General features: G+C 44.1%; 1 protein-coding gene and 1 long non-coding RNA gene across 3 annotated transcripts in view; both read left to right on the top strand.

Annotated features, from left to right (window-relative positions):
- Positions 1 to 7,309: 7,309 nt before the first annotated feature.
- PPP2R1B (protein phosphatase 2 scaffold subunit Abeta) lies at positions 7,310 to 47,350 on the top strand. 2 transcript variants are annotated; one of them, XM_029572952.1, is made up of 15 exons: positions 7,310 to 7,494; positions 8,709 to 8,799; positions 9,915 to 10,015; positions 18,069 to 18,301; positions 19,482 to 19,629; positions 19,954 to 20,109; positions 20,705 to 20,819; positions 25,928 to 25,998; positions 28,084 to 28,218; positions 28,633 to 28,806; positions 39,554 to 39,614; positions 42,209 to 42,363; positions 42,881 to 43,023; positions 44,187 to 44,278; positions 45,654 to 47,350. In XM_029572952.1, exons 1-15 carry the CDS (start codon positions 7,417 to 7,419, stop codon positions 45,668 to 45,670), a joined length of 1,770 nt encoding a protein of 589 aa, XP_029428812.1. In that variant the 5' UTR covers positions 7,310 to 7,416; the 3' UTR covers positions 45,671 to 47,350. The 2 variants fall into 2 exon arrangements, with proteins under 2 accessions (XP_029428812.1, XP_029428813.1); XM_029572953.1 differs by lacking the exons at positions 7,310 to 7,494; positions 8,709 to 8,799 and having other exon boundaries at positions 9,937 to 10,064.
- Positions 47,351 to 69,141: 21,791 nt separating this feature from the next.
- The window catches only part of LOC115074330, a 13,771-nt gene continuing 11,202 nt past the window's right edge, over positions 69,142 to 71,710 (top strand). Inside the window, exon 1 of the long non-coding RNA XR_003852218.1 lies at positions 69,142 to 69,365. This is a non-coding gene — a long non-coding RNA (uncharacterized LOC115074330). The remainder of the gene's footprint in view (positions 69,366 to 71,710) is intronic.

The raw sequence follows: 71,710 nt of genomic DNA on the forward strand, positions 1-71,710 counted from the left end.
CGACGTCTTCAGAACCGGCACCGTCAACTTCGCGCCAGCATCGACCTCCGGCCGGTGACCGTCCGGCATCGATAACTTCTCGGCCTTTGACACCCTCTACTCCCCCTCAGGACCGAGGGGATTGTAGAGATAAACATTGCCACCGGCATCGAAAGTCTCGGACCATCGAGGGAGCAAAATCATCGACCTCGCCATCGTCCGAGCCGCCATCGAAGAAGCCCCGTCCAGAAAAGGCACCGACCTTTTCGGCGACCGGGTCACCGAGGCAACCCTCACCCGACAGGGTATTGGGAGCCGCAACTCCGCCTTTAACGGTGGTCCCTCCGGCTATGCCTCTGCCTCCTTCTTCTGTTCCGGAGCCAGGGCTGCTTGCTCCAGGTCTCCGAGAAGAACTGGACCAGATGGTTCAGGTGGCCATCGACAAGGCGATGCATCGACTCCAGGTTCCTCCAGCACCGACACCGGTATTGATTGCGGAACCGACCACTGACCCGATTCCAGCAGCGTTGGCACCGCTGCTCTCGAGGATGGAAGCGCTTATGGCCGCTTTTCCACCGATGGACCCTGGGTCACCGATGGCTCCGGTGCCCTCCCCGCTTGCTTTGTCATCGGGAGGAGAAACACCGTTCCGCATCCCTCCATCGGGAGTTCTGCCAATGCCTCAGCCGTCGATACCGTTATGTCCGTCGGTGCTACCGATCCACCCATCGGTGCCGACGCGTCCATCGGCACCACCGAGCCATCCATCGATGCCCTTGATGCCTGCACAGGTGCCTTCGATGCCCTAATCGGTGCCTCCAGTTATTCCTTCGAGTCCTTCGGAGCCTCGACCAGGACCTTCGGGAATCCCACTGCCCCGTCCTCCTCTAGTCCCTAGAGGAGCAGGTGCGGATCCCTACGACACCTGGACTGATGATTCTTCACCAGACACCGATGATTTGCCTTCACCACCTTCACCTACTGAAAGCAGAAAGCGTTCTCCTCCAGAGGACCTTTCCTTTATAAATTTTGTGAAGGAGATGTCTGAATTGGTTCCCTTAAAATTACAGACTGAACAAGATGACAGGCATCAAATGATGGAGCTGTTACAATTCCTGGATGCTCCCAAGGAAATAACCTCCATCCCTATCCACCAGGTTCTTCTGGATCTCCTCAAAAAGAACTGGGAACATCCTGACTCTGTGGCTCCAGTCCACAGGAAAGCTGACACCACTTATCTCGTTCAGTCAGCTCCAGGCTTTCGCAAACCTCAATTGGATCACCAATCCGTGGTTGTCGAATCTGCCCAGAAAAGAGCAAGGAGATCAGAACCTCACACTTCCTTTCCCCCAGGCAAGGAACAGAAATTTCTAGATGCCATTGGTCGCCATGTCTTCCAGGGATCAATGCTCATCTCCAGAATTGCCTCTTATCAGCTCTATATGACCCAATATAATAGGGTCTTATTTAAGCAGATACAAGACTTAACAGACTCCCTGCCTCAGCAATTTCAAGAGCAACTCCAAACCCTCGTAAACAAGTGTTTTGAGGCAGGCAAGCATGAGATCAGATCATCTTATGATATCTTTGACACTGCTACCAGGGTATCTGCAGCTGCTATCTCGGCAAGATGATGGGCCTGGCTCAAGTCTTCCGACCTTTGCCCTGAGGTACAAGACAGGTTATCCGACCTGCCCTGTGTAGGAGATAATCTGTTTGGCAAGCAGATTCAATGAACGGTGGCGGAACTCAAGGATCATCATGAGACCCTAAGACAGCTCTCTCTGATGCCTTCTGAGTACTCTTCAAAACAGTCCTTCAGAAAGGACTCTAAGAAGTCATTCTTCCGCCTGAAGAAGTCCTACCCACCACCAACTAGAACCCATTCTACGAGACCATTTCAAAAAGCCCAGTCTCGTCAGACACGAAAACAAAAACTGCAAGCAGCTCCTCAGCCGGGCCCTTCTTCCGGTTTTTGACTCCTCCATTGAGAGCAGCAGCCAGCTTCCATTGCCCCACATACCAGTGGAAGGTCGATTGTGCCATTTCAACAACAGATGGCACTCAATCACCTCAGACCAGTGGGTCCTAGCGATAATTGCTCAAGGTTATTGTCTGAACTTTCTCTCCATTCCACCGGACTCCCCACCTCTACCGACATGGAGAACATCTGATCACTCCATCCTTCTGGAAAAGGAGGTTTCCCTCCTCCTCCAGTCCAAGGCAATAGAACCAGTGCCCTATTCCCAGCAAGGCCTACGGTTCTATTCCCGGTACTTTCTAATCCCCAAAAAATCGGGAGGCGTTCGTCCAATTCTGGATCTATGTGCCCTCAACAAGTACCTCCAGCGAGAGAAGTTCAAAATGGTAACCTTGGGCTCTCTTCTTCCTCTTTTACAAAGAGGAGACTGGCTCTGCTCTCTAGACCTCCAGGACGCATACACTCATATCGTGATAATTCCATCTCATCGCAAATACCTGAGGTTTCTAGTAGGCCCCAAGCACTATCAGTACCGAGTGCTTCCATTTGGCCTCGCGTCTGCACCACGTGTCTTCACAAAATGCCTCATTGTAGTGGCAGCCTTCCTCAGGACTCAAGGTGTTCACGTCTACCCCTATCTAGACGATTGGTTAATCAGGGCTCCCACTCAGCAAGCTGCTCTGTCGTCCCTACATCTTACTTTACACACTCTAATTTCACTAGGATTTCTCGTCAACTATGACAAAGCCTACTTAATCCCATCTCAAACCTTATCGTTCATTGGGGCAGACTTGGACACCTTACAGGCAAAGGCTTTTCTGCCTCGACAGCGAGCTCTCACTCTCGTGTCTCTTGCACACCAGCTGCAGTCTCAGTACTCCACGACTGCACACCACTTTCTCATCCTCCTGGGACACATGGCGTCCTCAGTTCAGGTCACCACAATGGCCCGCTTGGCCATGAGAGTCATGCAGTGGACTCTAAGGTCACAATGGAGTCAATCCATTCAGCCCCTGTTGACGATTGTCCACATAACAGACTCACTCCGTCAGTCTCTCGCCTGGTGGAGAAATCAGGTCAATCTCCTCCAGTGCTTGCCCTTCCAGGCTCCAGACCCTCAAATAACTCTCACCACCGATGCTTCCAACCTTGGCTGGGGAGCCCACGTGGCCAATCTGCAGACACAAGGATCTTGGTCTCCAGAGGAAGCCAAATACCAAATAAATTTTCTGGAGCTGCGAGCAATCAGATATGCTCTCAGGGTATTTCAGGATCGCCTCTCCAATCAAGTCATCCTGATCCAGACGGACAACCAGGTAGCCATGTGGTACATCAACAAACAGGGAGGGACAGGCTCCTACCTTCTGTGTCAGGAAGCTGCACAGATATGGGCGGAGGCCCTCTCCCACTCGATGTACCTCAGGGCCACCTACTTACTGGGTGTGGACAATGTGTTGGCAGACAAGCTGAGTCGCACCTTTCAACCGCACGAGTGGTCTCTCAACCCCTCATTAGTGAACTCGATCTTCAACAATGGGGTTATCCTCAAATAGACCTCTTTGCGTCACCTCAAAATCGCTAAGTAGACAACTTTTGCTCTCACTCGTAGCCAACACTATCAGCCACGAGACGCATTCTCCCTATCATGGTCAACCGGTCTCCTATATGCATTCCCTCCACTTCCACTTCTCTCGAAGACTCTCGTGAAGTTACGTCAGGACAAGGGAACCATGATCCTGATAGCACCCCACTGGCTGCGCTAAGTGTGGTTTCCAATACTTCAGGATATCTCCATTCGCAGGTGCATTCCCTTGGGAAAGGACCCACTTCTAATCACTCAAAACGACGGGTGCCTATGCCACCCCAATCTTCAAGCCTTGTCCCTGACGGCATGGATGTTGAAAAGTTAATCCTTCAGCCACTTAACCTTTCTGAACCAGTTTCCCGTGTCCTGATTGCTTCACGGAAGCCTTCCACGAGGAAATTGTATTCTTACAAATGGACCAGGTTCACGTCATGGTGCTCTTCTCAATCCCTTGACACCTTTACCTGTTCAATCAAAAAGTTTCTAGACTATCTCTGGCACTTATCAGAGTGAGGTCTAAAAACCTCCTCCATCAGGATGCATGTCAGTGCGGTAGCCGCCTTCCATAAAGGTGTTGGGGATGTTCCTATATCAGTACAACCCCTTGTGACACGTTTTTTGAAAGGCTTGCTTCACCTCAAGCCTCCTCTTCGTCCTCCAGCCCCTTCTTGGGACCTCAACCTAGTTTTGGGTCGACTCATGAAACCACCATTCGAGCCTCTTCAATCCTGTGACCTTTGATATCTCACATGGAAAGTGTTTTTCCTTTTGGCAATCACTTCTACTTGCAGAGTTAGTGAATTACAGGCTCTAGGCCTTACACTAAACTTCTGCAGGACCGGGCAGTACTCTGCACTCACCCTAAATTCTTACCTAAGGTAGTCTCGGAGTTTCAACTCATTCAATCCATTATACTACCTACCTTTTTTCCCAGGCCCCATTCCAATCCAGGAGAGCAGGCTCTGCATACCCTTGACTGTAAACGGGCTCTAGCATTCTACCTAGACCGAACAGCTGCCCACAGGAAAAGCACTCAATTGTTTGTCTCTTTCCATTCCACCAAATTGGGGCAGCTTGTGGGTAAGCAGACTCTCTCCTCCTGGTTAGTGGACTGCATATCCTTTTGCTATCAGCAAGCAGGCATTCCACTTCAAGACCGTGTTAAAGTGAGGGCCATGGCGACTTCAGTAGCACACCTACGATCGGTGCTGCTTCCTGACATTTGCAGGGCTGCCACCTGGAGTTTTCTCCATACCTTTACAGCCCACTATTGCTTGGACAAAGCCGGAAGACAAGATTCCATCTTTGGCCAGTCTGTCTTGCGCAACCTATTTACAACTTGATGTTCCAACACCCTGCCGCCTGCCTGGTGGGGTTCAGGATGCCTTCGGCCAAATTCCACCCCAGTTGTTGTGCCTGATGCACGTCTTGGGTACATTTGGTGCATACTCGGACATCCTCAGCTCGGTACTCACCCATATGTGAGGACTACCATCCTGCTTGTCCTGTGAGAAAGCAAATGTTGCTTACCTGTAACAGGTGTTCTCATAGGACAGCAGGATGGTAGTCCTCACGAAACCCGCCCGCCGCCCCGCAGTGTTGGGTTCGTAACGTTTTCTTATTTTATTTTCGGCACTACCTGTAGCTTTTTAACAAGACTGAAGGGGGGCCCCTGCTGGCTGCAGGGTTAGTGCCATGCTGGGCATGCCCAGCAGGGGCCAGTCAAAGTTCTGGAAACTTTGACAGAAGTGTTCCGTGATTGGGCTCCATCCTGTGATGTCACCCATATGTGAGGACTAACATCCTGCTGTCCTGTGAGAACACCTGTTAGAGTTAAGCAACATTTGCTTTATCCTTTCAGTAGTTATTAGGCTGGAGCAAAATTACCATCAATTCTAAAAAAGGGTGAAGGCTTGGTTCTTCTTTCACTTTGGGTGATAGGATAACTGCCCCTGTTTTCAAAATATTTGGTAGGTATTGCAGTAACCTTGTGGCCATAAGTATTTGCCATACTGGGTCAGATTGAGGGTCCATCAAACCCAATATGTTGTTTCCAACAGTGGTCAATCCAGGTCACAAGTATGTGGTAAGATTCCCAAACAGTAGTGGTGTTCCCCAGTTCTATCTGGTTAATAACATTTATGGACCTCTCTTCCAGAAACTTGTCCAAACTTTTTTTTAAACCTAGCTATGTTAACTGCCTTTATCACATCCTCCGGCAATGAAAGCCAGAGCTTAATTGTACATTTGAGTTAAAAACATGTTCTCTGATTTGTTTTACATGTGCTACTTACTAACTTCATGGAGTGTCCTTAGTCTTTGTATTTTTTGAAAGAGTAAATAACCGAATTCCAATTTACCCATTCTATTACACTCATGATTTTATAGACCTCTATTATATAGCCATCTATTATATAGCCTCTATTATATAGCCTCTATTATATAGCCATCTATTATATAGCCTCTATTATATAGACCTCTATTATATAGCCATCTATTTTTCAAGATGAAGAGCCCTAATCTCTTTAGACTTTCCTCATAAGAGAGCCATTCCATCCCCTTCATCATTTTGGTTGTCATTCTCTGTTCCGTTTCTAGTTCAACTATGTCTTTCTTTGAGATGCAGTGACCAGAACTGCATACTACTGTAAGTGAGTCTCACCATAGAGCAATACAGAAGTAGTATGACATTCTCAGTTTTATTCTCCATTCTTTTCCTAACAATTCCTAACATTTTGTTTGCTTTTTTTGATGGCCATCACACACTGAGCAGAGGATTTCAAAGTATTGCCTACAATGATGCCCAGATTCTTTTCCTCTATGGTTAACTCCTAATGTGGAACCTAACATCGTGTAACTACAATGTGGTTAATTTCCCCTATATGTATCACTTTGCACTTATCTACATTAAATTTCATCTGCCATTTGGATGTCCATTCTCCCTGTTTCGCAAGGTCCTTCTCCAAGTTTTCATACTCGGCTTGTGATTTAACAACTCACAATAATTTTGTATCATCTGAAAATCTGATCATCTCACTCGTCGTTCCCTGAGTTGATATCCAGGTGGAAGAATTATTTTAATGTTTTTACAAGGTTTGGGGTTAATAACATCAAAGTATGGCATGTTTTTATTTGACTGTTTGGTCTGCATGGGTTTATGTATTGTATTTGGATCCCTTTCAGTGACCTAGTTGAATCCGGAAGGCGATTAATAAATGCTTTTAAATAAATAAACGTACTGTTGGGGGAAATGATGTCTGCTGTAGGCAATATACCAACATTAAAAATAAAAAACAGCCTTTTTTAACATAGCCCTCTAGAAATGCTACCTCAACCAGGTCAACCCAGAGTCGGTGATCCGAGGCTGGTTTTTCCCTACCGCCTGCACACAAGTGCAGTTCTACTTTTCTGAAGGAAATCAGGACTATATCTCGAAGGATGACATGGGGCAAAACCAGGACTGGGTCAGCCTCTGTGTGCTGACCTGGATGAGGTGGCAACCCTAAAAATAGGATAGGTCCTTTATTGGGTGGGCTGGGCTATAGGGTTGCCAACTAGTTCCATTGTTCTTGCAGGGTCAGGTTGATTCACTGCCGCTTTTTTACCCTATTGCAAGGCTGTAGTTTCTGCTTTTCACATGCAAGAATGATGGTTAAAAAAAACAAACCAGGCACACTCAAATCAGTCCTGAAAAAAAAAAAAGTAAACCGAGAGGCGGGGCGCGGCCCCTCAGCTCGAGCACAGGGACAGGTGTAACAGGAACAAGAGCTTCGGCACTTCCGGCTCCTGCAGTCGCCTGTGGGGAACCCCGTGCGCGCGCCGCACCGGAAGTGGGAGATTCTCTCTCTCTCTCATTCAATCTGGGCGGAAGATGGCCGGTGCCGACGGAGACGATTCTCTCTACCCTATTGCGGTCCTCATCGACGAGCTGCGCAACGAGGACGTGCAGGTAAGGCTGGGGGAGAGCCGGCTTGGTCCCTCCCCACCCACCGGCGCCCTGAGGGGGGGTTGCCTCGGTCCAAGTTCAAGAGGTAGAGAGGGCTGGGAAAGATGTTCTCAGGTCCTCGTTCCGGACGTCCGACCCCCTCCCCCCTCCCTTATACCGCTGTCGTTAACCGTGACGCGCTGGAGGGAGGCTGCTTATGTCGCTTCGCCCTCCCGCGTCTCGGGTACCCGGTTGCCAGATTGTAGGCAGAGTCAACTGCTCGGGGACTCGCCTGCCGCCTCCTCCCCCTCCCCCCAGCTTTCAGCAGTACTGTTTGTGCATCCACGGGTGCTAAAGCAGGTGGAACGGAACCCCCCCATGGTCCCAGACGAGCATTTTTTATTGTCTTTAAGCATTCAAAAAAGCATTAACCATCTACATGCTGGTTAACACTCTCCGATGAGTTTGCTTCAGATTTTGTGCTTGAGGTAATTTCCTCTTCTGGCAGCAAGCCTGGGCATCTTCAAATGATAATGGTTACTAGCACGGGAAATACATTAGTCAGTTGATTTCGTAAATAATTATTTATGGGCAGCCGGTCACAATGGTACTCTATGGAGGAAAAGAGAACCTCAGATGAGTTCAGTAATGATGAAATGATTTAATCTATAACAGTCTGTTAGTAACTTTAGACTTGTACCGGTCACTTTGTAATGTTAATGTAAGGGGCGGGGGTAGAGGCAGATTATTTCTTGTGAAGTACTGCGTGAAACGTGCTATAATATTCTTTGCTCATTTGCCAGGGTAGTCTGGCTTACTTATCATTTGAGACTATTGCTGTACGTGTTATAAACTGTAGAGCTATCTATTCTGCAGCAGTTTGCTTTATGCTGGAATAAAAATTGTCAATATGCTATACTTTGACAGAAATTACATTTAACAAGAGCTTGAAAGCTATAAAAAAAAATCCCAAACAAAACTTCAGGTGACTATTATAAATTAATGATGATGTCATTATTCATCTCAGTTTGGGGGTGAGAATTTTTCATTCGATTCTAAAATTAACTTGTCCCTTAAGCTTTGTGTAAATTCCTGAGTCATGTTGATAAGATGCCTTTAGTATGGAAGGCTGTTTAAAAAGTTTCCTGTATTTGATCCAACAAACAATACAGATGCTGATTGGTCATTTAATGTTTCCAGTTCACTTGAGTGCTTTATTTCCCCTTGCTTTCTTTTAGTTGCGTCTGAATAGCATCAAGAAGTTGTCAACGATTGCACTAGCCCTGGGAGTAGAAAGAACTCGCACTGAACTTTTGCCATTCCTTACTGGTAAAGATCTGTTTTGTTTGAGTTTTCTTGAAGCGTGTAGTAGTTGCATGCTTACCAGTTGATGAATGTGCTGTTTAATCTGAATTCCTGTCTCTGCTCAATGGCAAACTACTAGAGAGGCTTAACGTAACTAAAGTAATATTGGACAGCGGGTGTTAGTTTAGGCCAGTGTTTCCCAATCTTTTCAAACTCAGGGCACACCTACATTAACAAAAATGTGCCACTCTAGCCTTCACGAGATGGGTAGTGCAGACATTTTGATTCATATGGTCAAAAGAAGAACTAGGGAAGCACTGAAAGTCCTACCAGTCGCTCTTCCAAATTTTAAAACAAAGGGAGAAAAGGGGCAGAGAGACACAACCCATCACAGTAGACCAGCTCTTATGTACAAGTGCAGGAGGAAAGAGAAGTCTGTCGCATGTGGCTGCCAGAGCTCCTCCACTGCTGCTACTCCAACACTCATAATGAGCATGCACTAAGCACAGGATGTAACTTCCTGTCTTACCAGCCTTAAAGGAAAGTCAGAGGCTGGAATGACTCAAAGGAGGAGGCTCATGAAGTAAGAGATGAGGTATTGTGTGTGCTGCACAAAGCAAGATTCAGCTGTACATGCTGCCCATTAATCATCACACTCCAGGGCTCATATTGTAACTAGGAAGAGGCATGCATGATTACACAGGTTCTCAGAAAGGAGCTCTTACATGTTTAAGAGTCAGAGCTGGAGGTTGCTAGCTGCTGTGAGATGCTGAGAGCAGAGGCCAGGTACTGGCCTGGATTTGAGCATCAGCATTGGTGGTTTTTCCATGGCACAGCTGATCAAGATCTAAGGCATACTGGTTTAGGCTTTTGAGCCAGTAGAGCTAGAAATCTGTACTAATTCAATGTTGCATCGCTTTCTTTTTTCCAGCCTTTTGTTAGGTACCTGTAAACATTTGGAATTTTTATGAACTTGATATTTGAAAAATATAATTTGTCTGTTTTGTTGATTTTTTTTTTTGAGTCCTAATTGGGATGAAATTCAGTTTCATCATGAGTATGTAAATTTTAATTTGATGTTTCAAGCCTTTACCATTTTGTGGCTGAAGTCAATTTTTGGTGGTGGTTTTTCTCTTTAGATACCATCTACGATGAAGATGAGGTGCTCTTGGCTCTTGCTGAACAGCTGGGAAGTTTCACTGTCCTTGTAGGCGGCCCTGAATACGTCCACTGTCTGCTGGTGAGTGATCATGTGCCAAGGAAGTTCTCATCACTGGTGCACAGTCCAGGTAACTTCATTGGCCGCGAGCATGACCACACTGCTCTCATGTTAATCAGTATTTTCAAAGGATTATACGCAGAATTCTAAAATATAGAGCAACTACAGTTAAGAAATTGGTCTGCTTGCTTGGATAAGCAATTGAGCTCTACAGCTGTGATAGTCAGTCAAGAGTACATAGTTTTCATTGAACGCTGTAGCCTGAATTTACTAATTCTGTTGCTATGTTTCTCTTAGTTATTAATTTTGTACCTGAGGATTGCAGTTTTGTGTGTTTGATTTTTTTTCAATATGTACTTATAGCGTTTCCTCTCTACTTTTATCTTTAAATAATGTGATGATAGCATAGTAATATTGTTCATAAAAGGTCAGCAGGCCAGTGTGTTTTCCTTAGGCTGGAGATGCTGCAGAGAGGGAATGTTGATAGTGGACTGGCTGGGTTTGTTTAAGTGTTCAGGGCTCTGTAAGGAGCTGTGGTTTGTGTGTCTCAGATGAAGTCTGTTGCTGCAGTGGCTTGAGTGGATGGGAGAATAAATAAGGTGGTCTGTGAAACCCCCCAAATGAAGGCATATGGCTCCTGAGCCCACTTAAGGCTAGCTTCAGTTTTTTCTGGAAGCACAGAAGGAATAGGAGGAAGCTGCCAGACCAAAACAAATTCAGAAAGGAATGTAGTTTTATTAGTGTTTGTCATGGATTTTCAGACAGCTGGCTCTATATCATTTTTTTAATCCTTAGATTTAGTTTCTTAGCACCAAACAAATATTTTGTTTTGGTTTTTTTTTGCCCTTTCTGCCTTTTTTTTTTTTCTTTTTGAGCTTCTATTTTCTCTTTTGGTGGTCTCTACTGTTTCCCTTTCCCTAGATGGCATGCCCAGGTGGTTTGGGAGACCCTTTCCAGCCTGATGGCGGGAGGAGTGCATCCTCTGTATCCCTCATTAGCCAGTCCCAAAGGACAGGAGATGGGAATCTGGCTCCCCCACACTACCGTACGGTTTGTCACAGGCATCCCTGTAAGGTTCTATTGTACATAATGTTTCTATGTTCTGCATTTGCCTCCTTAAAAAAACTTCTGGTCATTGCTAGACTTTTGCAGAAATGATACCATGTTAGTAGCCCATTATTTTGTTTGGTTGTGCGGACTGTCCTGTTGCACCTTGTTGTAGTGATCAAAATGGGAATCTGCAAAACAAAATAGGGTCTAGATTCGGCCACCATGGTTTTTAATCCTTAGTTAAAAATCTTTAAAGTAATTCCTTCAAGTCAAAGTATTCACAAGTATGATCAGTCTTGCAGCCCAAACATTCATGTGATAATTCAAGCATCCATGAAAGTAGTTTCCCTTTTTAATATTCGTTAAACTTGAATGGCAATTTTTAAAAAATATCTGCTTAATTTCCTACGATTGAGTCCGCACACCTTGTAATCGCACTTGGGCCAGTGTAGAAAGGTGCGTTTGCCCAAACACTCTTGAACACAAGTTTTGTGAATGTGAACCTCACTGCCGATGCAGCAAGGAGTTTTATGCTTACAGAATGAGCGTTCAGCTCAACGTCCTTGCATGGAAAATCTATGCATATGAGGGCATTAAGCCTTCCCTCCCCATGCAGAGAGGTGCACTGGCCGAGCACACATTTTCTTAACACTAGAGACTTTATCCTGGTCAGAAATGGAGTAAAGTTTCTAATGCTGGATCTGCCTCCAGGGCTCCTCCACTACCTGTGAGGATAATGTGTTTGTTCATTTTTTAAAGTTTAACGTGGCCAGATAGCTGGCTTAGGAGCACAATTAAAGAGCTGCTCCTATATGCGCTCTCCTGTTCAGCTCCTCCCCTCCCAAGGTAAAATGTGTGGTCAGCTGTGCTGAACACACAGTTTAACTCCCGATGCATTAGCATAGCATCGGGAGATAAAATAAATTTTCGCCCTGTGCATTAAAACTGTGCTGCAGTTCAGCATACAGGCTCTTAACACACAGGTTTATTGCATTGGCCTGCCTGTCTCTTTAAAAGTGCATGCAGGGTCAAAACAGTTTCTGAAGCCTCAGTTTACAGCTTTTGGATTGCACATGTTCATACAAAAGGATAAATATATGTCCAGATTGGTATTCTGAATGCCAGATCAGCATTAACATAGCCAGATCACCTAGTATGAGGTGTGTGTGTGTGTGTGGGGGGGGGTCCCCTTCATACATTCAGAGTTCCTTCCGAGTATTCTGGAAGGCTGCGATTTCTGTAAGATTAAAATAAAACCTGCCCAAATGGATCTTTGTAACACGATTCAAGTCTTTCTATATTTGGCTCCTGGTGGTCTAATTGACGTCAATAGCATCTGTCCTCAAGCACAGCCTACATAGTAGATGAGTCAGCATGAGGTACTATGTGAGTCTTTCCGCTCTTGTCTTTCTTTCCCTCTCTGAAGCTAAGAAGATCACTTGTGTTCATCCCATCTGCTGTATTGGAGTACCATCGGGGGCCCTGGATTTTGGCTTTAGTCCCAAACTAGTGTCTTCTAGCTGGCAGTACTATGCATTGCTGCTGTGTTACTGGTTCATTTAGAAACTAGTAATGTAATATGTAGCTCATTAACAGATGCCACTGCCTAAGCTTTGACTCCAGGAGCTACATCCATGTGTTCTAAAATGGGGTTTCCCAACCCCCTGGGCCTTCAGAGCTGATCAGGTGTGCCTCGAAAAGTCACCTCTACTTGATGCTTAGAATCCAGGCCAGCAGCTGGGCTCTGCTGTCAGCACAGCAACAAAAGTCACTAGCAATGGCTCTTAACACTGTCCTCAGAAAGGAAGTCCTATATGTTTTTATCATGCGCACCTCTTCCTAGCCGACTGCTTGAGCCTTGGAGTGTGGTAATCAATGGGAAGCATGCAGGGCATGGATACGTGGGCTCCACTTTGTGCGTTGCACAGCACTTCCTCCTTTTGAATTCTTTTAGCCTCTGTCTTATCCCCAAGATGAGAGCCAGGGAGAGCATGCACTGGATAGTAGTCATTCTTGAGTATGGTGAGCAGCAGCAGCAGTGGAGGAGCTCTTGAAGCTGCCCGTACTACACAGATTTCTTCCTCCTCCTGCACTTGTATGTTGATGGAACGGGCCCAATGTGATGAGTTTGTGTCTCTGATCTCTCTCCCTTTGTTTTAAAATTTGGAAGAGAGACTGAGTCTTTTTTTTTTTTTTTTAGTGCTTCCCTCACTCTTCTTTTGACTATATGCATCATCTTCATGTCCATATGGGCATGCCAAACAACATTTTTACGAGTATACTTTGGCCTTGAAAGGTTGGAAAACACTATTCTAAAAGTTTACAAACAAGCCAATGAAGTTGTCTGACTTCAGAAGTTTTATAGTTCATTGGACTTGCATGTACTTCAGGTGCATGCATATTTCAGTTTAATGCACACATGCTCCATGGCCAGTTGTGTTTTTTTTTTACCTGCATCTCAGGATATGCTTTGAAGATGATTTTCAAGGGAGTCTAGCTAGATAACCGACCTCGATTCCTCTGAGTGAAAATGGCCTCTTTCAGAGCTGGCATATATATACCTACAGCAAAAAAAAAGGGCTGTCCTGGGTCCCGGCAAATGGCATGTGTAGAATTAATTCCAAATCTTTGTATGATTGCTTCTACCTGTCCAGTGCCTCCAGAAATAGCAAATATTCACAAGTGCCATTGGTTGCCCCCCTGTGACATAGTAAGAGCAAAGGGCCGTCGGCGCCATTTAGATTACTGGCAGCTGACGGCCCAAGTGCAGGAGATCCCTCCCGGACCCCCGCTGGACCACCAGGGATTTTTGGCAGGTCTTAGGGGGGGATCAGGAGGGTGGAGAGTTGTAGCTAGTTTGTGTTTGGGTTGTTTGTTTTTGTTTTTTTATATCTGCTCCATAAGATGCACAGACATTTTCCCCCTACTTTTTGGGGAAAAAGTGTCTTATGGAGCGAAAAATATGGTTAAAAAAAAGGAAATATAACAGACATGTAAGACCTGTGCCTGCTTTTCAGCATTGTCGATCACAATTTGCAGGGTGCTGGGGGAGAGGAGCAATGAGTGTTAGTCTGCTTGGGGAGTGGAGCAGGAGGTTCACTCGTACGGTCTGTTGACATACGGCGTTTTTTTTCTACCCTCCGCATGGTTGGCCTTAATGGCGCTGGGTGCTCAGCATGTGCCTACTTCGGGGCATGGGAAATTATGCAGGTCCTGCGGCTTGGATCACGCACGGCTTAACTCAGCCACGCTTTGCAGTCGGGGAACCCTCCTCAGAACCGGCAAATGGCAGGAGATTTACCTGCTCACCGGGGTCTATCAGGAATCCTTTGGGGGATTTTGCCAATTCTGTTAGGCTGCACATGGCAGAGAGCCCTTGGCACTGCGGGAGGCGAGTGATTTCCCCTCCCCCACTGTTAGTGAGGGTAGACTAGCAGAGGGATGACTTGCTGCCAGATGAGGATGTTACAGATGACTGGGTCAGTGAGGTGGAAGAACTTTTCACGGAGTTTGTTTTGCTAATGCATAAAGCTTTCTGGCCAGGAAAAGTGCAAAAGGCAAGCAAACCTGAAATCTTGGAGTGCATTGGGGGTCTAAAAGAGCGAAAAGGTCCCCGGCCAGAGGGTTGGGGGATCTAATCTGTGCTCTAGGGCTTAGTTGGTCCTTTGGAGTCTAAGGAAGAGCTGGGTGACCTAGGATATGATCCCATAGGGGATCCTGCGGATGACGCTGTGAAAAACCTTTGGGGAACTTCCAGCAGATGGCATGATGGAGGGGGACCTGGACAGATTCAAGGATTTTTCAGGTCCAGAGAAGGTCCTGATTGTGGAAGGAGATGACACAAGGGTGGTCCACCTGTTTCGCAAAGAAGAGTTGACTCCTATTTTCCTCTTGCCTTGAAGGAGCTAGATATTTAGATGATTCAGATAATGAGGTAGTTTATCCAGTGCTGGAAAGCCTAAGAGGTCCACTGAAGGCTTTTCCATTGTCCAAGAAGATCAAGAAGTTAGTGATCTGTGAGTGGGATGCTGCAGAATCTGGACTTTAGGTTGCCAGGGTTATGGTGAAGTTAGATCCTTTGACGGAGGACACTTTACAGCTTTTGGCATTGCCTAAAGTGGATGTGGCTGTCTCCAGGAAGACGACCATCTCAGTAACTGGGTCGGCAGCACTAAAGGATGCTTAGGATTGGAAGCTAGAAATTCACCTTCAGGATGTTTGTTTTTGGCCTTAAGTCTCTGAGTGGCGATCTGTGGTACTTTGATGCAGAGAGCCTGTTTACGCTGGTTTCATTACTCAGGAGAAGAATTTGGACTCGTCTGGCGATGTTCAACAGGCGGCCCAGTTGGAGGATGGGGTCATGTATGTTGTCGACGCTTTGTATGATTTGATCTGGATTTCAGTCAGTGGTGTCCGCATGAAGGCTTCTTTGGTTGCGGTATTGGTCGGCAGATGTTTGGTCCAAGTCCCAGCTCTGTAATCTTCTCTTTAGGGAGAAACTTCTTTTTGGGAAGGATATGAAGCTTTTGGGGGAGTCGATTGGGAATAAGCTGCTGGAAGATAAGAGCAGTAATAGGTCTTTTCCAGTCTGCTCTCGTTTCTGGGATAGGAGATGTTTTCGTCCCAATAAGGATTCCTCGGTGACTTTGCAAAAGCCAGGATCTGGACAGCAGCAGTCTTTTCGGAGTTCTCGCCGGCCTCCTAGACATAGTTTTGGTCAGGGTACTGGAAGCAGTAAGTCCGCACAATGAAGCCAGGTTGGTCCACTCTTTCGAGGGACAGGTCGGGGGATAGCTCATGCAATTTTACAAGGAGTGGACCAGAATCACCTCTGATCGATGGGTGCTAAAGGTGATAAGAGACGGCAATGCCTTAGAATTTTCTCACCCCCATTAGGGAAGCTTTCGTAGTGTCCCATTGTGTGTCTTGTGGCAAGCGAGAGGCAGTACAGGATACATTGCTTTGTCTGCAAATGTTGGGGGCAATCATTCCGGTGCCGTCAGGGGAGCAGGTTCGAGGGTGGTACTCTATTTACTTCATGGTTCCCAAAAAAAAAAAGAGGATGTTTCATCCCATCCTCGATTTACAGAAAGTCATTGCTGGTACCGTGGTTCTGCATGGAGACTTTGCGAACTGAATGGCGGCTGTCCATCACGGAGAGTTTCTAGTCTCTTTGGACTTGACGGAAGTTTATCTACACATCCCCGTATGTGCAGATCATCGAAGATTTCTGCAGTTCATGATGCTACGGCAACATTTCCAGTTTCGGGGCCTTCCTTTCAGGTTAGCAATGATACTGCAAACCTTCATGAAGGTGATGGTCATTGAGGCGGTTTTCTATCGAGGAGGAGGGATCCAAGTTCAGCCTTATTTGTATGGCTAGCTGTCAGTTCAAAGGGTGATGGAGATGTTGCAGTCCCTAGGATGGGTAGTGGACCTAGCAAAAAGTCGCTTCATCTCGACCCAGAACTTAGGAGCAAGATTCGGCACCAGGCTGGGCAAGGTTTTTCTGGTCGTAGAGAGAATCTTGAGATTGCAGCCACAGGTAGTTAGATTTCTGCAAATGCAGATACCCAGGGCTTTGGACTACCTACAGGTGCTGAGGTCTATGGTGTCTACGCTGGACTTGGTCCCTTGGGCATTAGTTGCTCACTTGTGTCCCTTCCAGAGGGCACTCTTGATCCAGTGGAGTCCATTGTGAGAGAAATTTCTTCGATCTTTGCTGCTTTAGGAGCCCTCGAGGTCCAGTCTCTCATGGTGGCTGTCTTGTCCCAATTTGGAAAAGGGCGGTCTGCCAGGGGTGGACGGCCCAAGGACTGTGGTCGTCAGTAGAAGCGTCCAGGTTTATCAACCATTTAGAAACGAGGGCAGTTAGTTGAGCATTACTTAGTTTCCTTTCTCTCGTGGAGGGGAGAATGGTGAGAGTCTTCTCGGACAATGTGACAACGGTGGTTTTTATCATTCAGTAAGGTGGGATGAAGAGTCGGGTGTGGCTCTTGACCCAGGAGTTTTTTGTCTAGGCGGAGCAATATCTGGAGGGGCCAACAGCTTTGCATGTGGTTGGAATGGACAATGCGAGAAACCAGAGGTGGAATGATGTCAATGGAAATGGATTTTATTGATCAATTTATTGATAAAATCCATTTCCTTTGACATCATTCCACTTCTGGCTTTCTGCAATATTGGAACGACTTCTGTGTTGTTTTTTGGAATGAACAATGTACAGGTGGATTACCTCAGGCAACAATTGGGCCCAGGAGAGTGGGAGTTGTCAGAGAAGGCCTGGAACCTCATTTGGGCCAGGTGGGGCAATCCCCAGTTGGATCTGCTGGCATTGCAAAGCAATGCCAAAGTGTCGCCCCGGGAAGACAGAGGGTAGTTGATTTTTCTCTCGTTTGGCTTGGGTACAAGTCAGTACTGAGGGACTGCAGGTGGCACTCTTGGTTATGTAGCAGTACCTCAAAGGTTTTGTTCTCTGCCTCCATCTGTTGGTAGGGATGCAAAATCCCACTTGTCCGGACTGAGCTGTGGTACTTCAGGAACAAAAATTAGCAGGTATGAACCAATTTTCCTATGCAAAGCACGCAGGTGAATGTCTACCTTTTTATAGGCAGTTTTCAAAAGGAAGCAATTTGAATAGTTTCCCTTATGAAAAACAGCTGCAAGATCCGTGGATAGGGTAGTACCAGCATACCTTCCATCAATTTCGGCAACTGAAAATTACATCACAGTGAAATATTTAATACCCCATAGCTGATGCTGAATGACAGAACTAAATGAAGTCAACCGTAGGCAGCATGATTGGGAAAAGTAATTGATCTAAATTTGCTTTCAGGTCTGATTTGGCCATGAAGCCTTGCAAGATAAACTGGAAATTCATTACTCAAATGAAATTCAGATTGGTTGTAAAGATTCTAAATGGATGTATATTGGGTGGTTTTTTTTTTTTTTGTTTTTGTAAAGGTCCCAGATGTTTGCATACCAAAGCAATCCACCAGTTATCTCCCATTGTGTTCCCTCACAGCCTCCCTTGGAGAGTTTGGCGACTGTCGAGGAGACGGTAGTTCGAGATAAGGCTGTAGAGTCCTTGAGGAAGATCTCCCATGAGCATGCCCCTGTTGACTTGGAGGCGCACTTTGTGCCGCTGGTGAAGCGCCTGGCTAGTGGCGACTGGTTCACTTCTCGGACTTCGGCATGTGGCCTCTTCAGCGTGTGCTATCCCAGAGTCTCCAGCACTGTCAAAGCTGAGATCAGACAGTGAGTGGCTGAATCTTTTTTTTTTTTTTTCCTTCGGGTGGGCTGCAGCGAGTGTGTGGTGGTAACTGAAGGGCCACACGTGTAAAACTTTCCTTTTGTGTTGTACCTAAAAAGGAAAAGAACGAGAGGAGCTTTAGCTGCTGACTTATTCTTGGACCATGGTGACCTGGCCATTTTGATTGGCTGTTTTGAGGTTTGTATGTAAATGCACTCAAAAGAGCTTAATGCCCAGCCTTCTAATGAATAAGGGCTCATACAGTAATTCACATCACTGCTGCTTTATGCTAAAAAAAAAATATATATATAGATATATAGTAGTAAACATAGTGGCTTATTTTACAAGTTAACAATTTAAAATGGCTGTTAGTATACGGAATGCTATAGATAGGGGATTATTCAAAGGCATAAGAGTGGCTTGTGGTTTGGTTTGGTTTTGCTTGATAGTTTCTTACTCCAGTTCAAATGCAGCTGATCTCTGACGCTCCTCCCAAATGCTTTTAACTAACCCAGCCATCATAGTGTACTGCTTGGACAATGATCCACAGATCAAGGCTTCCTCTGCAACCCTTCTTGTGCCCAGAGTCTGGCCAGTGTGAGGGTAATTATCAAACTGCACAGAAGTGTAAAGTCTGTGAGTACTTTTCCCCCTGCAGACTTTTAAGTCAATTTTCAAAGGGAAAACGTTCCCTGTGTGTCAGAAAATGTCCATGCACAAACCTGCCCCTGTTTATGCCAGTGCATGCAATGTTTGAAATCCTAAAGTGCACATGTAAGTGATGACACACTGCCCTCAGGAATGCCTCCCCCATCTCTGGGTAAAAGTACCTGTGCGGTTGCAGTACATGGATACGTTTACCTGCAAGCAAGGTAGGGGGTTTTCAAAGAGCCTTGGAAGCTACCCTCCTTGTGCTGCACAGAGGCTTAAGTTAAATAAAATCCATGTACCATACAACACAGACAAAACAAGTAGACAAGATCCAAAAAATTCAAACTTATAATTAATTATGTCATCTTTGATTGCTCAGCTGAAAAAAGGACCAATGTGTGTTAAAGACTATTCCCATTGCAAATCTTATGCCCTTTTGGTGGAGGAGGTGGGGAAAGGACAAACCTGAGCCCTTTCTTCTGTTTTGGAATTAAACTTTGGGTTGGTAAACTGTCCTCTTTTGCATAATTACAGACACTTCCGCAGCTTATGCTCTGATGACACTCCCATGGTGCGCCGGGCTGCAGCCTCCAAACTGGGAGAGTTTGCGAAGGTTCTGGAACTGGAGTACGTCAAAAATGATATCATTCCGCTATTCACCAACCTGGCTTCAGATGAGCAGGTAACTAGAAGCTCGGCAGACCTCTCTCTCGCTGGGTTTGTTCATGTTGACTGGTGTTCTGGGAGAGGTAAACAATTTAAATTGGGGGTGGCCAACTTCGAGCCTTGAGAGAGCCACAAACCGGTCAGGTTTTTTCAGGATATCCACAATGAATATGCTTATGAGAGATTTGTATGCATGGCCTCCATTATATGCAAATCTATCTCATACATATTCATTGTGGGTGGCTTTGAGAACCCGTGTTGGCCACTCCCCCGATTTAGATCGATTGAATGCTTGTCCGCATCCTGCTTCACTTTTGACTCTTTGCATCTGTTTCATCAGGACTCCGTGCGTCTGCTGGCAGTGGAAGCCTGTGTCAGCATTGCCCAGTTACTTCCAGAGGAGGACCTGGAGGCTCTGGTGATGCCTACACTCCGGCAAGCTACTGAAGACAAATCGTGGCGTGTTCGCTACATGGTGGCAGACAAATTTTCTGAGGTATGAAGTGGCATGCGCAGGGCAGATGTCGGCGTGTGTTTTCCTGTGTGTTTGGGAAGGCATAATGGGCCATGGCTGTGTGGCTTGTCACATGTTCTGCTTCAGAATAAATTTCACATAAATGTGTTGCTCATTCTGGTTTGAACCAGTTCTGCTGAGTTTATATTTAAATTTGCCTTCCGTTTTCACTTCTTGGTGAATAGGAGCTCTGTAGCTGAAAACATTCAATTTTTCAACTCTGTTTAAAATCTAAGCATTTAAGAAATTGGAGGGTCCGTGCATGTCAGGTCCAAGAAGGAATGGAGTTTGTGGTCCCCAAATGAGTGACAGTGATGGCTAGGTTATAAAGGAGACGAGGGCAGTAGGGAACCCCAGGTTGTTGTGGCTGGAAACTGAAAGGAGCCAGAGGGAGCTGTTGGGTATTTTTGTATTGGTGAAAGAAATCAAGCTTTTAGATTCTCTTTATTCTAAGAGAGGTTTATGCTCCATTAGATCACAACAATATACTTTTAATAAATTATTTGCTTTCATGTACTGATCTCTTATTTTCAGAAGACAACTGTAACTGTTGTGTGAACTGTAATTTTTTTTCTAGCTTCAGCAAGCAGTGGGTCCAGAAATCACCAAAAATGACTTGGTCCCAGCATTTCAGAATCTTCTTAAAGACTGTGAAGCTGAGGTTAGAGCGGCTGGTGCTCATAAAGTGAAAGGTTCGTGATGATGTCTGTGCAAAAGCATATTCCGCTCATGATGCGCTCCGGTAGTCGAAAATACTGTACCTGTCGTACCTTGGCTCTCAACATTCTTTGCTCCCACTATTTGACTATTACCTCCTCCAGGACTGCCTTGTCTGCATGACGTCTCTTGGTAGATTGTTAGCTTGCATGATAGTCACTCTGCTTAAACAATCTTACAGCTGTCTGGCAAAATCACTTTTGTCAGACTAGAACGGGTTTTCTTATTTCAGAGCCACTCTATAATTATTTAGAGGGCTATTTGATATCAGCCCACATAAGTCGGCAAATATGTGCATAAGTTATACCCGTATTGAAAATTATCCCACCAAAACCATCTGCACACAATTACACTTGATGTATGTATACAAAATGTTTCTCATACACTTAAAAAAAAAATAATTCAAAAGAGCGGGTGTGTAAGTCCAAACCCTTCCTTAGCTCCATCCCTGGAAATGCTTCTACTCAGTCTGGGTAAACTTAACATGAGATCAGGACAGGCCCACATAAGTTTACTCACATATTGGGTAGGCAGGCAGTTTTATAACCAGCCTGAAACTGAGACCATTCTAATTGACACAAGGCCTCAAAATTCCTTCCAGACCCTAATGTTTGCTAAAGAAGTTGATGTCATCCTGACTTTAATCGCCGCCTCCTAATAGCCTCTCAAGAGCCAAGCCACAAGACAGAAGTGATTCCACCTGATCCAAGCAAATCCAGATCCTGATGGAAGTCGCCTTGGCACCTGGCTGAGCCCCAGGGGTCCCTCTTCCATACATACCACAGGTGTCAGGGCCGCTCCAAGGCTACTAGACTTACTGGGCCCCAATGCCTTTCTATCCATTGTAAGACTCTTCCTATCAGAGGCCAAGGTGGAAACACACAAAAAAGAGAATCCTGAGGCCAAGGTCAGACAAGGCATCCAGGTCTTCCGATCCTGTCTCTCTTCTGCAATTGAAGAATCTCAAAGCCTTGGTGTTCACCTTTGTTGCCATCAAATCCAGCAGATGTTTCCCTCACCGGACTCCAATGATTGCTGGCCGACTCCCATTCGCTGGGGTCTAGCCTGTCCCTGCTCAGTCTGCCTGCACGTTCTCATCCCAGTAATATGAGATGCCAAAAGAGTCCTCAAATAATGCTCTGCCCACCAGAATAATGCCCCCCACTCTAAGGTCACCACTGGGGTTCTGGTTCCTCCTTGCTTATGTACTCTACTGCTGTTGCGATGTCTGATAGTACTCTCACCACCTTCTCTCTGACCAGAGACTGAAATGACAGCAAATTCTTCCTAATTGCTCTTGTCTTTAATCAGTTGATGGACCAGGAAGCTTCAATTATCTAGTCCAGAATCTCTAAATCCATCCTTTTGGATAGATTGTCTTACAAGAACCACCAGGAGTGACCGACCCTGGTCTCTTTGCTGAAGCGGCAAACTGACTTTGTAACTTTGCAAGTGTGGATTTCATTGCGAGAGAAGAGCCCTCTGCAATGGTCTTATACTAGCTGCAGACCAAGAAACCAGATCTAGAGTCCATGCCAGTGATCCCAGTACTTGAAGGTGATCACAAGCCACAATTCCTGACAAACCTTAAACTTTAATCTTCTTTCCATTATAAGAAACACTTTTCCTTCCCTTGTCTTGACATGAGGGCCCTGAGAAGGATGTAGTTTGATCTTGGGGAAAAATTGGCCACCCTGCAGACTGAGCGTTGACTATCTTCCCTTGACTTTGCACGAATCAGTCAGTTATCCGCTATGGATGCACCATGATTCCTTCCCTTCGAAGAGCCACTGCAACTACCACCATCACTTTTTGAAAGCGTGCGCAGAGCTGTCACTAGCCCAGACAGGGAGTACCTGAAACCTGGAAGAGCTCCCCTTACAACAGCAAACATGAGAAATCTTTGATGATCCCTTCAGGTGGGAATATGAAGATCCAAAGCACCAGAAACACCTCTGGCCATAGCACCATAGTTACCAAACGGAAGTCTCCGTGCAAAAATGGGGCACCCACAAGTATGCATTTATCTTTTGTCAAGTCCAGAATAGGCTGAAATGTGCCTTCCTTCTTTGGTACCACAAAACAAAAAGGAATAACGACCCAGACTTTTCTCCTTCTGGCACGAGAACTACTGTTGTCAAATGGAGAAGACAATCTGAGTGGATCTCGGTTTCCAGCTTTACTTGAGATGCACAAGGGGGACACCATGAAAGCACTCACCATTGGGCATGCAAAATCAAAGGCATAATTGTCTCTTAAAATGGAAAGGATCAATTATTCAGTAGTTATTTTGGTCCACTCTTCATAAAATAAGGTCTGTCAACCCCCCCCCCCCCCCCCGCCCCCTGGTTTGAATGATTGAAGAATGGGCCATCCAAGCTTTATTGAGAACTCTTAAGTTCTCCTGAATTGGTGTCCTCCCTTTCCCTAACCGTTGCTGAGATGAACTCTTCCCTGGATTATAGCATCTGGCTTCTCTAAACTTCTGCCTATTGGGGAAACCTCTTTTGAGCCTATTTGGGTTTATTCTCGGGCAATTTATGGGCCTTGGATTTGCCCAGATGCTTAACCAACTTCTCTAGATCCTCCCCAAAGAGCAGCCTTCCTTGAAAAGGAAAGTTACCCAGCTGGGATTTTGACCAACATCTGCTGCCTGTTTGCAACGCTTCTATAATTCTGTCACTGAGGATGCCATGAGGTCCATATTCAGCTACTGTGTGGCTTGGCTTGTTAGGGTAAATCTATGCAGCTAACTTAGCCTGTGTATTCAGCAGTGCGGGTGCACCACTGAATATACCCAGTTATCTTAAAAGTTAGCCGGATAGGACTAACTTGTCCATCTATGGCTCAACCAGAGTTAACTGGCTAACTCAGCTTCATCCTGTAATGCCCTCGTCCTGCTCGCTTGCCACTCAGCTGGCTAACTATTAACTGGATAAGTACTTATCCAGCTAAGTGACAGCTGCTGATCCCAGGCAGATATTCAACTGCCACCACTTAACCAGCTGAGTGGTGTTGAGTATCTGCCTTCATATTTCTGGCCAAAGGGTGAATTAAATCTTATGAGGCATTTGCAATGAAGGCTAGACCAGCTTCCAGCTTTTCTGCCTCTCTATCCGAAAGCCTTTCCTCTGCACCAGACACTGGAATCTGTTGCACCCAGCGTAACTGTGCCTGAGCCGTGAAAGCAAAGGCCAAAACTTCAACTCCTCATTTAAGGTGAATTTCCATCTTCTAGTCTTGAGCATCCTTAAGAGCTTCACGGCCTTTCACTGGGATTGTTTTCTTAGTGACTGTGGACTCTTGAGCATTTAGCTTGGGCAACTCAAAAGATCCAAGCCCTCTTCAGGGTACCTTTGCCATGGTTCTGCCCACTTTCAGGCTATTCTGCAGAGACAAAAGCTTTTACTGATGTATGAAAAGGACCTCTAAGCCCCTCTAAAATGGGATTTCCACCTTAATCCATCTGGACTGGTCTGGTAGGACTTAAGGAAAGGAAATTATTTATGTATTTAGGCGTTTTCTATACCGTCGTTCCAGAATAAGATCATGACTGTTTACAAAATCAGCATTCATATTCTGAGCCAGCATTCATAATCTAGGTCAGAACCACAGCATATATCTATTCATGTTTGTAGATATTCTTGGTCAACATGACACATTTATAGACTTCATATTCGTACATTTTCAAAGTCGCATTACAGCGAATGCAGATTCTATTTCTACTACCTATACACTTCAATCTTTACTTATTACTCACTTCACCACCATTGCCTCTGGTATTGGCATTGAGGTTTTCAGTATATTGGTATCTTATATTAAATCATAACCTTTTCTAAAGAGCCATGTTTTCAGTTCACGTTTGAAATTTTTTTTCTTATTTGGTGTAATGACTCTGGAAGGGAGTTTCACAGCTTGGGGCCTGCTAAGGAAAACGTTTGGTCACTTATTTTGTATTAGGTGTGTGTTCTGAGTAGAAGGCACCATTAGAAGTCCTTTATTTTGTGATATTGGGGTTAATACTTCATAATGAATTCTGGAATGTATAGGAAGCCAGTGCAGTGCCATTAACAAGGGGGGGGTGATATGTTCAGATTTCCTTATTTCTAGTAATAGTCTAGCAGAGGCATTTTGGAGTAACTGTAGTGGTTTTAGTAAGCTTGAAGGTAGGCCCTAGAATTAGGGAATTGCAGTAGTCTTAAGTTTGAAAATAGTGTTTGTAAGACTGTGTGGAAATCCTGTATTGTTAGAGGTTTCAGCCGGTGTATATTCTCAGCTTGGTGTAGCCTGTTTTTATTAATTTGCTTATATGCTTCTTCATGGTGAAGCTCTCCTTGATTTGTATTCCTAGGTCTTGCACTTGATCTGAGGGAGTGATGATGATAATCCTAGGTCTATCATTTGCAGTTTGATTATTGTATCTCTCTAACCACACAATTTCAGGTTTTTTTGAGTTTAGAGTTTCAGTTGAAAGTTTTTGTTGTATTTCCTTCATATGTTGACAGGGACGACACAGTTTGTAGTTGTAGAATTGAATGTCGTCTGCATATAGGAAGAAGTTGATTCCTAGATTTGCCAATAGTGCGCATATAGGCAGCAAATAAATGTTGAATAAGGTGGCCGAGAGAGCTGACCCTTGCGGGACACCTGTATCAGTTGGGAAGGTGTCTGATATTTGTCAAGTTTGACTTGAAATGTCCTATTTTTTAGGAAGGAGGAGAATCATTTGTTGCCATTTCCGTCTTTTCCAATTTCTCTCAGTTGGTGGTATAGCAGGGAGTGTGTCGAATGCTGCTGTAAGATCTATCAGAACCAGGATATATGATTCATTGTTGTCAAATGCCTGGAGTACAGGGTGGGCTAAGGAAATGAGAAGAGTTTCTGTTGAGCGGTTTTTCCTGAATTAGTATATTATCGACTTCTAGGTGATTCTCTAATTGTTAACATTGCTTTTTCTAGGACTTTAGCGTTGAAAGGCAGGTTGGATATCTGTCGGTAATTGTCCTGGTTTTATTTTTTAGGATTGATTTAATTACAGCATTGCAGTTATGTTTTTTCTTTTGTTTGTTTTCTGCCGCACCAGAGTTTTGTGAGAACATGCCAGTGGATGGTAGAGAGACTCTGATAATGAATCACATTCTTCCCTATGTGAAGGTAAGACTCTTGCTTGTTAATTTAGCGGCTAATGCATGAAGTTCATTTGTAACTAGCCCAGACTAATCATGCCACTTCCATTCTGCTGCTTTATTCCCCTGAGAAAATGTTATTGTTTCTGACGTGCATGCAGAATTTCACCTTATGTCTACTTCCGAATTAATAACAAGTGATCATATGCTTTCAATGAGGATGATGCTGGTTGTTTCAGCTGGCAAAGAATAAATAGCAGCTGAATTGGTTTACTTGATTATAAACAGTTTGCCCTGTGAAACCGCCAATAAACCGTTTTGGAGGTTTTTTTATTTATTGTAACTGCCCAAAACCCCTAATTGTCTTAAAAATGATCAAAATTTGGAATTTATGAATGCCCAGGATCAGATATTCCAATTATAAAGACATTGGATTCAATATTTTATATTCTTCTCCAGCAATTGATCCCTCCCAAGGATAAACACATCCTTTTATACTGCATATATCTTTAAACTGTATACAATATTGTGTTCTCAAAAGCTGAATTATAGAGGTGGGGGGAGATGATAGCTGCAAGCCATGATGATCTGACTCCCAGCACCTTTTTCAAACTTAAAATTGAGAAGCATCAGGTAGTTAAAACAGGTGTCATTGTGCTGCGACATGAGCGAGACACACCAGAGAGCCAAAGTGGATGCCAGAAGAGGATTATGCCTTCGTTTTGGTAAAGCATGGGAGATGGGTAGTGGGCTTGGCGGTGAGGCATGTGGTAGGGCCTGGTGTGAGATGTCTTCAACAACTATTAGAGCAGAAAGATCACTGTCGCTGAGCTCTGAGGTGCTCCCATATTTCCCTAGCTTTCACTGACTTTACAAAAAGGGATTCTCCAATGTAGAGGCGAGCGTCAAATTTAAAACGAACTCTCGGTAATAGCAGATAAGACTCCACCACAGTATTCGAGCAATGCATTAATGAACTAGTAAAGGAGACTGCAAAGCTGAAAGGCAGAGGGTGAGCAGCAACATGCATGTTCTGAGAGCAAGAGAGAGGCTGGGGAGAAGACCTAATGACCATTTTGGGGGTGGGGGGGAATTGCATCTGCAGTTGGTCCTGGGGGCCAGTAAGCAGGAGGTGACAAACAAAAGAGCTCATGAGGCATGGCCCTGAGGATGGCTCATCAGACAAACCCCGACCAAATCATTTCTGCTTCCATTCCAAGCAGATGAAACAAAGGAACCTGGAGCACATGGAGTACAGAGATGTGGGGGGGGGGGGTGGAAATAGTTTTCCAGGACCTGTCTCAGCATCTGCATTTCAGGAATGTGACACATCACTGGGTATTACCTCTTTCGACTGACCTCGTGTGAAAGAAGGAGATACTACATCTCGGATGTTAGAGAGGCTTGAACTTGCAGAGCAGCTGGCCAGCAGCAAAAACAAGATAGCAGTTTGACTCGCGATAGCATGCTGATGGGCAAAGATAACTTCACACCATAGGAAATTCATGTGTCTCAATCCCTCAGAGCAGCAGCCGATTGAATGGGAGGAAAGAACCACGTTTTGATCTGTGATCTAGGCATGGAAATGTTCAGCCAGGCAGGGGAGCTACCCTGGCAACCTCTTTATGACATTAGTGACTGCCTTGCATAAGGCGGAGATGTGAAATATTTCGCTGGACCCCTGGGGTAGGGGGTTTAATAGCTAGGGGGTACAGCCTTAGTAATTTAGAGGAATGCTGTGGGGCAGGACGTAGCCTTGGTGTAGGAGGACACTGTGGAGAGGTATGCTGGGAAGGGGAGGACAGAGATTTCTTTGTTAGTGTTCACTAATGTGGTTTGACTTGTTCTTGAAAAGTTGTTTTCCTGGAAGAGCCATAATCGCTTCATACCTATCTGTGGTGGGGTATTGTATAAAGCCCTAAATAATGGGCCCCTAGAGATCAAACAGGACTAAAGTTATTTTTTTATAATTTAAAAAGCCTACTTGTATGTCTCCTTTCTCTATCTCCTTATGGTAGCTAGTTTCCATTAAAAAAAAAAAACAAACAACCAATTTCACCTCTTGTAGTGTATCTGGAAAGCAGTTGATCTTTTTGCTACATTTTTGTTTTAGGAATTGGTCTCTGACACAAACCAACATGTGAAATCTGCCCTAGCTTCAGTAATTATGGGATTATCCACCCTATTGGGAAAAGATAACACCATTGAGCACCTTCTACCTCTCTTCCTTGCTCAGCTTAAAGATGAGGTAAGGCTGGAATGAATAATAAAACCGTATCCGAAGAAAAACAATTGCTCAATCCATTGGCTATTAACATGGATGTAGCATCAATTTAATGGTGTGAGATCAGCTGTTGAGGAGCTCTTGTGTCTGGAGCTCCTAATTTTAGATCCATAAACTGTCTTCACTAAAGTGTTTTGGGAGGGTGCCTTTATTCTATTTAGTCTGATCTTGAGCTCTGTTCCTTTAGCATGACTTTCAGTGTGTTCTTCATATTTACGCATCATTTGTAGGCCAAGCAATTCAGCAAGCTTGGAGGACAGAAGAAGCATAAATGTCGTCATGATTGAATTGTAAAGAAAATAGATCCATAATATCATTGGAGGCAAACAGGGACTGTTAATTGCTAATTTTGTGGGGGTTTTTTTTGTTTTTTTCCAGTGTCCTGAAGTACGCTTGAATATCATCTCAAACTTGGACTGTGTGAATGAAGTGATAGGAATTCGCCAACTATCTCAGTCTCTCCTCCCGGCCATAGTGGAGTTAGCCGAAGATGCCAAGTGGCGAGTCCGGTTGGCTATAATTGAGTACATGCCCTTGCTTGCTGGTCAACTGGTAGGTGTCATGCTCAACCTGGTTACATCAAAGGGGCCTAGTGGACAGGTTAATGGGGTGGGGAAGTAGTAAAGGGATTTGTTTTGTTCCAGTTGAATCTGAAGCGATAATACAATGAAGAAAACTACCAAGCTTTGCCACAGAAAGGGAGAGTTCAAAGATGGATGTTTAAGGGCAGTGTGATTACCACTCATTGGTAATCACACAATTCTGCTGTTCAGGTTTAATGGTCAATCCAATTTCTGAAATGACCCAGGATGATATTAGGTAAAACCCTCTCGAGTGCATGAATAACCATTTGTGCTGTATTGCATCTGCCAGTGGGACTTTTAATAGCCATTGCTGTGGAGAGCTGATTTTGCTTTGAAAATACACAGAAAATAAGGGGCAACAAGTAAGTTGTAAGATACCTTTTTGTTCAGTTCACTTAATACATTTTGACTAGCCATGCTCCTTTCATCATGTCAGAGAAGAAACAGTGCAGTTTCAGTAGGTTTAAATAATACAGAGTCTTGATAGCACCCATATCTGTGTTAATCAGAAGGACAAGGATTATACCTCAAAGTTCTACCTCCTATGAAAATCACATCCTCTCTCAAAACACCTAGGGAAAATCTACCACAGCACAATGAAGCAGGTACCACTTGTAACATATAACCTAGAGTTAAAGAAAAATAAGATCTACAGTTACTGCTGCTGGAGAAAGTAGATCTACAGCTAAGCACAAACTTTCAAAAGAGAGACTTTGCTATAATGAGGAAGATAGAAGAAAAAAAATGGCAAGGTGCAGCCTCAGTGGTTGTGTATGTACAACTGGCATGGACATTGTTTAAAAATACCATCGTAGAAGAGAAGTCCAAATGTATTCCATGCATTAAGGAAGGCTCTATATATGACTGCCAGCTTGGTTAAAAGGCAAAGTGAAAGAGGCTATTTTAGCCAAAAAAAACTTCCTTCAAAAATTAGAAGGATCCATCTGAAGAAAATAGAAAAAAGCATAAGCATTGGCAAGTTAAATGTAAAACTTTGATAAGAGAGAATTTGAAAAGAAGCTGGCCCTAGAGGCAAAAAATAAAAACTTTAAAAAATATATCCGAAGCAGGAAGCCTTGCGAGGGAGTCAGTTGACCGTAAGGGGCACTTAAGTTAGAAAAGGTCATCACGGAAAGACTAAACGAATTCTTTGCTTCGGTGTTTACAAACGAAGATGTTGGGGAGATACCCGTTCCAGAGTCAGCTTTCAAGGGTGATGAGTCAGATGAACTGAACCAAACCACAGTAAACCTGGAAGATGTAGTGGGCCAGATTGACAAAGTGAAGAGTAGCAAATCGCTAGGATCAGATGGTATACACCCCAGGCTTCTGAAAAACTAAAAAATGAAATTTCAGATCTATTGCTAGTAATTTGTAACCTATCATTAAATTCATCCATTGTACCTGTAGACTGGAAGGTGGCCAATGTAACTCAATATTTAAAAAGGACTCCAGGAGTGATCTGAAAACTATAGACCGGTAAGCCTGACTTCAATGCCGGGAAACACTGTGGAAACTATTCAAACGATCAAAATCAGAGTGTATAGAAAAACAAGGCTTAATAGGACACAGCCAGCATGGATTTACCTAAGGAAAGTCTTGCCTCACAAATCTGTTACTTTTTTTTGAAGGGGTTAATAATCGTGAATAAAGGTGAGCCAGTAGATGATGTGCATTTGGATTTTCAGAAGGTGTTTGACAAAGTCCCTCATGAGAGGCTTCTAAGAAAACTAAAAAGTCATGGGATAGGAGGCATTGTACTTTTGTGGATTGCAGACTGATTAAAAGACAGAAAACAGAGTAGGGATTAAATGGTCTGTTTTCACAGTGGAAAAAAGTAAACAGTGGAGTGCCTCAGGGATTTGTACTTGGACCAGTGCTTTTTAATATATATATATAAATGATCTGGAAAAGGGCTCAGTGAGTGAGGTAATCAGATTTGCAGATGACACAATATTATTCAGAGTAGTTAAATCACAAGCAGATAGTAATAAATTGTAGGAGGACCTTGCGAGCCTGAAAGATTGTCCAAATGGCAGATGAAATTTAATGTGGACAAGTGCAGGGTGATGCATATAGGGAAAAAATCCCCAAGCTGTAGTTAAATGTTAGGATTCATGTTAGAAGTTACCATAGGAAAGAAATCTAGACGCCATAATGAATAATCCATTGAAATTGGTCAGTGTGCTGCGGAGGTCAAAAAAGCTAACCAAATTATTAGGAAGGGAATAGTGAATAAAATGGAAAATATCATAAATGCCTCTGCATCGCTCCATGGTGAGACCACACAACGAGTACTATGTTCAATTCTAGTTACTTCTCAAAAAAGATTTTCCTAGCATGTAGCAGATGGACTCGGGACCAATGGGTATAGTGTGCTCCTGATAGCAGTTGGAGACGGATCAGATTTCAATCTGACTTCAGCCCTAGTATATATACCCTTGCGAGACGCCATGTTCTTCAGTATTTTCCGTCTCCATAGCAGTTCGGGGCTCTATACTCGCTTGTACAGTGTTAGAGTATTCTAACCAAAGAAACCCAAAACAAAGAAGAAATCTTACCTCTACAGACGAGCCCCGCTCTCCTGCGGTGATACCTAAGGGGTCCCTCCCCCCAGTTGAGAATTCCCGAGGTGACTTCCGCAATCCCTTGGAGGTAAGCCTCGGTCCGGCAGCCGGTTTCCGGCGTGGACTTAGCCCCTGGCATCTGGTGCGGCTGAGAGGCAGCGGGTGCAAATTCGAGCGCGGCGGTGAAGGTATTTTTCCCTCTCCCCCCGCAGCCGGAGACCGCCCGGAATGAGACCGGGAAACGCCGAGACAAGGTAAGGTAGAAAACTTCTTAAACATCTCCGAGGCTCGAATAACCGCACAGATTGCCAGCCGGCGTCAGGCTACCGGGTTGATCAGCCCTACCAGGGCTAGACCCCAGTTCAATACGAGGGCCCTCCCACATGGAGACCCTCCGAGGTGGTCGCCATATTGCCCACGTGGTCGCCATTTCCATTCGATCGCTGCCCTGTCCACCAATTCGTTCTGTGCGCACAAAAGTTCAGCGACACGCGCAAGGGTGCCAGATGCACAGCCACGCGCCCAACTGTGCCGGACGCATAAGTAAAAACCCCATGCACAGAGTGGCGCACACATTTCTGTACAAGCGCATCCGACCTTCACGCACAACTTTGGCACACCTGGAGCGCGCATCTCAGCTTTCTGGCGTACGCTTGAATGCACAAACAGGAGTTTCTTTCAGTGCACACAAACCATGGCACCACCGGACAAGAAGCTTAAGGCCCAGGGCCTCTGGCAGCATGCCGCATTAGAGTTGTGCAGTATGAAGAGGCCATGGCCTTGTGTATACAGTGCGAGGAGGCCCTGGGTGATCCAGCCCAAGGTCCTCCTCAGCCGATACAGGGATCCGGTTCCACCGACAATACACCGGACCTCGCTACTCCCAGCAGGAGCCTCCTTCAAACAGGGCTTCCCAGGGATGCAGTGCATCTCAATTTAGACCCAGCATCTTTCTCCTGGGTAGAATTCTTCAAAGGCCTACATACCTTAGTCCATATGCAACTGGTGCCTACGATGACACAGCCACAGCCTCCCCCAGAGAATCCTAACGTCCTGGGACCCTCTAAACCCAGAGAAGTGCCTCGCCCGCCTAAAAGCCCCAGCCTTGGGGACACGGACACCTCGGAATAAGGGTCAAGACTCCCTGGAGGAAGGAAAAATCCCTCCAGGAACGGAACCCTTTCGAACCATGAAGTGGTTCTTCGCCAAAGACGAGCTTTCAGATCTCGTGGCAGACAGCTTGAAAGAGCTCGCTATCCCAGGCACAAGTGCTACAGGGGAACAGAAGACGAACCCCCTCCTTGAGGGACTCAGTCAGACCTCCTGCCATTTCCCTGTACTGCAAGCTGTCCAACAGCTTATTGACCTGGAATGGGACTCTCCGGAGGCCACGTTCAAAGGGGGGACGGACTCTGGCAGCCATGTACCCCCTGGACCCCGCGGTAAAAAATCTCCTGGCATTCCCCAAAGTGAATGCGATGGTCTGCGTGTCACTAAGCGCACTACCATTCCAGTCAAGGAAGGAGTGGCACTCAAGGATGCCCAGGACAGACATCTGGAATCCATCATCAAGCAGTCATTCGACGTATCAGCTATGTCGCTACAGATCGCGGCCTGCTGCGCAGTGATGACACGCATCTGTGTATCAAAGATCAGGGACGCCACCACACCTGTCGAAGCACTAGAACCAGGAGTATCATTCCTCACGGATGTGATCTCCGACCTGGTGCACACGGCAGCCAGAAGCGTCTCGTCTGTGGTGGCAGCCAGAAGGCAACTCTGGCTCCGAAGCTGGTCAGCCGACGAGATTTCCAAGACGAGACACACGAGAATGCCCTTTAAGAGGAACCCTCCTGTTCGGAAGCGAACTGGAAAAGTTAGCCGACAAATGGGGCGAATCCCCAGTACTGCTGCTACCAGAGGACAAGAACAAGAGAAGCCAATGCTCCTCCTCCCAAACACCTGAGGGTAGGGGATCACAGTGCTTCAAACTATACAGACATACCTATCAAGCATCTCACCCTGCAGGCAGGGGCCATTCCTTTCAGAACACAAACAGCAGAAGGGGAGCCAGCTCTGGCCCAGGCCCTAGCCACACCCCACAATGAAAATCAGCCGGCCCATCCACAGGAAGAAGCCATAGGGGCAGGCTTTCCCTATTCTACCAAAGATGGATTGAGAACTTCGGACAAATGGGTCCTAACCATCATTCGTGAGGGATATTAATCTGGACTTCCACAACTTCCTCCGGACAAATTTGTGAAATCTCCCTGCCACGACCTTTCCAAAAGGAGGGCAGTGGAAACCACACTGACCAAATTGCTTGCCTTGAAGGCCATAACACTGGTGCCCATGCAACAACAAAATACTGGGCACTATTCCATCTATTTTATCGTTCCCAAGAAAGAGGGTACGTTCCAACCCATTCTGGATCTCAAGTCCGTCAACCGTCACCTGAATGTCCCTCGCTTCTGCATGGAAACCCTATGCTCTGTCATAAGAGCGATACAGCCGGGAGAATTCGTCACATCCCTGGATCTGTCAGAAGTCTACCTGCACATCCCGGTCCATCACAAACATCAGCGTTTTCTACGCTTCGCGATCCTGGGCCACCACTACCATTTCCAGGTACTACCCTTCGGGCTAGCCACAGCTCCCCGAACGTTCACCAAAATTATGGTTGTAGTGGCGGCGACACTGAGGAAAGAAGGACTCCTTGTACACCCATATCTGGGCAATTGGCTGATCAGAGCAAAATCACCAGAGGAAAGCCAGCAGGCAACCAACAGTCAAAACTCTACTGGAGAACCTCGGGTGGGTGGTCAACACAAGCAAGAGCTGTCTGCAGCCCTCCCAGTCTCTGGAATACCTGGGAGTCAGGTTCGACACCAGACAAGACAAGGTTATTCTGACTCCTACAAGGAGAACAAAGCTGATGAACCAGTTGCGAAACCTGTTAATCAGTCTTCGCCCCAGGGTGTGAGACAACCTCCAAGTCCTGGCCTCATGTGGTCCCATGGGCAAGGGCGCACATGCGATCCCTACAGCGTTCCTTGCTGTCACGATGGAATCCGATGTTCCAGAACTACTCTGTCCAACTACAGCTCCCGGAGGAAGTTCAAACCCAGCTACAATGGTGGCTACAAAACCACCTGAGCAAGGGAGTAAGGCTATCCCTGCCGACCTGGATCCTGCTCACCACGGATGCGAGTGTACGAGGATGGGGAGCCCACTGCCAAGAACTGACCGCCCAGGGGCAATGGAACAAGAAAGAGTCTGGATGGAACATCAGCCGACTGGAAGCACGGGCAGTCAGGCTGGCCTGCCTACTGTTCAGTCACAGACTTCGAGGCGATCGGTCAGTCATGTCAGACAACGCCACAACAGTGGCCTATATCAACCGACAGAGGAACCAGAAGCCAACAGGTGTCCCTGGAAATAGAACCCCTAATGAAGTGAGTGGAATCAAACCTACAAGAGATCTCAGCTGTCCACATTGCGGGAAAAGATAACATCACTGCGGACTACTTCAGCAGAGAAAGTCTAGACACAGGGGAATGGAGGCTGTCAGCCACAGCCTTCCAGTTGATAGTAAACTGCTGGGGAACACCAGCCATGGACCTCCTGGCGACCCGGTCCAACGCCCAAGTTCCCAACTTCTTTAGTCGTAGGGGGGAACCACAATCCCAAGGTATCGATGCCCTCGTCCAGGTCTGGCCACAGGAAGTCCTGCTGTACGCCTTCCCTCCGTGTCCGCTACTGGGCGGGATCATCCGCAAGATAGAACACCACAAGGGACTAGTACCTCTAGTGGCCCCGGACTGACCAAGAAGACTGTGTGGTACACAGACATGCGAAGACTACTGACAGGGAGCCCTCTACCTCCACACAAGGACCTGCTCCAACAAGGCCCAATCCTCCACGAAGACCCAACTCTATTCTCTCTTACAGTCTGGCCATTAAGAGGACATGCCTGAAGAAGAGCGGATACTCGGGGGCAGTGATTGACACTCTCTCCTCCGAGCACGCAAGTTTTCCACATCTCTAACCTACATAAGAATATGGAGAATATTCGAAGCCTGGTGTGAAGACCGCGATATCCTCCCGCAGACAGTCAAAATCCCCACAATTCTGGAATTCCTGCAGAACGGCTTACAGAAGGGGTTGTTTCTCAACTCCATCAAAGTACAGGTGGCCACGCTGGCCTGCTACAGAGCCAAGGTGGATATGATAGAAGTCTACAAAATCATGAAAGGACTTGAATGATTAAATGTGAATCGGCTATTTACTCTTTCGGATAATACATGGACTAGGGGGCACTCCATGAAGTTAGCAAGTAACACATTTAAAACTAATCTGAGAATTTTTTTGCTCAATGCACAATTAAGCTCTGGAATTTGTTGCCAGAGAATGTGGTTAAGGAAGCTAATGTAGCTGTGCTTAAAGGTTTGGATAAATTCCTGGAGGAGAAATTCATAAATTGCTATTAGTCAAGTTGACTTAGGGAATAACGACTGCTTATTACCAGCCTCAGTAGCAAGGGATCTATCTAATGTTTGAGTACTTGCCAGGTTCTTGTAACCTGGCTTGGCCACTGTTGGAAACAGGATGCTGGGCTTGATGGACTGTTGGTCTGACCCAGTATGGCAATTCCTTATGATCAACCACTTTGAAGCACAGAAAAGGTCATTGACTTTCTCAGCCTTTATCAGATATAGGCCTCTTTTTGAAATGTTAAGATTTTTTAACTTTGTCAAACTTCCCCTCCCCAACTCCCCATAGATGTGCACACGCCACAGAGCAGAAATGGCATCTACAGAGAACCTAAGCCCTAACTGGCTCTGTGAAACCGTACTGTTTCTTCATAGACCTGTGAAGGGAGCTCAGCTGTCAAAAGCTAAGCACAGAAGTATTAAGGAAAAAAAAACAACAAAAGGGGTGCCCATAGCCTGTCTGACCTTTATTTCTCCATGTTAGAATGGACTGAGATAGCAACCACAATACTATTACTCTTAACATGCAAACATGAGCCCAGGAAGTTCTTATGTGATAATTGATATGTGCAGGCAGGTGGTCTGGATTTTTTAAAAATATTCATGGTAATTTTGACACTGGAAACTCTGCTTCTCATAATTGCCTTGGCTTTTTTTTTTTTTTTTTGGAAGATGAAATTTGCTAAAGTGAACTATGGTTGGCTAAGTGATTGATAAAATTTGGATTCCAGGTGTGTGCTTGGTGGCCACACAGTTTCCTGCCGCAAAGTCCCCTTGCTCCCTGCTGTTGCTTCCAGGCTGAAATGCTGACTTCTTTTTACTGTTCTGTGCAAACTAATTGGATGATGGAGGCCATGGTAGCAGGGAGGGGGGGTGCTGCCAGAACCGTGAAAACGAGCTTTTCTCAGCTTCAGCAACATCTGCATGTGCTGACTGTTGTGTAAATTGCTCACATTTTTCAGGTTTGTGTTCCAGATTGGCGCTATAAATAATCCCCTTTTGTTTGAATAGCTTCTCCCTTCCTAGCTAGGGATTTCTCTCTTCATACAATAAAGGAGGTGGTTTGCTCTGCATATGTCCTTACCTTATCCTTCATGACAGGGGCCCAGTGTGTGAAGCTCATGTCTGCACTGGATTTAAGGTTTCATAACCTTGGAAAAGCCATGTGGGGTCCATCCAGGGGCGTGAATTGCAGCCTTATGGGTATTTTAGCCAGGGCTGTACCTGTTTGAAAAGATCTTAATCTGTCCAGATTTGTCATTTTCCTCTCCTATTTTTATTCTGTGTTTGTTTTAAGAATGCTTCTTTCTATTCTTATCTCTTGTGATATTTTTACCTTTGCATAAAATCTTTTCACATATGCTCAGAAGTTATGGGTGCAAATTGAAGACAAGTGGGAAATCCTTTTCAATATAAAGCCTATTTTGTGTGTCAAAAGTTTTTGAGTTCAGTGGCCTTTCCCTTATTTCTTATCACGCTGTATCTCACAGTTCTGTGTGACACTCAAGAATATTTAAAGGCAAGAAAATCGACTTTTTGCCTTGTGATTTATTTATTTATTTTTTAAATTTTGCGGACAGCAATGTGTCTGATCAGTAGCTAGATTTGAATATTGAACATTTCTTTCTGTTGCAACAAACGTTTCTTCCATGTGAAACTGTCAGACAATTTTTGTAGTTATTTAAGATATTTCTAGCCCACCCATGTAAAATTCTAGATGGGTAACAATTTTAAGATACATATCTAATCAACATAAAATTACCCTACTTGTAACTAGCACAAGTAGATTAACAACAGATAGATAAAACGTACTACAATCTGTGCGTGTACAGTGTAGGAAGAATTAATGGAACTCTGTAATATGTGTGGTTTTTCCTGAAATGAAATTACTTTTAGCCACCTCAATCTATGCGCCTGATAATTTATTAAAAAAAACAAACCAAATCTTACGTTTAAGCTACATAACTTGTCTGATCTTTTTTTCCTTCAGGATTCCTCTTTTTAAGTGGAATTGTTTTATAGTGACATAGAAAATGACAGCAGAAAAAGACCCAATGGTTCCTTCAGTCTGCCTTTCAAGTTTTGTTTTGTGTTTTTTCTCTTTTGAGTAGTACCCGCCACTCCCTCCTACCCCACCCCATGTCTTCTGCTAAGGGTAGTAGCTGATGCTCCAGGCAGGTTGCCCCATTTCTTCTTTTCCATCTGCATTGTTTCTCCCAAGCTCTTTTGAATCCCATTACCGTTCTTGTCTTCACTACCTCCTCCAGGAGGGTATTCCATGCATCCGCCGCCCTTTCCCTGAAGAAATGTTTCCTGACATTGTTCCTTAGACTGTCCCCTTCATGTTATGACCCCTAGTTTACAGATTTCTTTCCATTGGAAAAGGCTTGATTCCCATGTATCCTAATACCCTTCAGTTATTTTCCCCTGTCCCTCAGAGTATACATATTTAGGTCCTTCAGGCTCCTCTCAAAGTCTTTCGATACTGACCTAACACCATTTTGATTGCCTTTCTCTGGACTACTTCCATCCTGTCGCTATCTTTTTTGAGGTACATTCTCCAGAACTGGACACAGTACTCCAGGTGAGGCCTCATCAGGAACCTATAAGGGGCATCATCACCTCCTTTCTTTATTTTTTCTGCTGGTTATACCTCTGTCTCTGCAGTCCAGCATCCCTCTGGCCTTAGCCACCGCTTTGTCCCATTGCTTTGCCGCCACCATCCTCACCCCAAGGTCTCTTTCCCGCTCTGTGCACATCAGTCTTTCACCCCCATCACATAGAGCTTCTTTGGATTTCTGTACCCGAAATACAAGAGTTCACACTTCTTGGCATTGAATCCCAGCTGCCAAACCTTTGACCACTTCTAGCTTTCTTAGATTGCTTTTCATTCTCTTCTTCAGGTGTGTCCACTCTGTTGCAGATCTTAATGTCATCCTCAGAGACAAATTATTCCTTCTAACCTTTCCACTCACAAAGATATTGAACAGAACCAACCCTAGGACGGATCCTTGAGGCACTCTACTTATCACTCTGCTCTTTACCACTGAGACCTTATTGTGACTGACTAACCTACTGAGGGCTTTTCCTTGTCATATAATGTTTTGGATGAAGGCTATTTAAATGCATATATATATATGTTTTATTTTAGGTAGTTCAATATGCAAGTAATACTCTGCTGCTAGTACTGTTTTGAACTGGGAGTAAACAAGGGATGATATATATGATCTTCCAATCCAACATATAACTGAAATATATGTCAGATGGGAAGATCATATCATATAATCATCTCTTGTCTATTCCCAGTTCAAAATAGTACTAGCAGTGTAGAGTATTACTTGCATATTGAATTACCTAAAATAAAAAAATATATATTAAGGTTTCTTTTATTCTGTTTTATTCTGGCCAAAGATGAACCAGTAGAGCTTGAGAAAAGGGCAGGATGGGAATTCTTGCTGGGGAACGTAGCTTTAAGAATGAATTAAAGCTTGAACCCCCAGAAGAAATGTTTCTTTGCCCAGCCCCTGTTTACAGAGCAGCCCTTGAAAACCCTTGGATGTCTCAGCGGCTTCCTCAGGATTCTCAACTTGGCTTCTTTGTGTTAAAAGAACAGCGCATTAAAGATTTTTTTTTTATTTTTTGCTTGTGTCTGTAGGGTGTGGAGTTTTTTGATGAGCAACTGAATTCTTTGTGTATGGCTTGGCTGGTCGACCATGGTAAGTATTGCATTTGGAAATGGATGGGTGAAAACCCAGGTTCAGTGAAGACTCTAAGGTTGATAGAAAAACCTGCAAGCTCGCTCTTCTAGCAGCTTGGATTACATGGCATTTTCTGTAGCATCCATTTCAAGCCAAGTAGCGCACAATTTGAATATAATGCACCTATGAGATGGTAAAATCCAATAAATTGTTACACACAAAGTTCAGAATAGAAATTGAACTTAAAAAAAAATAATGGTTAATGTGCTTCCTCCAAGCTTTGCAGCAGAGATATTGGATGCTGTTTTTCTTCACATTATTTTGAGCGGGAGCCTGATTGATTTCAGTTATCGCAGCTCAGGTGTCCTGCCCTTTAGGTGAAATGGACTGGAGGCTCTTGCAGATGTAGTGGTGATGCATTCGCTGGCATCTTACTTTCTCCCATCTGGTCTTAGAATTATTTTTCTTGGTGGGAGCTCTAGCTAAGTTCCTTAATTTCAGCTAAATTTTTTTTTTTTTTTAAATCTTTCTCTGTTTTTTGGGGATTTTTTTGTTATGACTAAATCCCTAGTTTTAAAAATGTCTTCCTCCTGGAGTTTACTCTTTATTTTGGCTCATGGTATATTCATAGCTTATGCTAATTAGTGTGGTGCCTGATTGGAGTCTGGATTAGGATCAGTACATACTCCCACGTCCCACCATTTATAAATCCAATGTTGCCTTAGGATAGGAGATCTTTAAAAAAAAAAAAATCTTTCAATTGCTGACTGAAGTGCTTTTATTAAATTTCTGTAAAGTTTAAAAGGACTTTAATCCACTCCTTTTCAGTTGGTATAGCTTGGGAAAATGCTTGCTCCCTGATTTATCCCCATCTGCACCGTCATCCTCAAGGAAGATAAGCACCCAAATCAGCTGTGTTTTTCTTTTAGCTTGAAGCAGATGGCTGGCTTCACCTATTATTTAACCTCTCTCCCTTTCATTACCATGGTAGAGGTCACTGCAGTATCTGGCTGCTGGCAACGTGCTCAGAGGGCAGACGTCCTGATGTTAGTGCTGGCAGGAAGTCAAGGGCCTAGTCTAGTAACAGTAAACAGAGTGTGGTCTTGTGCAGTGGGACACTGCCATGCGCCCATCGAGGTCTCCTGGGACGTGCTGGCAATCTCCCTCCTCAGCTGTGGGAGCTGAGCCAGAAATGCACTTCATGGCTCGTACACAGGAGGAGACGTGCAGACGAGCAGCTCTCAGCTAGTTGCATCTTTCAACTTGTGTTTATGGAGCATTTCACTGGAAAATGTTGAGCTGCCTTTTTTCAGTCTGTATGATAAGGGGATAATGTGTGAAATTTAATGTGCAAAAAAAGGGGAATGCAGGTTTTGGAGAATAGTTTCTATGAATAAATCTAATTGTTTCAGTATAAAAAATGTGAACAAAATGCATGCTAATTATTTCAAAGAATATTGGGTGCTTCTATTTATAAACTGAATTGAATGTGAAAGCAAGAATCCTGCTTTCTGATGGATTACGCTGACAGTCGTGATGCCTAGCTCTGTGAGCATAGGTGTCACGCTGGGTCATACCAGCGATTTAACGAGTGCAGTATCTGGTCTCTTAAGTGCGACCACGCTGGTTCACTTGGAAATGCCCAGACGATCACCTCCCTGTTCATTCCCAGATGTAGGAGGTGGTGATCCCTGTCCTTCCTAATGCCCCCATTGAAAGATTTGTCATCTCGAATTTCCTGTACGTATCCGGATCAGTCCAGACTCCTGGGTTTATTCATCCCTGCCAGCAGATGGAGACAGAGAAAAGCCTCGCTGACACTGCTTGATATAAGCCCTGGTGCCTCCTGCAGTAGTTCAGAATTTCTCTGTCTCCAGCAGATGGCTGGTGCATAAACCTGCAGTTCTTCTTTTACCCTTGCTTTTTTCTAGCCTTTTCTTTTTTCGGGTGAGCCTTCCTCCCAGGGGTGAACTCGAGATTCATGTGTTGGTTTTGAAAGATAGGATCGTTTTTCAGTCACAGAAAAGAATCTGGGTGACAAGGCAGCTCTGTTATCACCTCTTTCCCAGTCTAGCCCAGTAGCTTTACCCTCTCTTGGTTTGGGTTACTGAGCTACTTTCCTCATGGTTCTTTAAACGGGCGTGTCTGTGAAGGGTTGGGGTGGGGAGAGGAAGTCGAGGAAGAGAGAAGCTAGGAAATGGAGCTAAGAAAAAAAAGCATTGGCCCATATTTTGAGGGAAATATTCAGGACTGGTTTGAAAGTGGGATCTCTTACCTCCTCACCCATAGTTCAGTATTTTCTTGAAGATATCATGAAACTGCATAGTGTTGCCCAACCGCTGTGAGTTTGCGTTAACTCATTTTTTTGTATTTAAAGTGTTTTGTTTTTCCTCTCTCCCCATGTTAGGTCACGCAAGTGTTAAAATAATGTTAAGTGTTCTGCCCAGTCGCTGGGGTGGGGGAAGTGTTCTTGGAAGCCACAGACGGGCACTTGGATTAATACCGGGATGTTGGCTGTTCCTCAGTTTTCTAGCTTTCGAACGCCAGTGATCGATATGTTGGATCCTCCTTCCTTAAGTAGCTGGGGTTCTCTCCCTCTCTCTGTCTTCCAGTTTATGCGATTCGCGAAGCCGCAACCAACAACCTCACGAAGCTGGTGGAGAAGTTCGGATCGGAATGGGCTCAGACCACCATCGTTCCGAAAGTCCTGGCCATGGCGAATGACCCAAACTACCTGCATAGAATGACGACTTTGTTCTGTGTGAATGTAAGCACGACACAGAGGCGAGCCACATAACTGAACAGAGCGCATGTTCTAACATCACAAAAATGATTTTCAGTGCACACAACCTTAAATTGCACTGAACTTTGTGGGTTAAAATTGGAATCCCTGATTGTGCCCCTGGGTGCTGATGGGTGAAAGCGCGGTATTTTCTGAGACACGGCACAAGATAAGTCCTGCATTATTTCACTGGCTGCTTTCTAAAACGTCCCTGAAAGTGGCCATGTTCCTGATTTGCACAGGACCCAGGCAGTAAAGAAAGAGAAACACAAACTGTTTGAAAGTGTGTTTCCTGGCACTGGTGGATCTTAACTTTCCTCAGAAACCCTTGTGCCTTTCTTGTAATGAGAGGGGGTGGGGGCAGGAAAGGTGGAAGAGATTAATGTAGGAAGGATCACTTGTGCTTCACCCATTCTCAAAGGCTTGAACATACCTCCTTGTAGAGTCGCCAGATAGGAGTATTTTTCTCTAAAACCCCATTCCTTCCCCTTGCTTTTACCAGGCTCTCTCTGAAACGTGTGGACAAGCAATCACCACCAAGCACATGTTGCCCATTGTGCTGAAAATGGCAAGCGATCCAGTAGCAAATGTTCGTTTTAATGTAGCTAAATCGCTACAGAAAATTGGACCGGTTCTGGAGAGCAGGTACATGGAAAAAAGACTCTTCTGGTTCTGAAATACATCTTCGCTTGGTTGCCCCAGACTTTGGTTTCCACAGCTTGGGACACAGCGTGTGTGTCTCTCAAATATTGGGGGGTGAATATGGAACTTCCAAAACTAGAGCAGTGAGGGTAGATGTTTTATTAAGAAGTTTGTACCCACATCAGGGAGACTTGAGCTACATATGAAGGCCGCCACAGTTGAATTGAAAGTTTTAATGCATTTTACAAGTTCCCCATTAATACTGGCATGGTGCATCGGGCAGTAGGGATAGGCATTCTTTACATCCATTTGGGCAGGTACGCACGTACCTCATCTACTTTCTAGTACACGTAGGAAACTGAGTGTGCATGTATTTTTACTGATATACCCGTGTACTGTCTGTTTTCCCGTGTGTACTAGAAATTCGGCAAGGTACCCGTGCTTTTGTTGCAGTGATTTGGAAACCAAAACAAACCATTGCTTTCAGTTTCTTAGCTTTGCCATAGGATACTGAAGAGCTAACAGCAGCACCAAGACCCCTCTAGGAGTCATGACCACCTTTTCTGTCTCCATCTGGTGGCAGAGGGGACATAATCTATTTGTCTGGACTAATCTGACAGGACTAAAGGGAAAGAAATTAACGGGGAAATTTAAATTTCACCTTTTTAGAAACACTTGTTGCTTTGATGTTTTGTGGAATGGACTGGCTGCTTCAGCTAATACTTTTCTAGGCTTATTTGAAAGTGAAGGCTTTCATTGTGCTCTAGTTAAGAGCTCCTTCTAAAGGACTGGATGTACTTGGCTCTGACATGTTTTACACCTAAATTGCATAATTATTAAAACCTGTTTTAAATTTGAATTAATTTCATCTACCTTTAAAAGAATAAATTGACCATGCCGGTGTTCAAAACTTAGGACCATCAGATTTTATTTTTTTTTTTAATGTTGGGGGCTGAGATGTTTGGGACAGCAGTGCTGTCCACCTGAGTGAGGGAGCAGGTACTGCTCCCAGATGATTTGTCCTTTGTTTGTTTGAGTTGCTTCTTAATCAAAGAAGCCAAACCCAAGTGTGGTGCTTCTAAAGTGCTGTAGTTATCTCATCCTCTTAGTCCTGTTGCAGTTGTCTGTGTGCCTTACTCCTGTAATGATTTCTCTTGCTGCTTCAGCACGTTACAGATGGAAGTGAAACCTGTGCTGCAGAAGCTGGGACAGGATGATGATATGGATGTCAAATATTTTGCACAGGAAGCAATGACTGGTAGGTGTCAGAAAAACTCCTCTCTCGGGAGTATGCAGGTTATTTGTTCATAGAACTAGAATGGTGAAACTTTTTCTGTCATTTTTCAATTAATTAGGATGAGGTTGTACTTCTGTGATTTGGGGGCCGATGTACTAAAGTGCACTGACATGGGCCATTGACGTGGTGTTTATTGTATGCACTACTGGCCAATGTTAATGACATGCAAATGAGGCAGATGGTAAAGTACACGCATACCTTGCCTATGGAAGCTCTTGCGAAAGCTTAATTATGTCTCACTGAAGTGTAGTTAAGTTTTTGGTGTTTTTTTTTTTTTTTTTGCATTAATGCATCTGTGAAGCAATTAGCGTAAGCACCTTTTCACTGTGCTAATTGCTAATGAGCTGCTTTGCATAGGTTTGCATCTCATTTCCTCAGCATAGCTTTTGCATTAACTAACTCTCACAAGTATTAGTGTGCGTTGAAAGCACCATTAATGTGAGTAAACTAGATGGTGCATTTTAACATTCCTTTTAGTGTGCGTTTAACGCTTGTTAAAAGCTTTAGCACACTTTACTACATTGGCCCCTTTATTTTTCTTCTCCTGGTCAACAAATTTGAGAAATAAATGCAATTTTTTAAATTCACCAGAGGTGAGTCTCATGGGGGGGGGGGGGGGGGGGGCAGTCTCGCTTACCAATACTGTGAACTTTGTTTACCTCCTAATTATGCTACTCACTAAACCTCTTCTCCCTCTATTATTTTTTTTTTTTTATATGAAGTATGTGATGACAGAAGAGTTGGTTACTAATTTGTAATTAGTCCGCGCATAGTAATGTACCTGTTTGATAATGGAGTATTGGTAAAATACTTTCCCTTGTAATTGCTATTGAGATCTCCGATATGGCGAAGCAGAGAGCTGGCCTCCATAGTATTTGATGATGGACCCCAGGGGAACAGAGTTCACTTCCATCCACTCTCAATGGTTTTTTGTTTTTTTTTTGGAGAACAAACATGTTTCTCAGTGCTGTTAAAAATGTCCTTTATTTTTATTTTTTTTTAATATTTTAGCATTTGACCTTGGAGCTTTAGCATTGTGGAGTCATATTTCAGCTTTATTATAAGTCTGCATCATTTGGAAGAACCTAGCACCAGCTAAGGGCTCGCTAGGCAGGCAATTCAAGGAATAGTGGGCAGTGCCTCAACCGTACTAAAAGTTCAAATTTTAATGGTCTGAGCCCATGATGCCGCATGTTGCAAACAAGTCATGACGCTTAACATAATTCAGTTTAAAACTGCCAAATGCTTTTGGAGTTAAACACTTTGCTGTAATGTTTGTATCTGGATTGCTCATAACCATAGAAACATGATTTTTTTTCTTCTTTTTCTCTTTCAGTTCTTGCCTTGCCATAGCAAAGACGAGCACAGTTGTGCGTGCGTGTGTGTGTGTGTGTTCTTTATTTCTTTACAAATCCATAGTAGAGGTAGCATTTTCAGCCCTAGATGGGAGCAGAGGAAAAACCTTTGACTTCATGGAAAACACGTGACAACTACTTGTCAGAAAGAGATGATTGTTCCCAAACGGGCTGGGGGGTTGGTTTCTTCTAAAGCCAGCTTCTTTTCAGGAAGTTGCTTTCTGCTGTTGCAATCCTCTTCCTAATTTTGTATTCCGCTCTGTACATCAAAGCTTGTCATGTCATGTAGTGTTTCTCCAGCATTGGTGGTGTGTCCAGCTTGGAATGGCGTGGGATCAATCATGGCTACGTGTAGTTGGGGGTGGGTTTATTTGACTATTTTTTTTTTTCTGTTGTGCACCTAAGCATGTTCTAAAATGCAAGATACTGGCTTTTTGTTTTAAAGAAAGTACTGTATTTTAATAACTGGTTAAACTGACTGCTGGCAGACAGCCAGACATAAACTTGACTACACATGTATTGAGTCCTTGATAGCTTGATGAAGCACTCAGTGTGCAGTCCTTTTCCTCCTTAGGTGAGACATTTGCATTGAATACTATTTTTTTTGGGGGGGGGGGGGGGGGTTTGGGTTTTTTTTTAAGGACTGGCACATCTGCCCAGGGTTAGCCTAATTATAAGGGGGTAGCCTCGTCCTGCCTCATTGTATGTAGTGACCTGGAGTGTACTTGCTTAAGAAAGTAAGACTACAACAATGGGACAAAACCCATTGTAGCTTGGTCCTCTTATGCCTCATATCTAGGACTCTTCTGGTAACCTTATCAATGAGCATTTCATTGTTAACCTTCAGACGAGCTTTGGACTTAGTGGATTGTTCTGTATTAGGGACTGGGCTCTAATTACAAGTTTCTTAGCTGGAAGTTATGGTGCCATCGGTTTGTACAGTTTGAAGCCATTGTATTTCAGTGTATAATTTCAATATGATTTTATTCAGTGAGCCCCATAAGTTGGTTTTTTTTTTTTTAATTTTTTTTGTATAGCTTATTTAATGTGTACATTTCAGTACAAGCTTATTCCCTGTGAACCGTAAATACTGGTACCAGACTGGATCTGTATGCTGCTTGTTGTAACAAACCCTCCCCTTTTGCTTGCGCACGCCCGTCTGTATGAGGCTTATATATTCCTGCCTGTGAAGGTAGCCGTGTATGTTTTCATGCCTTGAAATATTCTTGGAAGCACCCCCCTTGCCGGATTTTCGCATGGAAGAGTAATGGTGGACTTCCCTCTCTACTCTTATAAAAAATATCTGGAACAAAATTTGCTACTCAGCACACAAAACCAGGTAAAAAGGCTCTTTTTGGGAAGGTCTGTCTGGTTTTTCTCAACGAAATGTACTTGAAGTTTAGTTTTTCTTATTTCTGTCCTGATTAGGTTGTAATACAAGCAGAACTCTAGCATTGTGTTGACCTGTTGAATAGCCTGCTCCACACCAGGTGTTCGGAAATGGAGCCCTGGTTTCACTGTATATTTACAAGCGGTCATGTAATGGCCAACTTCAGAAAATGTGGGAAGGGAACACACTAAAAAGAAACCTCACTCATTTGTTCTAAGTTTTAAGAATGGATTTATAATTTTGTAACTTTCCTGGTGGGTTCCAAAATAAAGCATATACTGAGCCATGTTTCTTGTGCTTTTTATTAAGCTATTAATGTTTGTATTTTATTTTTTGTGGGAGGTGGGGGAGGTGCCTTCTTGCTCATATGGGACTGGGATCTGGTGCCAGCTGCCTGGGCCTTTCCTGATGTGGCCCAGTCACTGCTCTCGGCTGGAGTCCATGCACGAAAGCTCCTTCTAGTATCCTGCAATAGTGAATCAGAAATCTGGCCACTAGATGTCATTATGCAATGGCTGGCACTCCCTCCACAGCATTCCTGATTGACCTGGGTAGTGGAAGACCTTACCTGGGAATCAACCCTAGGTGTGTCAGCATGGCAGTGCACAGCGCTGTCACTGAGGCATTCCCAATTAATTGCTATAAACCTTGTCTTTTGCCATCCCACAATGGCAGTTCTTGTGTTACCCAAGAGAAAATCTTGCTGTGGTATTTGATTCTTCTCTTGTTATGAGGCCAGAAGAAGTTTCTGACCTAAAGCTATAAATCTTCCACCATTGTTCACATAGGGGCACTTTAGGTCTCACACCAAGGGGACTCAGTTTATAAGTCTCCTATGTGGAACCATGTCAAAGGCCTTAGTAAAATCCAAGTTCACTACTTCTACTGCTCTCCCCTGATCCAACTCTCTGGTCACCTAGTTAAAGAAATTGATCAGATTGTCTGACAAGACCTACCTCTGGTAAAACCATGCTGCCTTGGATCCTGTAATCCATTGTGGATAAGTGCAAAGTGATGCACTTAGAGAAGAGTAACCCAAATTATGCAAGGTTCCACATTAGGAATCACCATTCAGGAAAAGGATTTATGTGTCGTCCTTGAAATCTTCTGCTCAGTGCAGCAGCAGCCAAGAAAGCAAATAGAATGCTAGGGATTATTGGGAAAGGAATGGAGAATAAAACAGAGAATATCATAATGCCTCTGTATCACTTCATGGTGTGACCTCATCTTGATCATTATATGCAGTTCTGATCACCATATCTCAAAAAAGATTGCAGAATTAGGAAGAAGGGCGACCAAAATAATAATTCCCCTATGAAGAAAGGCTAAAGAGGTTAGGACTCTTCAGCTTTGAGAAGAGACAGCTGAGGGGAGATAAGATACAGGTTTATAAAAGAATGAGTGGAGTACAACAAGTAAATGTTAATCAATTTACTATTGAAAAGTACAAAGACTAGGGGACAGATAATGATGTGACTAGGTGATACATTTAAAACTAATAAGAGAAAATATATATATATAATTTTTTTCCTCAATGCATAATTAAGCTCTGGAATTTGTTGACTAAGGTTGTGGTGAAAGTGTAGCTGTGTCTTAAAAAACAAAAAACAGTTTGGACAAGTTCTGGATGAAAAGTTAATAAACCATTATTAAGGTGAAGTTGCAGAGATCCACTGCTTATTCTTGAGAGTCTATCTACCCCTTGAGATCCTGCTAGGCACTTGTGATCTGTTTTGGCCACAGTTGGAAACAGGATAGTGGCTTGATGGGACCTTTGGTCTGACCCAGTATGGCAAGTCTTATGTCCTTTGGATTCCAGAAACTGCACTATCCTCCATTTTAGTAGCTATTCCATTAACTTACTCAGCACAATGGTTAGACTAACTGGCCTGTAGTTCCCAACCTTCTCCTTATTTCCACTTTTGGAAGTTTAGTATTTGTTCTCTCATAATTAAAATCCTGATTAGGAGGTGAGATGCAAACATTTTTACAGCTTTTTTTTTGTCTTCTACCTTATACTGTAATCTAAATATTTAAACTGCTGTGATAACCCCAAAGTGTGTAAGATACATAATTCTTAAAACTGAACATTATTGACATGCGGTTTGAGCTACTGTAGGTCTCTGGGGCATCAATCTTCTCTGCTTGGTATGATTTTGAAGTTGGTATTCTGTGCTTCGTCTTTTATTGGCTATCAGCAAAATGTCTGCATTAGGAGCCTGGGCGACAATCTTGCCTTTTACCACCACTATTGTGGAGGCCAGTGAGTGACTTATTTTAAACCATGTAAGTGATGTGCAAGTGGTTAGTAAGGGCGAACTCTGGCATGTTGCGGGAGAGAGACAAGTTTAATATTCAGTTGTCAAGTGAATGGGGTATAATTATTGCATATTAAAATGTTCTGCCTCAGTTTCCCAGGAGACTGTTCGAAATGTCTGTGCACTCCCTGAAGTCTCATTGTAAGGCATAATAAAATGTGGTACTACTTATACTTCATAGATGATAGTAAAAAAAAAAAAAAAATGACCATAAGAAATGTCATGCTAGGTCAGAGGAGTGGTTCATTGAGCCCAGCATCCTGCCTCTGACAATGACCAGTCCAGCGTTATTTGAAAGTACCCAACAGTTCCTGATGTTTCTCAGGCCCAGAAGCAAGAGAGGAAAATCCAAAGTCTGCCTACTGCTAATGGACTTGTTCTGTTTTGTTTGTTTTTTTATACTAGCTTTATTTGCCTTGGTTGTATACTTTTGCACAGCTTAATCAAGTATTGACTGCAAAAGAAAGTCTTAAATTTAGTTTTAAGTCTGCTGCCAGTTCATACTAGGGCTAGGAGCCACTACAGGAAAATATTTAAAAGGGGAAATAGCCATGCCATGAGAAGTAATTGCCACCCCAGCTGGGACTGCCCCAGAGGAGATGTGGTAGGTGTGACTTGGGGCTCCTGCTGCCAAGATTAGCCTGGGTATTGGAGTGACTGGGGGGGGGGGGGGGGTGTTCTGCAGGACTGAGGAGGACTGGATCATCTGGAAGGCCCTAAATTGCCTCTGTACCAAAGTGGGCAGTACCAGCTCTGAGATCTGATATTTTATTATTTTTTTGGGTGGTGAGAGCGAGGCCATTTACCACCTATGGGCATGTGCCCATTGCCGAATGATGGCCCTCACACAATGCAGAATCTTGCCAATACAAACTCATAAGTGCTGAAATGTACTTATCAGTGAAATTAGTGGAATGACATGAAAAGATAAAAATTGCACTTCTCTCTGTTTCCTGCACCTGCTGCTTTTCAGTTACTTAAGCAGCAAAATCCACGCCGGGAACTGGATATTGGACCAAGGCACACCTCTGATGGATCTTTGAAATTGCCTCAGGAATTCTCAACTGGGGAGGGACCTTTAAGTATCATTGCAGGAGCGTGGGACTCAATTTTTTTCTCCAATTTAAATGTAGAATTTCTCCTTTCAAAAGCTACAGCAATCCCCATAGGAAGAGGTATGTCCATCATCTGCTGGAGATGGAGAAATACTGAAGGGCTGAGGTCACTGCAGGGGTGTATCTAGGGTCATGTCAGCTTTGAAATCTGACTCTGTCTCCATCTGTTGGCAGGGGAGCATAACCCATTAGTCCTGGGTCCATCTGTCTACACTAAGAGAAACAAAATGATCAGGTAAGTAATTTCTCCAATCAATGTGAGTAATGTCATCAGTATCACTGCTGAGAATAACATTTCTCAAAAAATAAGGAAAGTTTTCCAGGCATATACAGGTGCTTCCACTTTAGACCCCTCTCCTCTACAGATGCAGAGTAGGTTCTCCTCCCCTGAGTTTGTGCAACGAATGGCTAAGCTTGTTCCCTTTACTTAGAGGTTGAGGGAGAGCCCAGAACCTGTTTTTCTCAAGTAACTTGGTGCTTCTAAGACCTGATGCGAAGTGTTATAGCTGATAAGGTGGGAAACTCCACTCTCAATATTTCCTCCTGTTGGAATCAAGATAGATACAAAATATGTGCAGAAGGCTGCGGATGTTGAGAGAGTTCAGTTGCCAATGTGTGGTCATCAAAGTTGCCCCGCAAAGATAAAGACTCATTCCTAGGATCGAGTCTTGGACTTTGTACCTTTACAGGAAGAAGATCTTCCAGAATGCTTTGTTTTTCTCCCCCATAATGTCCAGTCTGATTTTCATACTTTCCTCATCCAGAAAGAAGTGCATATATTTAGAGGTTCATGAGAAGAATTTGTTCTAAATGGATGATGAAAAGGCATGTGGAAATCATTGAGTTTGAGAGACCTATGCTCCTTTCAATACAATAGGGACAACCTCTGCAACTCAGGGTTGTGTACCTTAGATAGGCTTGCAGATGTGCCTTATACTAGAGAAAATATCTGTAGATAAAGCCAAGAGGAGTAGTGGATTTTTATAAAGGACCATGCTTCATACTATCTACAGCCACCTCTGATCCACTGTCCATTACTTCCAGAAGTTTCCAGAGTAGTTTATATTTTATCAAATTATTAATAGTGGCTCCCTATTGAAAAAAGAGTAGAATTCAAAGTTCTCTCTTCTTCCGATTACTCCGCCTTTGATTACATCATTCATTTACATTGCTCTCAACGAACAACAAGAACTACTAGTAAAATCCAACTAGTGATTCCCTCACTTCCACAGGCCAAATTATCCTCCACCAGAAACAGAGCCCTTTCCATTATTGGCCCAAAACTTTGGAATTCATTACCTCATTTCCTCACCAATCAAGAAAACTTAAAATCCTTCAAAAAAGACCTAAAATCCTGGCTACTCAGCCAATCTTTTAAAGACTGCACTCAATGACTTATAGTATATTAACATGGCCTGCTATCTTTCAGTATCCCCCTCAATCAATCTCCCTGTTTCATGATGCAGATGTCCTCTGTTTTCAATGTTCCCAGATATCTCTGTTCACCTACTCAGGGTTTTCACCCTGTGTTATCCTGCTATACTCATTCTCCTTGTTATGTCTTTGCTCATTATTGTTAATTTTTTGAAATTTTTATATTTCAAACATCGTTCAATGTAACATGTTGTTTTGTATGTAAACCGGAGTGAAGGCAACTCTGCTATACCTTGGTATATAAAAAATGCTAAATAAATAAATAACAATCATCATACAATGAAATAAAGAAAAAGTAAATAAATTGGAGTATGAAGAAAAATATCAAAACCTTCATAAGGAAATTTGAGAGAGAAAGTGGCCCCTAAGGCCACAGCTCTCTGTCTCAAACTTAGAAGTTGTTTCCTTCTGAGTTGGGTATTCCTGGAGCCATCAGGAAAAACTTGAACTATTTGGCCACACAAACAAAGATCTTTATTTTTAAAATAGTTTTGGAGCGCTAGATTTTTATCTTGCTTCAAACTAAAGGTAACTATTAAAGTTGCTCTAGCTTGTATATCATCAATCGATGTCTCTAAGAAAAGATGTTAGGGCTTTCAGCCTGCAGGATAGCCATATTATCAGAACCTTGATTACCTTTCCTAAATTGGGGAGCATAATACATTTTTGAAATTAACATATCTTTATCATTGGAAATACTCAGGCCTTTCCCTCACACTTTTTAAATAACTCGAGCTGATAGCAATCTCGATATTGGGAAAAATAAAAAATGCACATTTTTACACCTCTCACAGCATTTTTCAGCCCTTCAAGTTTATAAATAATTAAGGTGTCCTTAATGAAGGACGTTCCAAGTGACTGGACAGTTGTAATTTGTGAAGTTAGTTGAAGAAGACTCTAGCTGTGCTACCAGAGTTCCCTAATCTTCAGGTGTTTTCTTAGTCTCAATGGAAAAGTTAGTAGATTAGGATAGCACCTTCTGCATCTTAGTAGCAGCTCTCCTTACATCAACTAAGGTCACATTTTTGGGCTCCGCTACTTCAGAGCCTAATTCCAATGGCTGAGAAGTAACTGATGGTAATGAGCCCCACTTGATAGCTGGTATATTAGCCACAGCCTTGTAAGGGCTGCATGCTCTCTCTAGCAGTAGTTAGCAGTAAAGATGTCTCCACAGGATCCATTATTAACTGGTGACTAGCACCGATAAGAGGGAGTATGAAAGGACTGGTTTTAGCCAGGAATAGGTGAGGCCCCCGATGAAAAAGAAATATCAGGAATAGATTCTCTCAATGTGTGACTCATGGTTCGAGCAAGATGAGTATCCATCGGCCCCTTCACTGCTCTCACTACTGGCATAGAGGTGATTGCTCTAGCTTTCCTTTTTCTTCCCAGCTAGGGGCGGAGAGGAGCCTTTCCAAAATTTCACACAGGGGCATGCAATTTTGGCTACGCACCGCTGTTCCAAAGTTTAAATAGGTGCGACGGGCGGGCAAAGATTATGTCGGAGGAACTGCAAAGATCAGGTGTTTGCTAACGGCACTCAATCTCTTGGCCCAGCACACCTGAATCTTCTCCCAGACAAGCTTCCTTCCATAGTATTTTTTTTTCTTCACATCAATGTCAGCAGAGCTCAAGGTGTCACTACCATGACCACAGAAACTCTAAACCTGACTTCCTTAACCACCCGCCCAGTCCAGACAAATTGTTTTTTCTCCCCTATCAGAAGATGGAGACAGAACAAGAGAAGCTTTATTTTATTTCTAAGTATAGAAGCTACTCTGCCACCTGTAGCCTGCCAGTATTGTCTGTCTCCAGTAGATAATAGAGGTGTCCATCCTGCAGTCAGCTGGTGGATGAATGTTTAGGTCTTAGGTCTCATTTTATTTATGAGCATTCTGCATGTGACCGTATCAAAAGCCTTGCTGAAATTCAAGTAAATTACAGCAATTGCTCGTTCTTGGTCTGATGCTGTAGTCATCCTAGCAGAGACATCAGATTGGTTTGACAGGAACTTCCTCTGGTAAAACCATGTCATCTCGGATCCTGCTGACCTGTAGATAGTTCGTTAACCTTTCCTTAAGGAGTCTCTCCATTAATTTTTCCACCGCTGAGGTAAGGCTAACTGGCCTGTAGGTTCCAGCCTTCTAGTGAAGCGGGACCACAACCATCCTTCTCCAGTCCTGTGGCTCTACTCCCATCTCCAATGATCTATTGAATAGGTCGGGCAGGGGCCCCGCCAGCACTTCTCGGAGCTCCTGGGATGTGGCATCTGACCTCATGGCCTTGTTCACTTTGCCTAGCTGTCCCAAACACACACTTTTTTAAATGGGGCTGTATCTACCCCACTCTCATCTGTTACAGGCTAACAAGATCTCTTCTCTAATGCATAACGGCCGTGTTCAAATTTGATTCTGTTTTATGCATTTGTAGCTGAATTGCTGCTGGTATGCTAGTTTGCTTGTTAAATAAAATCTTTTTTTAAAAATGCATTTGCCTTTCACTATTTAGGGATTTATTTTTTTTTTTAAGAACAAATTATGAAAAGTGTCTGTAACCCAAACAGAAATTTATCCTATCTGAATGTTACAATTTGTGAAAAAAATATTCCCTGCAGGTGATACATTTGGTAACCATTAATTTTTAGCACCAGGCATAAAACAAAAATGCACTTCTTTCTGTACACCAGCTGTGCCATTCATAGCTGAATTTAAATTGAAGATGGGCCTAACCTGTAGCCATTTATTTGCAATCAGATTCTTGCATGGAGAGGCCCCATGGCGTTGCCGCCTGACCTTGCTAAACTTTTACTCCGAGCCTCATTCCACTTCTTTCTTTTCACTTCTTTGACTCGGCAGTTTCCTTCTCCTTTGTGCTTCCAGTTCGGTCGGAATCTGCCTCTTATGTCCCCTAACCTGTGTCCTGTGGTATTCTGATGTGGCTGCAGCCCTGGTTAGGTGCGGCATGGAAGTGTCGCCACTGCCTGCTGCTGAGATCCAGGACAGCACTTGGGCTTTACTCTCAGCACCTTTCGGTAGCAAGAGACACCAGCGGTGCCAGCTCCTTTCTGCGTACAGGTGTACTCATACCTGCTATTATTAGCAAAGCAGAGTGGGGTAATGAATGGGCAGCATGCAGGGCATGGATCGCTGGGCCCTGCTTTGTGCAGCACACAGCACCTCCTCATCTTCCCTGGCCCGAGCCTCCTCCTCTGAATCCTTTCAGCCTCAGTCCTATCCCTAGGCTGAGTGAGAAGAGCCTGATGGGCACTGGATGTGGCTTATTCTAGTGTTGGGTGTAGCAAAAGTGGCGGAGCTCTGGCACCCGAGGTAACGGAGCCAGCTGCCTGTTTTAAAGACTTGGAAGAAATGGCTGAGGCTTTGTGTTTTCCTCTCCATGTCTGTGCTGTCTGCTCCATGGAGATGGGTTCTCCACATAACATTTTTGTTAAAGTAAATGTGCCCTGGGCTTGACAAGGTTAGGAAACCTCTGCCTTGTTGGGCTACAGCCTCAGCCTTCATGCCGATTCCCATGGATTCATCCCTCCTCCCCTCTTATTTTATATCCCCCTGACACTTACAGCCTGGTCCTAGCAGCAACACTCCCCAGGCAGGGGCCATGTACCAGTGCTCCTGGCCCATAGATCCAGCCATTGGATGTTGCTATTGTGTGATGGCTGGAGCTCTTCCCCTACCCCCAAAGGGATTGTGAACACTACTTCTGCAGCAACCCTGGTCAACCCAGGAAGCAGATGACCTGACCCATGAATCGAACCCTGGTCCTCTGTATGAATTTCTGCTTATTAAAGTCAAAATGGGACTGCAGCTATAATGGTGCTGTATTCCTTATGCCATGGTCTCTGACTTTTTGCAGCTCAGAAACTCATATTTTCAAAGAGGATATATCCTATTGAAGAGCTTGTTCTTGCTGTCAGGAATGCAAGCATTCTTTGGTCATATAAAACAAAGTCCTATTTGCAACTTTTAGCACCGGCTGTCCCCACATCGGACTAAAGCAATTCTTGCAAAATGCCTATTTTCTCTCCATAACACCTTCACTGTGGGATTTGACTGACGTTACCCCTTTCCGAATGTGAGCAGAAAGCAAGGGCCTGTGAGTGCATGCTTAACTCTGTGCGTGTGTTTCATATGTGAGTCTGCAAGACACACTGGGTTACAGGGAGAGGTCTTACGTGTTCTTGAAATGCTTTAGGGTAAGGAAACTTTCAGCACTTTTGCAAACAGCATTTTAGTCTCTTCTAAAGACAGGATCATCCTGCTCTGAAAACTCCTGTCCAACATTGACTTTGGCTAATTCTTGGACAGGTCTAACAAAAGGTATCAGAACCCAGAAAGAAGGTGGGGCTAAATAAAAGGGAGATGTCTCTAGCAACAGAGTTGATGGCTTTGATGTGCGTTGCCATTTAACCATTATTAAAGTGGGCTTGGGAGAATGCACAGGTTACCTGGGATAAACATGGAAACTATTGACTGGATCCTGCCAGGGACTTGTGACCTGGATTGGCCACTACTGGAATCAGGATACTGGGTTTGATGGATCTTATGATCTTGGATATGCCATTACTGTTCTCTGGATCACTTCTATGCAAGATCTGCCACTTCCTCTAGGAGCAGGGGAGCATGGGCATTGGAAAAGTTTCTTCACTGTAAGTACATACATGCAACCATGATTATTATTTCAGCTCCTCTGCTATTAAGTAAGGCTGGAGGCTCCATTTCGGAATTCAGGACATGAAATGCCATGTAAAAACTACGGCTACCTAAATTGAATATTGGAAGATGGCCCTATATAACCCCTATATTTAAAAAGGGATCCAGGCATGATCCGGGAAACTATTGACAGGTGCGCCTGACTTCAGTGCTGGGAAAAATCATGGAAACTGTTATAAAGAATAAAATCACAAAACATTTAGGTAGACATGGTTTGATGGGACACAGCCAACATGGATTTACCCAAGGGAAGTCTTTCCTCACAAATCTCCTACATTTTTTTTGAAGGGGTAAATAAACATGTGGACAAAGGTGAACCGGTAGATGTGGTGTATTTGGATTTCCAGAAGGCATTTGAAAAAGTCCCACATGAGAGACTTCTAAGAAAAATAAAAAGTCATGGGATAGGAGGTGATGTCCTTTTGTGGATTGCAAGTTGGTTAAAAGACAGGAAACAGAGAGTGGAATTAAATGGTCAGTTTTCACAGAGGAAAAAGGTAAATAGTGGAGGGCCGCAGGTATCTGTACTTGGACCGGTGCTTTTTAATATATTTATAAATGATCTGGAAAGGGGTATGATGAGTAAGGTGATCAAATTTGCGGATGACACAAAATTATGTAGAGTAGTTAAATCTCAAGTGGATTGAGATGAATTTTAGGAGGAACTTGTGAGACCGGAAGATTGGGTTTCTAAATGGCAGATGAAATTTAATGGGACAAGTGCAAAGTGATGCATATAGGGAAAAATAACCCATGCTATAGTTATACAATGTTAGGTTCCATATTAGGTGCTACAACCCAGGAAAGAGATCTAGGAATCATAGTGGACAATACATTGAAATTGTTGGCCCAGTGTGCTGTGACGATCATAAAAGCAAACAGAATGTTAGGAATTATTAGGAAGAGAATGGAAAATAAAACTGAGGATGTCATAATGCCCCTGTATCGCTCCATGGTGAGACCACACCTTGAATACTATGTACAATTCTGGTCACCGCATCTCAAAAAGGATATAGCTGCACTGGAGAACGTGCAGAAAAGGGTGACCAAAATGATAAGGGGCATGGAACGGCTGCCCTATGAGGAAAGGCTAAAGAAGTTAGGGCTGTTCAGTTTGGAGAAGAGATGACTGAGGAGGGATAGCTACAAAATCATGAAAGGACTTGAACAAGTTAAAATAAAGCGGTTATTTACTCTCTTAGATAATAGAAGGACCGGGGGCACTCCTTGAAGTTAGCAAGAAGTTCATTGAAAACAAATCAGAGAAAATTATTTTTCACTCAGCGCATAGTAAAGCTCTGGAATTCATTGCCAGAGGATGTGGTTATAGCAGTTAGTGTAACTGGGTTTAAAAAAGGTTTGGATAAGTTCCTAGAGGATAAATCCATAAACTGCTATGATGGTAATTAATAAGCAATAGTAGCTTGTGATTTATCTAATGTTTGGGTACTTGCCAGGTAACTGTGACTTGGATTGGCCACTGTTGGAACCAGGATACTGGGCTTGATGGGGTCCCTTGGTCTGACCCAGTATGGCATTTCTTATGTTCTTAGCTGTATCTCTGTCTTTTTAACCCAAGCCATGACAAAAAGTTCATGTTTATGGACTTTTCTTCCAGGAAATTGTCCAAACCTTTTTTAAACCCAGCTATGCTAACATTAGCAATACATCTGTGCTAGAACAGGTTAGCAGCTGGTCCAAGGTCATTGGGGGACACACTGATGTCCTGGATTTGTACCATTGCATTCAGGTGCTCGGAGGTTGGCAGTCCCATTTAATTTGTAATGAGATAGTGACAGAACTGCTGAGTGACCCAGTTAAATATGGGAGATTTGTAGGCCAGCCCTGTATTTCTGATGCATTATGGTATTTGCAGCACTGATTTCAATAAATGCTAGAAGCAGGTACTACAACTCCCTGTACAACTCCCTGGGATGTAAGTTCAAAACCAGGACTGACAAGTGTCTCCCTCCTTATTTGATTTAAAAAATCTTAAATGAAAGACTTACTCAAAGGGGAGTGAAATATGGGTAACACTTCTTGATTTTCTTATGTTTTCAGAGATTTTCTGACATATTCTGATCCTTTGGTTTAAATGCTTCCTCAACTTTGTGTGGATAAGAATTTCATTTAAGATTTTTTTAAATAAAAGAATTCTTACATCTATGAAAAATCTTTTTCAGTCAGCGCGTAGTTAAGCTCTGGAATTCATTGCCAGAGGATGTGGTTACAGCAGTTAGTGTAACTGGGTTTTAAAAAGGTTTGGATAAGTTCCTAGAGGAAAAATCCATAAACTGCTATTAATTAATAAGCAATAGTAGCTTGTGATTTATTTAATGTTTGGGTACTTGCCAGGTTCTTATGGCCTAGTTTGGCCACTGTTGGAGACAGGATACTGGGCTTGATGGACCCTTGGTCTGACCCAGTATGGCATGTTCTTATGTTCTTATGTTCACAGCCTGTTCCCAGTTCATCCAGTTAAGAGGCAAGTCCTCCACCCTCCCCCCAGTTAGCCCCGCCCCTTAAACCCTGCAAGTCTGCCTATTTGTCTTCATTTTTTTAACTTACGTGTCATCCACAGCGGAAGTAAAGTAATGGGGCAGGGGGGCCTTGGCGCCTGACGGGTTGTGTAAGTATTTACGCTCACATCTCAGCTTCACACCCCGAAGCTCCCGTGCCTCGTCCAGACCACGCCCCACCCCTTTTTGAAAGCTTCTGAGACGTGTGCGCCCTGGGAGATAGGTGCATATCTCGGCAGCTTTTAAAATCCGCTCGGCACACATAAGGCCTGCATAATCTCGCATCCCCGAATGATTGCCCACATGGGGCTTTTAAAACTCACCTTATAGTGATTTGACTCCTTCCTGCTCCTCACTTTACACTTTAATCTCCAGCTCTTCCCATGGGAATGGGAAAGACATTTCTCCCAACTTATATCCAACAATCACAGAAAGTCCCAAGTTTCTTACCTGTCCTGTAGTCTTCAAGGCTCTCCACGCCCAACCTTGCGGCACCTGATGGGCCCCTTGTCACCTACTCTTCCCCGAGGATTATCCTTCAGTTCATACAGAATTCTTATCCCATACCTCAGCTTCTTCTCCTTGGAAAAGGATCCGAGTCCCTTCTTCCTCTTCTCATACCAGCAGCCGGCTCCTGGGCTACTCACTATTTATTTATTTATTTTGGCTTTTTTTATACCGACGTTCCTGTAAAAAAATTACAAATCATACCAGTTTACAATGAACAAAAAACTTCGCATAGGAGCATTACATGGAACAGTGTGAGCGACAAGTAACTGCGTAGGAAACCTGGGCTAAGAACTTGCCCATTGCAACAGGAACAATACTCTACATAGTTAAAACATAAATAAGTAAAATAGATACTCACTAGCACAAAAAGACAACATTTTACTCAAAAACCACCAAAAAAGAAGCAGGAAGGGTGAGATAAATAATCCTCTGCTCCAAAACCATGGGCAAAACTACTGGGAAAGGCATTCCCAAGGGTCCAAGCAGAATGCTAACCCATGGGGCAGGCTGCCCTTTAAAGGCTAACACAGGAAATCTAACTCAAAAACCCAACCTAAAATCCACACAGGGGCTTAGAAAGGCTCTGAGCACACCACCTGGTTCACCCTCATGAGGGTGCAGAACCCAAACCTCTGCTTTACTACTCTCTATCTCTCCAAACTTTTAGTAAGGAATCCAGGGGTTCCTTACACTCCATACACAAAATATTTGTGCATCTTGGCTAGGCACTTGTCCTTACTGTCAGTGATTAACTATGATGGGAATTGGGGGGGGGGTCATCTGGGGCCCAAACACCTGAAAGGGACACATATAGGATCAGATCAAGAGAGAAGGTGAATAGCATTTATGGAAGCGACATAGCATGAGCAAACTGAAGATGGAGTAGAGGGATGCCAATGGCTAAGGTATTGCCAGGGTCCCATGGCACCCTTAGTCTGTCCCCAGTTATGGTCTAACTCACATTGCCTGCACCGTTTTTCCCTTCACACTTCTTCCCATGCATAGGCACATTATAGCCAACTCCTTTGGGCAAGGATACGCTAGATAGCAGCTAAAGAACCTGAAATTCCATCCCTACCCATACACCTTCCAAAGATGAGCACTGCTAAGCTTGTCCACACACAAACACCCAGGGAAGATCTTCCACTGGTAGTGGATACGTAATCCTCCTGCTGAATGCTAGATTAGATGCGTAGGAGTAAATACCAAGAGCAGCAAGATCAGGGCAATTTAGATGTTAGCTGCAGGAGCTGCACCCAAGGCCTACTACTGCGGCAACATCCCAATGCCACCGTCTGGCTGAGCTGCAAGTGCTTCCATAAATTAAGCAGTGCTGGACAAAGAGCAGAAACTGAGCCCATAAACAAAGACCTGCTCTCCCCCACCCCCTCAAGCTGGCAAAGCAGAAAGGAAACCATGAGCCGAGGGTTTTCATTCATGGAATTTCTTCTCTGCCTTTGGATTTAATTAATGGACTAGGCAGTTCCTTCCCGTCCCATGGGTTTCCAGCTCAATCCGAACCAGGGCTGTTCATCCAGTGCCAGGAGCCTTCATTTGCAACTACCTGGAGATTTTCCCCCCCCTATTTCCTATCCCCTTAGCCCAGTCATTGCAGCAACAGTTCTTGGCCCAAGACCACAACCCGGGACTCTTAGCAGAACCCTACAATCACTGGCCCTAAATACAGCCATTGTCACCACTGCATGATGACTGGGACTCTCCAGCACTGGGAAAGTGCACAGAAAAGCAGTAAGAACTGCTTTTCTGTGCACCCTCCGACTTAATATCATGGCGATATTAAGTCGGAGGTCCCGAAGAGTAAAAAAATTTGAATTCGGCCCGCGGCTGTCTGGCCGAAAACCAGACGCTCAATTTTGCCGGCGTCCGGTTTCCGAACCCGTGGCTGTCAGCGGGCTCGAGAACCGACGCCAGCAAAATTGAGCGTAGACTGTCAAACCCGCTGACAGCCGCCGCTCCTGTCAAAAAGGAGGCGCTAGGGACGTGCTAGTGTCCCTAGCGCCTCCTTTTGCCCGTTTTTACCGCCGGGCCTAATTTAAATACTGAATCGCACGCACTGGCCACTGGCCGGTGTGCGTGCCGGGAGAGCGGGCATTCGCCCGGTTTCCCGCGGACTTTACTGTATTGGCCTGTAAGTGAGGAGATCATCAGTGCTGTTTACAAGGAGTGGACAGAGAGGTTGGGCGTAAACAATGCCAAAGGTCTTGAAGCAGAGCCCCCCCCCCCCCCTCGCAGGAGATCCTGGATGCTGAGTGGTGTGTAAAGTGGGGAGAACTGTACAAGTAGGGTCCAAAAACTTGAGTTGTGAGCCTTGGAGTTTCCAACCCAGAGGCTTCAGTAGAAAACTCTTTGCATGAGATTAGATGGCTTGGCCTAATGAAAATTAGCCAAGTGTGTCCAAATGCAAGGCCAGAAAAAGGGTTTTATTAAAAATATTCTCTTCTCTGCTTGTTTGTTTATTCTTTCACCTGTCATGGACACTGCTGTGCTACTGGAGTTCTGTGCGAGCTCCTTCTGCCGATAACTGTTTGCGTGTGGCATTTTGCATTTCATGTCCTCCTAACTGCTCAGCTTTGAGGCTTTCTCATCAAAGGAGTGCACAAGGGACTGGGCTCGGAAATGTATGCTTCGTCTGTGTAATTTGTATATAATTCATCTCTTACAGCCTTTAAAGCTGCGCTCTGACACACGCTTTCATCTTGATTAGATGCTTGCAGCTAAGTAAAAAAAAACAAACAAAGGTGATTTTCTTTTGGATTAATTAACTTCTAATGCCAGGAGTAGGGTAGAGTGAGTCTCAACTCCAGTCCTTATGGGCCCAGAACAGACCTGGTTCTTGGACAAATATATGCAAGTAGATCTCCGACGCATTCATTGTGGATAGCCTGCTCTAGATTTGTCCACCCACTGTCACATACTTCCAGTTTCCAATAGCTGCTGTTTGGGAATGCCCTGAGCCCATGATGATGTCCCAGACTGTTACGTTCAATAGCCTGTGAATAAGTTATCTTCCATCGATTTGTCTAAACCCATCTTAAACCCTGTTCAGGGGCTGTGAGAATTGCAGTCAAGAGTCAAGGGCTAGGGATCACTGTAGTACAGTGGTGGCAAAGCTGGAGTATCTTTATGAATCTTGATATGCAGCCCTTCATCTCTTAAGGTAACAGCTTGCCATGCAGGGGGCTTTGAGGAAACTTGAGTTTCTATAGCCAGTTTTTCCAACTCCACTACCATGTACCTTCATTCACAACTACTCCGTGTTTCTTCTCATTTTTCATCCCCTCTCGTCCAGCAAAACCTTCACTGTGACAGTCCCCTGGCTGAGAGGCATGGACCATGGTGCCCTCTGGAGCCTGGCACACCTGCGCTCACACCAACCAATAGGTGTCACCATTGTACTTCAGCTGGGATTCCCTCCCTCCCAAGGATATGAATGTTGCATCCTTAATGTGACCAATTCTTCAATTAAAAGGCCAGTGTGGAGTAGTAACTACAGAACTATTGGTCTTTCCTCGAATTTGACTATTTAGAGAGTTGAGAATAGCAGGCTCTAGAAGGTATGATGTACTGGTTGGTTAATTAGATTTTCAGCTGTAGGAGGGAGGAGACAGATTTATTACAGAGTTTCTCCCATTCCTTGGCTGTGTGGAAGGAAACCCTCAATTGTTTGCCTCATTGTCAAAGTTTGAGGTTTTGGCTGAAAAATGTAAAAAGGTAAGACATGTATGCCCCATTCTTGTGGGTGAATAAAAGGTTTTACAGCTTTTTAAATACAGCAAGTTTGAAAAGTGGTTTGTTTTTTTGCTTTGTTTCTGCTTTCACTGTTACATTTGTATGCAGTCATTAACCTAACTGGCTATTTAAAGATTATTTTGACTAACACAAGTCATAATCGAGCTAGCTACCTACGGTAGGGTTGCTGGATGGCATGTGTACACCGTAGTTAAAACCAAGACTGGCTCAGCCTGCCTCTGATGACCTGAAACCGTCCGGTAACCCTAAAAAGAGGCCCATACTGCACTGGTTCTCAACCTGGTCCTCGGGACACATCTAGCCAGTCAGGTTTTCAGGATATCTATAATGAATATGGATGAGAGAGATTTGCATGCAGTGTCTCAATCATATGCAAATCTCTCTCATACATATTCATTGCAGGTATCCGGAAAACCCAATTGGCTAGATGTGCCCTGAGGCCTAGGTTAAGAACCTCTTAGGTCTGGTTTTCAGACTGGTAGTAGAGACACGCCCAGCCAGTCTGGTTTTCAGATTCTCCACAATGTACATGCAGAAGATAGATTTGCATGCAGTGCCTCCATTATATACAAATCTATCTCCTGCATATTCATTGTGAATATCCTGAAAACCAGGCTGGCTGGGTGTGCCCTGAGGACCAGTCTTATCTCTTAACAGACAGCAGTAGCAAGTTGAAATCTCCTTATGAAGAGAAATGCCCCTCAGAAGAAGGTTAAAAAAAACAAAACAGGAAACATCTTTGGGGAAAAATATTTTCTTTTCCTGAATCAGAATTTGATGTTGAGCAACAGACTGCTGTGCAGCAAAGAGAGCTGTGTGTGTGAAATCAGCACTCCTGTACTTCAAATCAGGAAGTGCTGCTGCGTCCCCAGCTCTTTAGGTTCCAGCACCTATGCAGTCAACTCCAGTGAGCAGGCCTGGATTTAGACACAGGGAATGTAGGCAACTGCCTTTGGCACCGAATTATAGGTGCCAGAGTGTTGCCGCTGCTGCGGAAGTCTAAATCAAACTCTGCTGCCATGTTTCTCTTTCGGTGCCAACTCCAAGGGTGGCAGGAACAAAATATGCGAAAAAGGCAATGCCGAGCCTTCCTCAACCCTTTCTCCATGGACAAGCACGCAATGCAGCCACACAAGCGGGTGACGTCAACCTCCGGTGTCGAATTCGTGCCTGCTCTCTTTATACGACTCAGAAAGTTCTTAAGGAATTTCCTCCAGGGGAATCTCTAGCTTCTGCGACTTACTGGAGAGGCCTAGGCAATAGGCATAGAGAGAATAGAGCAGGTATAGGGTGCAGGAACAATTGTCCCCTTTGACAAACTGTGCAAAACATTCCCCCTAGAGTAGAAAGACAGGTTCTCCTACCTGCAACTAGCCTCCTTCATCAACGCTAAAAGGATAAAGGCTGACCTCCAGGATAGCAAATCTATGTTTGAAATTTACTGCTCAGGGGCAGGTAATTTAGGAAAAAATGATCACTAAAATAGACAAATTAGTCATTGAGAGAGTTGGGCCCTAACTGAGACATATCTTGGAGTGGGAAAAAGACCTAGCTGTAGAGCTTGAAGACTTTGACTGGGAAATGTGCTGCCAAAATGATGGGGAAGGGTTCTGTATCCTCTCTGATTTCAGAAAACGGCTACAAAACACTTTACAGATGGTACCTTACGCCAGTCAAACTTGCAAAACTTTACCCAGGGAGCTCCCCCCTCTGCTGGTGCAGCGGCGGGCACAATGACACCCTATTCCACATTTGGTGGTCCTGCCTAAGGCCTTGGGAGTTTGGGACATGGTCCTAGACCTGATAACTGAAATCACTAACATCAAAGTTCCAAAACTCCCCAAACTACTTCTGGTCTCCTTAGGCCTTTCTGACACAGACAAATGCCACAGGAGCCTCATCTGGCATATTATAGCAGGGGCACGTTGCGAACTCGCCCCCTGGTGGCAAAAAAACAGAGGTTGCACAAAAAACACACTTGCAGTCTAGACTCTTACCCCTCTTTACTATGTATAGACTCACGGCATAGCTACACAATGATATTCCTAAATTCGAGGCTACATGGCGCCCCTACATCTCCTGGAGTCAAAACCTAAACTTAGAGGCACAGACCAAGTTTGAACCCTGTAACTCTCCAACCAGCAAACTACTGTGAGAGGGGGAGGGGGTTGGGACTAGGATAGGGGGAAGGGAAGGGGGCTGGGAATGATCTATTGAGCCCCGGGTGGCCGTTGATAGAGAGATCCCTTCAATTATGTCAACACTTGCAAGAACATCAATTTTTGTCACCAACTTATGTACTATTCAAAAGGGTTTATTGCTGATTTCTTGATTTATTTAGAATGATTTCTATACTGCCTTTACAATATTTAAAGGTCATTTTCTCATACACTATTCAATAAAAAGTATATATATATATATATATATATTTTTAATATATATATATATATATATTAAATATATATATATATATAAATCCTTGAAGTTTTTCTGAGCATGCGTCGGCACTCCCGTGCAGCCGTCGCCTGTCCCAACGTCCTCGGTTTAGTCCAGTAGCCGTCTTTTTTTTTTTCTTCTTTGCTCTCTGGGGCGGAGGGAAAGATTGCGTGGCTGTTTGCGACGCTGTCCACAAAGAACACCTGGTGCAGGTGAGAATCCTCGTTTTCACGCTGACAGGGCCCTGAGGCGCTCCACCCCTCTTGCGGGTTTCCCTGGTAACAGGGAGCCCGTGCGGAACGATGGAGCAGAGCACTGCAGGGTCCCGTCGGCGCGGAAGGGCTGAGGAAGGCCCCGCGCTGCCTTTTTCTCACATTTTGTTCCTGCTGCCATTGAATCCGGCGCCACGACTGCAACATGGGAGGAGGGAGGGATCGTACTCTCCCTCCCCCCCCTCCACACACACATTACCTATGGGCACACATCAGCTTAATTTGGCCTTACCAGTGAGCAATCACGTGAGGTAGCGACAGGTTTACCATGGTTGATCTGCATTGACTGTAAACTATAGCCGGCTGACCCACAATTCTCAGCAGATTACAAACCACATTCACAATAAATTACAATTCAATGCAAGTTCACAAATTACAAGCCATATACTCAGACATCATAAAAGCTCTGTGATGCAAATGTCAGCCATTGTATTCTCCATATTGTAGAGGCCCCAAGAGACTATACAAGCCTAAATTTCCTAATACTGTGTAGTAAAATGTTGAAAAACATGAGTGTTTCCTTTTTCTTTCTTTGCTCGCCACCCCTGCCAGTGGGCTGTCCGCTCTAAATTCCATGTTTGTGCCTCATTGGAAAATGCAAGGAATGGCTGGGTAGGGCAAGTGACTTTAATGAAAGGAAGAGCAGGAAGAGAGCTATAGGATTCTCCCCCTACCCCCCTGACTGCTAGTCTGCAGATGTTAAGGGAATACAAAAAAAAAAAAAAGAAAATGATAATTGAATGGCAACATCAAAAAGTGGCTTATGACTGTCAGCTGGATGTGTAGATTATCAGTGTCTTGTACTTGCATTTTTGGGGATGGAAGAATGGGGGTAGTGTCTGTGCAGGGCAGGGAGTGTTCACTGGGGAAGGGTGTAGGTCAGAAGGCTTGCAGAGGGTGTGTGAAGGTGATGGGGTGGGGTATATGGTGATGGGTGGTATGTGTTGGGCCTTTGCACTCTCCATGTTCTCCCCCTAGTCTTCTCCCCACCCATGAAGGAATGATGTGTATGTGTTGTGGTTGCGAATGGTGGATGTGTAGGTGATATCAGGAGGTGAGTGAAGGGTGTGTGTGAGGGAGTATTGGAGAAGGAAACCCATCCCCATTTTCTATCCTCCCTTACTCCCTCCCCTCCCCAAGAGTATGGGTGGGGGAGGGTGCACTCTTATTGCCCCATCCCACCTCCTCATCCTCCCCACTCCCCCACTCCCCCATTCCCTCACTACACTCCTCTATCTCACAGATCCCCTCCCCTCTCCTCCTCTCCCTCTCCCTCTATTCCCACACACACACACGCACTATACAAAAATGACTGGGACACAGTGATAAAAAAATAAATAAATAATAAACAGAACACCAAAATAAGACAGAGGAAATAATCCCCACAGTCTGCAAGGCTACATCCTAAGCAGATTACAAATGATGATCTTTGGAGACTGTTAATATAATACCCCAGAAGATCATGGGATCTTAGCAACATAGTAATGACGGCAGAAACGGGGCCAAATAGTCCATCCAGTCTGCCCAGCAAGTTTCTTATGCCAGTAACTGCCGTTCCGTGCAGGTTACCCCCAAGTCTTAAGTTAAGGATATTAATGTTAAAAATCAAAACCAAGCAAGTGTCAGGAGACTGGTATGGGTCTGACGGTAAAAGCTGCTCATACAGTGTTACTGTATATTTGTCTCCAGCACATTTTCGCACTTGTAAAAACTTCCACATTCCTTTCTCTTCACCATAGTGCTTTAATCGAATGCTAATCCTCATCATAGAGGCACCCACCATTAGCTGCCACCTGTTTTGATAAGCAGATTACTTATGCTTGGTGAATCTTTGCAGGTAATTAATAGGTTGCGTTTCCCATATGACATGGGTAATTTTTAGGTACCTCGAAATGGAAGTGAGTAGCCAATATTTAACTATTCACAGATCTCTAATACCTGCTATGCCATCTCCCTGCAGCCTAGCTCTGCGGGAAACCCAACTCCAAGAGATCTGGGGATTCTATTGCAGGAGTAAGCAACTCCAGGAGTGCCACCAACAGGTCTGGTTTTCAGGATACCCACAATGAATATGCATGAGCTATATCTGCATGCCCTGCTTCCATTGTGTGCAAAGCTACCTCATGCATATTCATCGTGGAGCTCCTGAAAACCAGACCGGTTTGTGCCATTCCGGGATTGGAGTGGCCTACACTTGTTCTGTTGTATTTTAAATCTTATTTCTGGTCATTTTGATGACAGGGCAGTTTCCAGTTCTTCAAGCATTGACGTCAGAAACTTTTATCCTAAGAAGTTGACCAGAAGGCTCCATATCGCCAGGGTCAGGGTGAACCAGTCCTGGTTATGTACTCCCTTCCCTTTGTGCAGTTTGTAGTTTCTCTAGGACCTACAAGTAGGGTTGCCAAGTGAACAGGCTGATCCACTACTGGTTTTGCTCCAACCAATGCATAGATTTTTTTTAGATCAGATTTTTCCTATTAATTCTTTTAAGGAAATCAGAGCTCTAAATCCATGCATGCCATTGGGCAAAACCAGGACTGGATCAGTCATGTCCCTGATAACACAGAACAGGAGTGGCCAACTCCAGTCCTCAAGAGTCACAAACGGGTCTGGTTTTCAGGGTATTCAGTTGACCACCCTTGGTATGGAAGCATCTGGTCATTTTACCATAAACGTTCAAGAAACAGGTCTTTCGCAGTCCAGTAGGGCTGACTCCATAAACAATTTTTAGCCTCATTAAAAAGTCTCATTGCTAAAGCAAGTGGACATTTTATTGGGCTGGGCTGTTTGCATTATTCACAGGGTGGCTTTTATTTATTTATTTTGGTTTTTTTTTTACAGTGACTGCGTAAGTAATGTCAGAATGATGAAATCCTTCTAAAGGCCAGTGCATCAGGGACAGCATAAAATAGCAGCAGCTTGGCACGCTGGTGAGACGCTACAGGCCAAAAACCGAGCCGGCTCGCTCATTAACGACAGAAAAAAAAAAAAAGGCAATTTGCTTTGTTGCCTTAATTGGCTCTGCCGTAAGGACGTTTCCATTACCACACAGGAGGTCGATGGCGTTCCCTCTGCTCTCGCCAACTCCCATTCAAGGCAGAGCTCTGTACGGCGGCTGCTGTTCCAGGCAAAGGGGGGACAAATGCAGCCGCGTCTTTCTCTAACTTGGGTTCTGTGCTGCAGTCTTATTGTGACAGCAAGGTAGGAAATTTGGGGGGAGCAGGGCAGCAATGCTGGGCAGTTGCAAATGAAAGCTCTTGGTGCCATAGGCCGTCCAGCAGTAGTTGACCCCGGAAGGAGTAGGAGGAATCCACCAGATGCCAGAGAAGCCAAATGGCCCGAATGGCTACTAAGAATTATTATTATTATTATTATTTTTGGAAGAGAACAATTTTTTTCATGCCATTCTTGCCCTGTGGGATATTACGCAAAAAAAAAAAATTAATCCCCAAGTTCATCAAGAATTGATTGCAAGCTGCTATGATGTTTGCTGTTGGGACTACTTTCTTAACATCCTACCCAATTTTATAGTGGCCAAGAATAACAAAAATGTTTATAATCAGTAACCATTTTTCAAATTAGTTTTAATTACTCAAAGTTGGGCTTCACCACAGTTTTTTATTTTGGGATGTTTTGGTCATTTGGTCTATGATCCTGTGCCCCAATGTGCACCTGAGGGGTGTGGTAAAGACCAAACACAGCCCTTCCCCGCCCAAAAAAAAAAAAAAAATTCCTTTGCACATCTGAGTAACTTGTTCCTTCCAACAAAATTCCTGTAATCTTACTGTTTTGCCAAATAATTTTTTCTGTCTGCTTGTTAGACTGTTGTCTGTGCTGCCAAAGATACCTAACCATCACTTCTGTCGCTGTAGCAACAGCACTCCCACCAGCTTGCAAACAAATAATTTATTTTACAAAATTACTGTCCTTGAATTAACGTAGGCGTTGCACATAATTACTTTTTGGTATGTTCTTGATCAGGCAACCAAATGATATGACTTTTCTAAACATAAACAAATGGCTGTAATTTTTGGCCCTTTTTTCCTAGAAAATCACTTATTTTTGCTTTTTATTTATTTTTTTTGCCTCTGTGCACATTATTTCCTATATCATTCGATCTAGAGCAACCACATTTTCAGAATAGGTAGATTTATCTAAAAGTTAGAATGGAATATTGTTTTTCCAGAAAACATAGGTGTCTGGCCAAAAACTGGGGGGGGGGAAATCATTTTTTCAGCTGCAGTACAAACACTGGCCAAAAGGTGGCAGTATCTTATTAGTACAATAGATAATACTGACTTCTTATGGCCACTGTGAGTACTGCAGCAAGCCCAGGTAGCTGGATAGCCCGAGTTCCCAAGAAAGCACAGTATTATAGATAAAAAGCAACTCTGTGCAATTCTTTCCTTGTTTTTTTTTTCTGTATCAACTTTTACATAATTATTATAGTTGTAATACAGTTTGCTCTGACAAGTATATTGTAAATATTAATGGAAATCTTCAGACACTGACTTATTGTCACAAATTCCATTGAAAAGCTAGTCTACAGTACGATATGTGCTTCTGAGCAAAAATATAATGAAAATGCTGATACACAAAGAACAGATGATAGTCACATGGTAGAAGGAAGGGTTTTGGTCTCCATCTCCTTCAGCACCTCTTCTGCAAATGCTGCTTGGGGTTTCATTTACAAAGAGCAAAGCACTGATTTCAAGCAGTTTTGGATAGAACCCAAAGAGCATAGAAGAATGATTTATTCTTGGTTTCTGGAACTTGGATTGCGTTTGGGAACAAGAGTAGTCTAGTGGTAGTTGGGGCACTGCGCTACAGTTCAGAAGATCAGGGACAGGAATTGAAGACATCTCGCTGCACAGTGTCTCTGTAGGACCTTGAGCAAGTCTCTTTAATCTCCTTGTGCCTGCAGGATCCACTTGAAAACAAGGTATTCATCTCAATCTGATTTTTTTACCATTCAACAAATTTAAAAAGCTATAAAAATCAAAAACCTTTAGGACCATTTTATCAATAGCTTTTTGGCATAAATACTTAAGTGTTGGGATAGTTTTGTTTCTTGTTTTTTTGCCAGTTGGGGTAGGGGAGGTGGAATGCTTGATAAACTGTGCATTTGGATACTCTCTGGGCTGCCCAAATGGAAATGGCAGACTTTTATTTATTTATTTATCTTTACCACCGATGTTGCAGCAAAGATTATGCAAATCTGAAACTAAAGCAGCAGAATTGTCAAACCTGTAAATAAGTGCCAGGCATTGCAGTGTGGTACATCAAAGGGCCAGAGCCTTCAAACATCTACATAGTAACATAGTAATGACGGCAAAAAAAGGAAACCAATGCTCCATCCAGTTTGCCCAACAAGCTTCTTATGATGGTAACAGCCACTCCATGCAGGTTACCTATCCCCCCCCCCCCCCTCAATTTCCCAAATTGGTAATAGGCCAATGTATTGCCAAAATGATGTAAAAATATGATAGGAAAAAAAAGATTAATTTCATAGAATCTAATTTATCCCACTTATTAGATTGTAAACT

This window comes from Rhinatrema bivittatum, chromosome 12 (genome assembly GCF_901001135.1).
Source record: "Rhinatrema bivittatum chromosome 12, aRhiBiv1.1, whole genome shotgun sequence".
NCBI lineage: Eukaryota > Metazoa > Chordata > Amphibia > Gymnophiona > Rhinatrematidae > Rhinatrema > Rhinatrema bivittatum.

What these genes read in the sequence shown, in the direction of transcription:
- PPP2R1B (XM_029572952.1), top strand. Translation starts at nt 7,417, where the DNA reads ATGGCCGGTGCCGACGGAGACGATTCTCTCTACCCTATTGCGGTCCTC. An exon ending in TGCGCAACGAGGACGTGCAG is followed by an intron (nt 7,495 to 8,708) that starts GTAAGGCTGGGG and finishes GCTTTCTTTTAG; the next exon opens with TTGCGTCTGAATAGCATCAA. An exon ending in ACATTCTTCCCTATGTGAAG is followed by an intron (nt 25,999 to 28,083) that starts GTAAGACTCTTG and finishes TTTTTGTTTTAG; the next exon opens with GAATTGGTCTCTGACACAAA.